The sequence below is a fragment of the Odontesthes bonariensis genome, chromosome 16 (genome assembly GCF_027942865.1).
Source record: "Odontesthes bonariensis isolate fOdoBon6 chromosome 16, fOdoBon6.hap1, whole genome shotgun sequence".
Taxonomy (NCBI): domain Eukaryota; kingdom Metazoa; phylum Chordata; class Actinopteri; order Atheriniformes; family Atherinopsidae; genus Odontesthes; species Odontesthes bonariensis.
In genome coordinates, this window is record NC_134521.1 from 25,728,332 (window position 1) to 25,800,420 (window position 72,089).

A 72,089-nucleotide genomic window follows, 5' to 3' on the forward strand; every position below is an offset into this window, starting at 1 on the left:
ATACTTCAGCCTATACCTTGCTGGTATACGGTAGATCCTCAAGCTGTTTTTCAGAAAGGCTGCAACATCAGTCTCTTCACTGCTGCTCTTCAAAATCTGCTGCAGGTCATGGATGAAGGCAGCTTTTTCTGACAGGAGGCAATTCTGCTCATGGCAACTGCTGAAATTTTTAAGTGTTGGAGCCAAAAGCAAAAGACCAAGTTTGATTTCTACCAAATTACACGCCACTCTTCGTTATTGATTAATGGGATCCTAAAGCTCTGAACCTTTGGTCGGTAATTTGACATTTTCATTTCATGCTAGCATTGTAACTCTAATCACTTGTTGGCCACCAATCAGATATGTAAGACTTTGTCTCTCCTGATCACTAAACCTTAAGACAGCCAGAAGAAGTGCTTCTTATGTTCTTCAAATGTGGGCTGAAGTTGGTAAACTTAAGTTCAGTGAAGAAAGACAGGTAGGATGGAGTGTTAGGTGACTGCAGAGTATGCAGAGTGCTGGCACCTTGATTGTAACCTCATTGCTCCCTCAAAGAAATGTCACACCAGAGAGAGGGGAGTAACAATAATAACTTCCACCTCAAGGGAATCTCAGCTCAAAGCCTTCAGGTGGATGCTCCAGCAGCTTTTTTTTTAAGAAGTACAGAAACAAAAGCAGTGGGAATGACATCAGTATTGCAAGAAGTGTCAGCATAGATTACAGAAGATAGTGTTGGGTAGTTTTGAGCCAAAGATATGTAATGAGACTGAATTGCTGTATTCATGCGAACAATTAGTTTCATGCCAGGTACAACTTTGGAGATTAGTTTTTCTTTAAAATCTCATACATGGGGCCTCTGAGGGCCTGCTGCTGGACTCAACAGTTAAAAACTGAGAGGCCGTTTTGCTGCTATTCCAGATATGAGTGTTCTTGTTTCCCTTTTCCTCCCTGGAGACACTTATGCTGAAGCAATGCTAAAAAAAGCAAAAACAAAAATGAGCAGCAGTATTTTTTTCTGTTTTTAAACTATTTTGCTTTTTAGACTGATCAAGCAGAGTGATGATCGTGTGATGATTATTCTGTGTTTGTAGGAGCTGTTAAGGTCAACAGTGCAAGAGAGCTAGACATAAGGATGCTACTTCAAAATGGACGACAATTACTCTGATATTTTCAGTTTTATCTTGTTATTATGATGACAAGGTGTCTTATATTACTTACGTTGGCATCAGTTACACTGAGTGTAACACAGACGCGTTTTGGAATGCTCAGTGTTGCAACACAGACGATCTGTGGAGAAAAAGTGTAGTGACAAAGTCAGTGTCTGATGTGGAAGTGAAATTTTTAGATCTGAGTTGATTTAGATGCCGAAATCTTCACTCTTCTGGCGGCATCGTTCTGTATCTTTTAGTTTTTGCTCGCCTGTCAGGAAACCATCTTCTTCTTCAAATTTAGAGCAGGTTTTTTTATAGCAGGTAAGATATTGACTACTCATAAATAAGTCAGCAAATAAATAAATAAATAAATGTTTCAAAAAAGCTCACTCTGTAAACACACCACAAAATCACATTCTCAGATTCTTTCTTTATGTTTATACATGTACACATAAGAAGATGTGTTTGGCCCACACATTCTCTTTTAGACAGTAGCACGTAATACAGTCATAGATAGAAAAAGGCTGCATTGTTGCAACTGAATGATTAAAACTTACCTCACATTTTTGAATCTCTGTAGTCCAGCAAAATCAACTAGGTTACGGGATACATGATAAGTTTACCAGTGGCGTAACGACACAACAATAGGCTCGTAAGCAACATTGTCTAGGTGGGCCCTATATTCCGTACAACATGTGATAAAGGTCCAGGATAGGGCGACAGTTCCATAAATAGGCCAAGAACATACAATTATGTAATTCTCAGTAGTTTATGATCACACATCACACACATGGTGACGGCGCACCTTGAATGGAACCATTGGTGACGGCGCACCACGTCCATGAAAACATGCTGGTGAGGGCGCACCATAGCCATGAAAACATATAGGCCTAGCCTACACATCGATGACGGCGCATCATAATAAATGCACACTGTACTCTTAGGCCAGAATAAACACCCAATAAACTCGACACATAAACAGAAAAATGGTGACGGCGCACCAAATTAATGATAACGCATAGGTGACGGCGTACCATAATAAACACACTCTCAGGTCAGAATAAACACAACCCAACAATTAGGCTTAATACATGACTATTTTAAGATAAATAAAGTTTTTACTCACATCATAGATGCATCTTCCGTGCCTTCCTCTGCGCAAACTCTTCAATCATGTCCTGTACATCCAGCTGACGCGCACGGGCATTCTCAATTGACAGTATGGGGAGTCCAGAGAGACGACTCTGTCCCATTGCGCTCCTCAGGTAGTTTTTAATTAGTTTTAGTTTGGAAAAGGAACGCTCTGCAGAGGCCACTGTCACTGGGATTGTGAGGAAGATCATGAGAACTGTGCAAACTTCTCCGAAACTTGCTGTGATGCAGCTGTTCTCAACGAGAAGCATCTTCGTCAACTCTCGCACTGTCTTCATTTGTGAAATGCGGTGTTTTAGACAAGCACGGAATGACAGCAGCTGAATGGGGAAATCTGCCGTTATGTCATCTCTGTAGATGTCCACCAGTTTGCTTGCTTGCAGAAACAGTTCGTCGTCTGTGGCGGTGCACAGTGTCACGGGCTGTATAGCTTTGAAATGTTCTGCTGTTGATCGCAAACCCGTGAATCGCTGGGTCAACTGAGAGATGACAATATCGAGACATGCATCAAACACATGCACTCGAAAGTAAGACTCTGCATCTGCAAGGCGTTCGTCTTGACACAGTTCATCAAAGTGCGCTTTCACCTTTCTCACCCGAGTGTTCTCGAATGCCTTGCTTACTCCCCACTTCTCCGAGAGGCCCTGTGCTGCCTGTTTGGAATTTTCAAAGTGCTCGCGGTAAGCAGACAGGTCTGCGACAGCGAAGTCCAATAGCTGGACTGCTGTAGACAGGTCAGTTTCTTTTGACTGTAAAAGCTTAGACACCACATTCGTCCGCTCCAAGATTTTGCTTTGGAGGACAACGAGACACACAAAGGAGAACTTCTCAATTAAGCGCCTCAGTGATGTTGCTTCGTCCCGGTCGTCCTTCTTTTGGCTCGTCAGTGCTATTTTTGTCAGTGCCTTCATCACGTCCTCGTATCTGTAGCGCAGAGCACTCACTGCATCGTAGCGAGATGCCCATCTGGTGGGGCACAATTTCTTCAATGTGATGTTGGAGCCGTTTTCTGTTGCCTCACTCTGATCTTCATTTGTGAGCATTGCCCATCTCTTTAAACTGTGTCCAAAGAACACATAAATACGCTCCACAATGTCATTAAATTGTCTCACTTCCTGTATCCTCACCGCATCATTTAGGATGAGATTCAGGATGTGTGAGGCGCAATGCACATACACGGCAGTTGACTCTTTCTCAGCTATTCTTGCCTGAACAACACTGTATATGCCGCACATATTAGCGGCACCATCGTACCCTTGCCCTCTGCACTTGGAGAGGTCCAGTCCGCTCTCCTCCACAGATGTGATTATCTCCTTGGTTAGTTCACTGGCGGATGAGTCGGTAACTTCACGAAAGCCAACAAAAGACTCTTTGATTGCAACATCAGTGGCAACCCCGCGGCTATCTCGCTCAATAACGACATATCTGAAAATTTGGCCATCTGGTCCACTTTAGCCACGTCTTGTGTTGTGTCCATTATCACTGAGAAGAATGGAGATGAGCGCAATTCATCTAGAATGTCTTTCTGTACACGTTTGGCCAGGAGTTCGATCAGCTCGTTTTGTATCAGAGGGCTTAAGTACTTGATCGAGCGAGCAGGACGGCTAATCAGTTCTTGTAGCACTGGGTCATATTGTGCCAAGAGTTCGATGATGGAAAGGAAGTTGCCATTATTGGCTTCACCAATGTTTTCCCTATGCCCTATAAAGGGGATGTTGTTCATGGCTATTGTGAGGGTAACATTAATCACTCGGTCTATTACCTGTCTCCAAAAGCTTGCTTCCTGAAGTATATTCCTCTCCGTTTCCTTATCCATGACTTTGTTCCGACGCCAATTGTCGTAGATCACACATGCAGCTGTATGTGCAGTAGAAGTCTCGTGTTGTTGAATTTTCCTCGACAAATTGCGCCAGGTATTTGTTTTCCAAGTGTGCTTTGCAAAAAGCCAGCAGGGCTCACAGTACGCTACGTCTAGGATCTGAGAGTAGCATAGCCATTTTCTCTGTATCTCCAATCCAGACTTGGTTTTTCTAATGTAGAACGATGCAGCAAAGCAGCGGTTCTCCTGTTCATGGTCCCGTGGGAAAGGACCAGTTGGCTTACATGACCCCATAGACCAGTGGTCTCCAACCTTTTTCCCTCTGAGAGCTACTTTAACAAAATAAAAATGGCCGAGAGCTACTTGTGTTTTGTAACATTTATTATCATCACTCATTTTGAACAAACAAACTCAATAAGCCTTTCTTTTACTGAACATTTACAATATGTTACTGTCCACATCTCACATTCTGTATTAAAACATCACAAAAATAAAGAACAAAAATTGCATTCACAATAAAAACCATTTAGTTCAGTTCAATATTGAGCAGTGAAGGTGTGTGTGTGTGTGTGTGTGTGTATGTGAATGTGTTCAGAAGTTCAGCCTTTTTAGCTAGTGAGATGACTGACACTGCAAGAAGTCAACAAGAGAGGTGTATGCTGGAGTGTATCCACTTAATTTCACTCTTATGGAGGATTTAAATGTTCATCAGTCAGTCTCGTTCTGAGCTTTGATTTCAGGACATTTATGTCAGAAAAAGCTGACTCACAGAGGTATGTAGACCCAAACAAAGCAAACACTTTCAGAGCTGCTTGGTGAAGATTTTCATAATTATCTGGCTCTACCAAGCTCCAGAAATGCTGTGAATGCTGTTGAGACTTTAACTGCACATTGGGCCTCATGCAAGAACATTTTCGTATTTTTATTCTAAATTTCTCTCACTTTTTTTGTAAGAAGGTCTCGTACGAACACGCCACGTCAGATTCAACAAGCGCTCTTAACTTCGGAAAAAATGTGTAAACGACCTGCTTAAATGATGAATCACACTCGTGCGTAAGTTTACGTGCACGAGGATAGTAGATTTGCATACTCCACGCCCTAAATGATACCATATAAGGCTGTGCTTCCTCGCTACTGTGCCAGGAAGTGTTGAATGTTGAGTCATGAGAATGACATCAAGGCGCAAAAAGAACAACTTTAGGGGCTCTGAGATTGAAGTTCTGCTTCCAGAGATCCAAAAAGGAAAATCTGTCATTTTAGCATTGTCAGCAGTGGAATTACGGGACCTGCTTAAAGCGAAGAAATGGGAAGCAATTACGAGTGCAGTTTATTGTCACCCGTAGTTCGTTTTGTCACCAAAATAAAGAAGAAATGGTTTGATATGAAAATTGCTTTAAAAAAATGTCTCGCCATGGGCAGGCGCTCGATGACTGCAACTAAAGCTGTGCAATCAGTTGTTGCCTCATCATGATGGCTCTTTGATGGGGTGGTCCATGAGGGGGGTCTTCTGGCACCACACCTTCTGGTCTGCCTGGGCTGGTTCAGTTGGAGACCCTTGTTCATGGCAATATTGCGCCATGAACGAGGTATCGAGACACACGCACCTGGCCTTCAGCTCAGTGCGCTCCACGACAGCACGGGTGTTTTGATGCGTATATGTCTCGTGCTCCAATTATGTTTGGCAGTCCTGCCACGGCATGAAAGTCCCTCTTAATTTGTACTTGTTGGACAGCGGCGTATGGGAATTTGATGTACCATGGGTGATAAACTGATGAGAGCTTTGATGACCAAGGGGAGCGCACGACTCACAGAGGACTGGGACACCCCCGATCTGTCTCCAATCTCGCTCTGAAAGGTTCCACTGGCCAAAAATCCAAGGATGGTGAAGACCTGGACGTGTGGTGGAATTGGGTTTGATCGGCGTGTTTTTCTCTGGAGTTGTGGCTCCAGCAAGCTGCATATTTGCAGCAGCACAGTCCTTGGGAATCTTAATCGCGATGTCAGCCATTTGTCTGTCTCCACACGGTCTCTTCCAAGAGCCTGATGCGCTAAGGCATCCAAAAGTAGAAAGTCAGCCGCTGGTTACGCTTCCCATTGACCTTGTTATATACAGATTCAAATGAACCTTCAATTAGTGCACAATTTAAGTCAAACGAATAATGTCAGCATAATTATGGGGTATAATGTATTTTTATTTATGTTTTCTTCAAAGTAATTAAATATAGAATCCATTGGTCAAGCAAACGTGATTTGAATAACAGCGGACTATTTTACGAATCTCCTACGACAGCTCTGGATCACTCGTAAATTCTGTACGTACCTGAAAGAAAATACGAAAAGATTGGTGAATGCGCAAATTCTCTTAAATCACTCGTACGGACGATTTAAGAACAAATCTGTGCGTACGAACGGTTCTTGCATGAGGCCCATTGTTTTGAAGGTTTATAACCATTTCCATTTCCACAGGATCGACTCAGAAAAGTTCAGCCATCTGTCCTGAAATCTCACTTGTGTCCACATTCATGAAAGGGTTGGCCATAAAAGTCTATGAATCTGTCAGCAAACTCCTGTCCAAGCCTTGATAAGAGGTCACAATACTTGGACACATTTAAAACGCTGGCTGCACCTGTGTGACTGTCCAGCCGCTTTGAGATAGAGGGGAAGTGCTGAAATCTTCTGCTTTTCACTTGCTGAATGTACAATGACAGTTTTGCACTGAACGCCTTGACCACTGATCATTTTGTCGCCATCGTAAACTCCTTCTCACTAGCCTAGCAAGCCAGACCTGTACAGCTTTTATTGACGCTGGATAGCAGTGTGGGCGGGATAAACGGTTGTCTGTTAAGTTGCCTCTGCACTCAACGCCACGCAATAGGATGGCGCAACAACCAATCAGAGCATCGTCCCACCAACGGAGCAAGCTGGTACCCAGTGAGCAAAACTCTGAAAACGTCCTTTTTTTTTCAAGAAAAACTTAAGTGCAGTTATCTGTTCGTCTCGCAAAGAAAAATGTATATTTAAATCTTCTAGAGTCGCTGCCAAAGCCAACTTGAAGGACTGTTCGCTGGGCGCAGTCATTGTTTACCTCTCTGGAACTTTAAAAAAAAAAAAAAAAACCTCTCTGGAACTACACACTGAAAGGTCGCACCTCTGTCGTCACTAGGTAGCCCGGCCTCCGACCCCGCTCCTCACCATTTGATTGGCCTGATTAAGTTTCGATTTTCAGCCTCGCAAAACGACCACAAGTGAAGTGACTAGACAACCCCGGGAGCAAATTCAATTTGCGGTCGCTTGGGGCGTCTAGATTTCTAGGCTACCTTCTCACATCACCACTGACTCATCAAGATTTGCCGAGAGACCAATTAAGTTTTCAAATTAATGTATGATTCATTGGCCCTTTGGCGAGCTACTTGGAAAAGGGCGGCGAGCTACTGGTAGCTCGCGAGCGACGTGTTGGAGACCCCTGCCATAGACACTATAAAACGTTTCACGTCTGCATCAAGACTGTCGGGGAAATGCCCCATGTCAGTTGGGTATTCCCTCGATGTTGAAACGGCCAGGTTTTCAACTTCTGTAAGCGCACTGTCAGAGTCAGACCCCCTACTGTTAGCGCAACAAGCCACCGAACTAGCTAGAAGTTCACTGCCCCCCTCCTCACCCACGTCGCAATCTTTACTCGCTGGGCTGGTAGCAGCAACCTCCTCATCTCCCTCTCTGGTCCTTTGAAAGAACGCGTTTATTTTCGGAAGTTTTTTCCGCTCTTCCAGCTGCTCTTCTTTCCTTTTTCTTTACTGGAATCCACTTAAGTGTTTCTTCTTGGTCTCCATTGCTAACACAATGAACGTAACGGTTATGGTTTGTCTAACGTGACGTCTCACGTCTTGCACGCTGCACGCACGTTCAGTCAGTTCATCATTTCCCATAATTCCAAATCGCAGTATAAAAACTAAAATACTAAAAATACGTCGCTCTTTTAAGATAGTTATTGCTGTTTGAAACATATTTATGTGTGTAATTTTTACCACCCGTCTAATGAACTATACATATATAGTAATTAAAAGTACCACCGCTTTTGTACCACCATCATGGTGGAGTCTGGCAATGTGCTATAAATAAGGTCCGATCATCTTCATTGAATGTCTGATGGCTTAGTGAGAAAATCTCTGCATTGCGAAAATTTACTGTGAAAGATAATCTCCCTATTACGTTGGGGGCCCGCACACTAGGTGTCAGTGATGGAGGGCCCGTAGGAGGTCGTGGGCCCGTAAGCAACTGCCGCCTCTGCTTACCGATAGTTAAGCTACTGAAGTTTACTGAGCCACTTTCTTTCATAACTTTCAGTTTAAACGTTTCAGTGGCAGAATCAATGAGCTGATATGCTGACAAAATGCATCATTTTACCAGAGGATAACTGACAAGAACAGGTGAGGGAAGTGTGGCTGAATGGTAATTTGTTAGCTGTCCTGCTGACCGCAAGCATGCTAGAGGTAGTTGACCTGTAACACTGTGGCACTAGCTTAATGTGAAATATACTCATCATGTTGGAGTCTGTCTATCTCTTCTGAACTGTAGAAATCTGACATCAGAGTTATGTAACCGGTAACAAACTGGTTTGGTCATGATAAATTATTATGTACTAAGTATGAGTGTATCAACAGCATATTGTTTCTGTGAAAATCCCTTAATTTGCCATTTATCATGTCACTAGATGTGGGAGCTGTTACGTTTATAAAAGTAAATTGTCTTTTGTAGATTTTTCATCATTTTAAATCAACTAATTCATTTTTTCTTCAGTTGAATTGGATTAACTGAATCATGATTCATTTCTGGCATCATGCAGGCGCCGACTTTCAATGAACTAATTATTAGAATAATGAAAACCTATTTTATGATACAGTGGACAAACATCTGGCAGCCATACAGCAGATAGGATCTCATTAATTTTGTCTTTACGCTTAAAATGACTATTTTCCCCCCCCGTGCCCTCATTCCCTGAAGTTTGGGCTTTTCTTCCTGATAAGCTTAGTCATTTCTGTTGTCCCATGCTGTCAAATTCACCTCTTTCCTAATTCTATCGTTACAACTGTGGTTCTATGGTCTTTTTGCCTGTTACTTTTTAAGCCAATCAGTCTGATCCATGTTCTTTAAAAGTCTCTTCTCTTCTTTCATTTTCCCCTCAGGGCTCTTTCAGCCAACCCGCCTCCTACTCATCTCCACCTCTCCCTGATACCAGAGGAACCTCATTAGAAGTCTCTGCCACTTACTAACTCCACTCATCCTCTACCAACGTCTAGACTCATATCCTGTCCTATTCTGTCCCCTTCCTTCGTTTATGTAAGAATATATGAGAGAATATATTTTAAAGTCTTATAACCAAACAAAATGGTTTTAAATTAATCTCTCTTAATCTCTCTCCTTATTGAAATATAGGCAGGGCCTTCACTTGATCACCCATCAACAAAGTGGTGCTCTGTATTCCCAAAGTACTTTGTATCGATTTAATCATTCCATAGAATATTAGGCAAGGAGGACTGTAGGATATTAAGCTCATAAGTTTATAAACTTAATATCCTTCTTTATCAGTCTTTGAAAAAAATTAGACTTGCCTAAAGCACTGTGGTTCTTTATCACCTTTCAGAAGTGATAAAGTCTAATTCAAAATACTCCTTTCTGTCCAGTCAATGTTTTCTTTGGTGCATTCATTAGAAACTGTGTGAAGGTGAATCATTAAAAAACATTAAATATTAGAATCCAATTATTTTTCTGTGACAAGCCCTGCCCTGTCTGCTGAAAACATGAAACAGAGTGGAGACACAAACACAAAAAAGAAAAGAAAGAAAGAAAATACACACTCTCTGCCTGCAAGCCCTAAAAATGATATTAATATTTTTTAACTATTTCATATTTTGCTGTGAGACAAGGTTGATGCATGATAATACATTCATGCCAGGCAAAGTGGCCTTTCCATTTTGTCTTCTCTTTGCTTACTGTGTGTAATGTAAGAAGTTGCTCAGTCTTAAATCCTGTGTTTGCGCACTGGATGATTGTTTATTCCACAAAGTTTTTTATTCCATTGGCTTTTCTTAAGCTATGAGAGTGAGATATCCACCTCGTCTTTTAGTCAGCTTGCCCAGGTAATGATGAGCACTGTAGGTTGTAGGTTCTTTCTCTGGAATGACTTAATCAAACGTTCACCCTCCTTTAAACGTTTCTTCTTCTGCACAGAACCAAAAGCAAAAGCAAAGCACACCATAACAGCAAAGGCAGTATCACTTATTCCACACATTATGACAGGACAGTAAATGGGGAAAGAAACCAGTGCTTCTTTCATATCAATTCACAAAATAGTGACCCTAAGAAAACAGGGAATCACTAAATTGTAGAAAATTGTGTTTTTGCAGAGTCTGCTTTCCTGCCTTGATATAGTACAGCAAACCATTGTTCAGCATATTTCATCACTTGACATTTTGAGATAAGCGAACAAAAACTCCTCAGGCATTAATCATAAAGATGAGTAGGGAAAGATTTTTTCTCAGTCTTGGTTGCATGATGGCAATTGAAGAGCAACTTTTTGTGGCTGCATCCCAGAATAGCACCTCCATACAAATTCACAGTTCTGCTGAACGACTGAACACTTTGCCCTCATGAGATGTGTGAATCTTCCTTTTCTTCTATCTATCTATCTATCTATCTATCTATCTATCTATCTATCTATCTATCTATCTATCATTCTTTCTTTCTTTTATCGATTCATATTTTTCCCCTTTCACACCTGCTCAATGTGACACCATTGGTTCCTCTCTCAATCATAAAAAAATACACCCACAAATGAGCACACCAGCATACACAAATACTCCTACACCTCCAGAAATAGAGGCAGAAACAGTCTCCCTGAATCTCACAGCCCACATGTTGATAATGTCACCTTTTCAGTGTTTCATTAACTTGTGCTAACAATCACAGAGCGTCTCTCTTTTTCTGTCTTTCTCCTCTGTCGCTCTCGCTCGGTCTTTATTTTGGGATCAGTGGGATGTTTGAGAGGAGCTGCCATTCCATATAATTGCGATAGTTAATGGTGCTACTCTATAATTTCTTCCTCACATCTGGAGAGGGAAGAGAGTTTATGACCTGTTAATGTCAGCACTCTGAATTGTAAACTGCACTCAGAGGAAATATCGGATGAAAGGACAACAGTATAAAAGTAGGCTGCGCCGTGACAGTTCCGATTCCACATACAAGAGGGTCTGTCAAGTATAACATTCAGTGACACACTGATCATATTTGACTGCAGACATGATCACAGTTACCACTTCTTCTTTTCAGAAAATCACAGCCTAGAATAGAAAAGCAAACCTAATTGTTGTGTGAAAATTCTTTCATGATTTTATTTAGTCAACAATTGACATTTATAGATTAAAAACTATAGATTGATTTTTTATCATAATTTCCTCCATGGTTAAGGGCATTCTTAATTTATTACAGACCTAAAAAAGACAAATGGTCACAAAGGTTAGCTACATACACAATAAAAAGGGCATGCTGGAATGGCACTTCTTATGAACTACAAGTCTGTCTGATTGAAGTTTTAGTTAGTATAACAGTGCTCCAGCCCCTGAAATTGACTGGAGGGATTTTTATACATATATATGTGTGTGTGTGATTAATTATCTTTATAATTAATGTTTTTACATATAAAGCTGCAATGCTTTTATTTTATGTAAAGCACTTTGAATTGTTTGTATATGAAATGTGCTATATAAATAAATTTGATTTGATTCAAACTGTACAGCAGAGCACAAGTTCATTTATGATTGGTTGAATAATAAATGTGAAAATGTACTGCTTCCTGATCTTACTTAAGCATTTGTCGGATCCTCTATAAATCTTTTTTGAATAAGAGAGTCTCATCTTTATTGTTTAAACTTGTTTTTTCAATTGAACCCAGTAAGCAAAACGCACAAACTATACACCAGCCGCGGCTATTCAGAGACAACACGGGACGCCGGGCAGCCTCTCCCATTCTCTGGCGAAATTGCTACATCTTCAATGTTAAATTGACGATAAAACAGTTATTCACAAAACACAAGATATGCCCAATACTGCATTTACTTTCATAATTACAACATGTTGTCCTGTAGCTTAATGAAGTGATTTGTTCTGAAATCGCCGCCGTTCACTGAGGAAATCATGTTATGAAGCCGCCACTAACAGCCAGGCTTCCGAGCCGAGGGCTGCCCGGCTTCAGGAGGGGGCGGGAGAGTCAAGTTTTTTTCTACAATTCTAGGTCATCATTGGCTAAATCGACAAAAACTCATCACTTCCGAGGCTGCTCGGCGTCTCTGGGGGTAGATTAGACGTGGGCGTGTCAATATGAGGGGCTGTGTCGTGATGATTGGAGTAAGTGTTTGTCCATCATGAGAGATGTTGTGGCAGCCGAATTTTTAAGCGGGGAGAAGCACGCTGGAACTTCAGTCCCACAGCGGATACGAAAGAGACTGGTTGTCTGTGAAAGTGCTGTCGGAGTTTCACTCGTACTTTTAGTTGTTTCTTTCCAGAATTCATGCTGCCCATTCACAAATGTTACCTTTTTTAAGAATACTTACCACCACCATCAAACTCTAAGTATTCATTATGACAGGGAAAAATAAATGCTCCACAGATACTGATCCAGCCACAGATCCAGCCATTTACAGGCCTTAGATTCGATCATATTTGATTTTGGCCTTGCTGTGTGCATTTTCAAAGTCTATACCTTCTTTCTGTGTATTTGCTGGGCATACTTGTCATACTAGACACAGCTATGTTATAACTAATTCTTTTTAACTTTGCTATCTTCTGCTTTGGGATGGCACGAGCCACTACAACCCTGAACGCGTAATATGGGCTTCCCCTGTTTTAAAAGTCAGCAGCCGCCACTGCTATACACAATGAATACAGATTTAACCCTTGTGCGGTCTTAATATTCTGTTTACTCCCCTTGTCCTATGGGTAAAAAATGACCCGCTCTACCAAAGCCCCAAAATAAAGCAACTTAATTGAATTTTAAATCCAAAATCTATTTTGTATGATGAATCCACCTGTTATTTATCTATTAAACTCAATTCAATACATTTTTTATTATGTATTTTTTGTTACACAATACAAAAAGATAATCACTAGTTTTCAGGATTACACTTTTATTTGTTTACCACAAACCAACTGTCAGTTGGACCAACAGTTTTCTTGTTTTCTCAGTTTTCTTTTACATAATAAAGGTTTTTTATTGCTATTATATAAATGTGAAGTAATTACTTCTGAATTAATTATATTGAAAGGGAAAAAAACAGTTAACTTTTTTCTGGTGTTTAAATGTTTTTATAATTCACGGGTCAAAAATGACCCATAAGACATTCTTTGTACCCTAGTGGTGTACAGCCCACATGGAAACATAAACAAAAATAAAGTGTGACTTTTTCTAATGATGGGGTCCCTTTAGGAAAAGTCATAAAATTTCAAGGTGGAAAAAGATTTATTGTATTTTTTCTACAGCTAAACATGGTAGTGGGTCACTTTTGACCCGCAAGACAACAGAAGGGATAAATCCAGTCAAAGCCATTTTACATAATTATCCAATGTTGACATTTAAATGGGGGTCATGTTGCTAATGCAACCATTTTCTCTGTACCTCAATATTCAGAAATGTTAGGAAATACTTTCCCTCCTTAATGCAGATGGTACTTTGATTTTTATTAAGCCTGTCGAACTCACAAAATGAAATGAGTGTGCCCACTCTGACAATGTTGATTGATCCACACTGCTTTCCATTTGCCTTTATCTGATCCATCTCAGGCAAGATGGGGATCTATCCATGACAACCATACCGAATTCCATTCATGTTTTATACAGTAAATTAAACATGTAATATCAAAAGCCAGCTAAATGCAAATCTTAGTTGTGATTTTCTTAACCATGAAAGTTATGTTGAAGATACTTCATTGTCTAAAAGCAATATAACAGCAAAGACACAAAACATTTTTCAGGGTAAAACTTTTGTTATCATGTAAAAAGAAAGTGATTAATTTAGTGTGAACTGTTTACTGTGTAGCCACACATAGGATTCTAGATGAACCTTAAATCATTATTCTTTGTCAGTTGACTGTTGCCTGACGTTATTTCAGACTGAGCACCTGAGAACACTGAGCAGCGGCCACAGCAGTCATTCATCATTCAAAGCAGCCTTACCCTTCCATGTATGTACCCGTAACAGTTGAGTTGATCCAGAGATGATTGAATTTGTTCACGTCCAATACGTAACAGTTTACCAATCAAGGCTTCAAAACTCTGAGATGATGTTTTTTTTAGGCAATTGTCTTGTGGTGCGACATGTCATGTGACAATAACTGTGACAATCTTACCTTTTCTATTTCTACCCCCTACCCGAATCAGGGTTTGTATCCCCACCTCGCTGTGACTGGTGTGCAGTTGGTGAGAGGCTGGGGTAGCTTGTTGGTTGTCAAAAAAAAAAAGAAAAAGAAAAAGAAGGTTGTTGTGGTGTGAGGAGCAGTGTTGGCTGGCATTAGGGGGGTGACTCTGGGACGCCAGTGGTCATTGTCTAGCCTCCTGGAGGTGTCGTGGGCCCAACTAGACGAAACACTGATGAAAGGTAGTTCCCACCTGATGACCCCAATGACATGTTGGTAAGCACTGCTCACTGAGATCTATATAGGGAATTATTCACTGAGTCTGGTCCATTTTTTCTTTAGCAAAAGTTTCTTGTGTTTACCTTAAAAAAACAAAATATTATAAAACTTAACAGTTAGTGAAACTGTATATTTTTCTAAATGTAACCATGTACTTTTAATTCCTAACCATAACAATTAGTAGATGGGAAGAATGTAAAAAATTAGGTCATCACAACGTAGTTTGGCAAATTGACCAAACCTCAGTGGCTGTTCAAAGGATGCAATTGCAACTACATGGTGGCTTCTTTTTTCAGCCCCAGAGGTAATGACTTAGTCAAGACTGATTTCTGCAATCACACATCAACAAATAAATATAATTTCTTAAAAGGGAGTCCAAAAATGAACGGGTTAATGTATGGATATTACAAGGTTTTAGTGCATGTAATTGACATTTTAAAAATGACTTTACTGTTTTTTTTTTGCTTCAGAGTGAGATAAAACTTACCAAAACTCAAAGAAGTAAAACTTACGAAAAACAATTGTTGTCGAATCTATTAAAGGGGTGAAATATGTGTAGAATAACAACGAACTAAGAGGCGATAACAAATCATGTGGTCCTGAAACTATCTGCGACTGACTTGTTGTAAAACTGTAAAACTCTGAGGCATGAGTGGCAGCAGTGAACAATTTACTTGGAAGAATCAGCATCAAGGAAAAGCATTTGAAGGAAAGCAACTAAACAGTTGAACAGATGGTCAGTGAAATTTTAATGCCCGGGCCCAACTAAACTGTTGCTCAGTGGTTGGCTAAATCCCAGGGTTATAATCAGTGTTATGTAAACTGACAAGCAAGAGCGCCGCCACTGCCGTTTGGTCTGCCTCTGCTTAGTGGCATCAGTTACTTGCCTCCACAGCACTGTATGTATATGTGAAGTGTCTCTTCACAAGCAGGCGTCTGTATTTTATGTAGTGGGAGGGGAGACAAGAGCCAACAGTGATGTCAGCCAGGCAAGATTAAATGGACGAAAGAAAGAAATCAAAGATGGCTGCAAGAGATGCAGAGGAAATTTGAATTTAGTGGAATTCACATCCAGTCAGCTTATACTAGTGATCAGCCCCGACCACAGCTGAATGTTGCATCTATTGCATATGGGGATGCACTTTCTATAATGGCCACAAGAGGCTAACTTAAAGAAGCAGGGCCAAGTCATTTTTATTTTTATTCAACTGAGTGTAATGGAATTCAGGTAAAAAAAAATCCAACAGGTCATGAGGACAAATGTGTGCAAACATTTTGTTTTTGTGTTTTCTCTCCATTTTCATTGTTTTAGATTTACGTTTGATGTTGATAATGAAGTCATATTTTCACGGGCTTGTCCATGTTTTATAATCTGCACTGAACAACGCAGACAGACAACTTTTTGCCGTTCATCTTTGGAACAGTCGTAGTTTCATCATAGCACACTCATGTTGCAGTCAAGTGCAGTGGGATTTGTCTCATATGATGATTATTTTTTTCTAACAATATCTTGCCATGTCTCCTTGAGCCAGCACACTTTCCATTGAGCTCTTTTTAGGAAAATTATTCTTTGAAAAAAAAGTGAAAAGGGGAAAAAAATAATACTTCTATCATCAACAATGCTTTGAATCTTAGATTATTTATTTTGAGACCTTTTTCACACGAGGAAATCCAGAAACTTTCAAAATACTTTAATCAAAATGAAACAAACTTGCTTTTTAGTATGCAAGCTGTGGAGTTTGCATGTTCTTCCAGTGCATGCGTGGGTTTTCCCTGGATACTGCAGCTTACTGTGTATGTATGCATGCATGCAGATGCATATAGATGTTTACTAATGTGTTTTTATTTGATTAAGTTTTTGAAATTGCACTTACTGTCCTCAGATTGACTTCCTATATTCAGCTTATTGATTGATTTTAAATCTTGTAAATAACTAAATAATTATTCCTCTTTTATTATTACATTGATACTTAAAACACAGGACCTACTATTTTTATGATACTACAGTTTCAAAACCATGACCTCTTTGCTGTAGATAATTTTTGTTCTTAAATACCACTGATTTCAGTTAAAGATGAGTAATGGGTACAGCAAACACTGGTGAGTTTGAATAATTTCATCCTTTTCCTTCTTTTTAGTCTAAACTGAGAAATCAACTAGGTAAAAAGTTTAAATTTAAAAAAAGAATGTATTACCTAAATATAGTATGATAAAGAATTGTATCATCACATGATTTCATATAGAAGATTTAGTAAGAATATAGATAAGGAACGTCATGATGTTGTCAGTCTGAAGAGACACAATGTCATACACAAGTACAAAGATCAGATTCTTTCTTATGTATTTAATTTGCATGAGTAAAAAAACATAATTTCAGCCCGCTGAAAGGTAATGATTAAATATAGTCAAAAGGAGAAAAAAAGAAGCTCCTCATTCATTTCTAAATCGATTTAGGTCAATTCAACCTCAGTTAACCTTTAACACAAGACATACAGAGTATTATACCATGTCATCATTTATTGAACAAAAACAAAAATGCTGCCGCAGTGTGTAATAAACTACACCCCTATGATTCAATAGTTTAAAAGAAGAATGGCAACAATGTGTGAGACTCACACATTTTGAGTCTCACATTTTTCTCACATCTTCTTTACAGTTCTTTGAGTTTTGTGGGTATAAGTTTATTCACTGCTCTGTTAAGGTCTCATTACAGCCTTTTAGTCAGGCTGAGGTCTGGTTTGACTCGACCATTTCAACACCTTGATTCTTCTCTTTTTAGTCTTTCTGTTGTAGATTTGCTGCTGTGCTTGGGATCAGTGTCTTGATACGTGACCTAATTTCAGCCAAGCTTTAGCTGTCAGACATGCCTCACATTTGAGGCACGGACTCAATGACTGTAAGGTGTCAACGTACTGCAAAACAAACCATAATCATAGGCCCTCACCACCGCGCTTACACCATGAGGCGTTTGAGCTGATATGCTGACTTTGTTTTTCACCAAACGTGCTGCTGTTAATTAGGATCGAACATCTCCACTTTGGTCTAATGTGTCCAAAGGACATTGTTCCAGAAGTCTTGTGGTTTGTTCAGGTGCAGCTTTGGTACCCAGGCTCCGCCCTCGCAGTGACGCAACACCTTCGGCTCTGCTACACTTACTCAGGCCAACTGCTCATTCAGGTGGATTCGAGTTCCCGAAAAAATGGGAACTCCACCCACTTTGTCGGGAAGCAATCAACTTTGAGCAGCACCAACCAAGGCGGGTTCAAGGTAGTGACGTGATTGAACTGCCACTCAACCCATGGATTGTACACGGAAGCGCTTCATTCAATATCAACATGGAGCAGCATCAAGCTTTTGACACTGCTGTAGATGCTGTAATGAAAGTGTTCGACGGGAGATTCTCGTTAAAAATCGAGCAAAGAACAGCCCTTGAATCGTTTCTTGACAGGAAAGACGTTTTCGCCTGGCTTGCTCCCTACTGGCTTTGGTAAGAGTTTAATCTACCAGTTAGCCCCGCTGGTAGCTAAATCATACGTCAGAGGAAAGAGTGGTGTGATTGGCTTAAGCTTAGGCACAGCCTCTTCTGGCCACAACCAGTAGCAACCCGAGGGAGGCGGGTTGACCAGGCCATTTCGAATCGTATTCGTTATGGTCTTGGTCAGACCAGAATCTCGAAGAGATTTGAAAGTCTATGTTAATCAGGCTACAGCTTTGGTAACCTAAGCTATGCTGCCATGTTCTTTTTAGAGAGAAGAGTCTTTCTCCTGCAACCCTTCCAAACACACCATTCTTGTTCAGTCTTTTTCTAATTGTAATGTCATGAACTTTAGCATTTAACATGCTAACGGAGGCCTGTAGAGTCGGATGTGCAGCTCTTGGGGAGTGGTTCGGTTTTTCTGAGTATTGCACAGACCTTGGGGTGAACTCGGTGGCACTTCAACTCCTGGGAAGATTAACAACTGTCTGGAATATTTTTCATCTTTCTTGGTGTAGATCGATGGACTCCAAATGTTTGAAAATTACCTTTTAACCCTTCCACGATTGATGGACAGCAACATTTGCTTCTCTAATTCCATTGCTGATGTATTTCCTCCTTGGCATTGTGCTAACACACACCTGAATACTCCAGACCAGCAAACTGACAAAACTTCAGTTTTTATAGATGCTCACATCTGCTGATAATCAATCAATTAAGTGCATTTAATCAGTAGTATCTGGCTACTACTTGCCCTCTTTTATGCCTTTCCTATGGTAAAGGTGGTTTTCACACACTGCTTCTTCATTTGGCTTAGTTTTTCTTTAATCACTAATGATCAAGTGTAATATGTCAGGTATTATTGTTCACGTGAGGTTACATTTACCTAATCTCAAGACCAAATGTGGACTATATAGGATATTATCATTATGTCCTAAGACATTAAATTACATCTTAAAATTGGTAGAGGGTTTAAATTTCCTGACTGTTCCATGGGAAAGGATCAGGGGATTCGGAGTGGTGAATTTTGGCAACGCTGAAAGAATCTCTCATTTGTATGAATTATGAAAAGCTGCAATTCAATGCTCCTTAATCTTAGAACTACATTTTGAGACCACAAGGATACAAAGATTTTTCAATGAGTAACGAGCATCAATTCCTTTAATTACTTTTGAAAATAATGGCTGTGTTTTTCTGTTTTTATTGTGCTCAAACAAAACACGCACCATCAAAAATCTTATATTTGCTTTTCCTTTTCTTTTCAGCACACCCTCAACCAAATTGCATTGCAACATTTACAAGGCTGTGAATGTTGAATTGATGTGAACAGCCTCAAGCAGATGTAAACCTGTACATCTTGTCTATGCTTGTGTACACATGCATTAATCTCAGTTTTCTGTAGATTCAATCGTATAATCTGCAAAAGGAATTTATGCATGCAAGCAGGTATGCTTATTTGAACTGTACATCAGTGTACCTGTATAGGAGTAAGTGTGTAGAAGTTGGTATGGATGTGTATGTGTGTTTGCACCTTAGTATCAATACATCATACCGGACTTGACCTCGAACAGTGAGTCAGAGGAGATGGCAACTTCTGCTGATTGCAGGGAGCAGCTCACAGAGGGGAAGCCTGCTTTTGTCTTCAACAGAAGCCTGATTTGTTCCTCAAAATGACTGATTGAGGCAAGTCACTCGTAATGCCCTGCAAGATGAGAACAACAGCCTACCATCACATTACTTTTTCATCCACTAGCAAAATTGTAGTACCAGAGGTGCCCAGCAATTCGGCAATATTACCATTTTACTTGTGCATTCTAATCCGGTCCAGAGCTTTCTTCATTCAATTTTGACAGAGCTTTATAGACAGTAACACTTTGGTTGACTGTGAGTGTGTGAAGGATGAAAGATGAAATCGGAAGAGCAGTGGAGTGGAAATGAAACACTATTAAACAGGCAGACTCAAAGTGGGGGGGCAAGAGCCAGAGCACCCAGACCCAGTGGCGGCTCCTGTCATTTTTTTTAGGTAGTGCAATTTCCCCCCGTTATGTCCATAAGTACCATAAAAGTCCATAGGACTGAGGTATATTTGTCTAGGTAGCAAGACCCTTTCCCCAACTTGTTTGTGCCTATAAATTCAGATATCAGATATCAATTTTAGGCAACATCTCTTTTGTCCACCAAATGGCAACACTGAACTAGTTAAAAGTGTCAAACTAGGGAAGTTACATTGTGAAACCTTCAAAGCAAAACATTTGCCAGTTAATAATTTGCCAATCAGTTAATATTACACCTTAACCCTTATTTATTTATTTTCCTCATATTGTTCCAGGATTCTATGAAATAAGTAAACACATAAGCTCTTAATGATAAGATTCATTCAATTTTCATTCTAAAGAATGTAATTAAAATGACAGGATATAAATCCAAGTCAAGTGTTTATTGAAGTTTTGGAAAATATGACTTAGAAAAGCATAACACATTGTCAAACATGGTTAAGTGCAGCTTAATTATGTTAGATTTCTCTCTTTTTTAAATATAATACTGCACCATTAACAATGAATGTGTCATTATACATTCTGCTATCATTGTCAACATTATATAAAAGATTTAAATCATTACAAGTCAATGACTGGGCACAAAAGGTTAAGTTATTTAGCTACATCAAATACTACCCTCGGTTTCATCTTTGCCTCGCAAGGCTAGCTCGAAAATCCCGCAAAATTCTTCCAAACTTTCTTCTCCGCATTAGTACGACGACTAAAGGGTACTTCTTTCAGAGACACTACCGTATTGTTGCACTCGACACTCGCCATCTTCTTCGTAGAATGTTCATGGTCCCGCGCAACAGACATATGACGAAAGCACGTTGTGCGTCGTTTGTGCGAGCACATAAACCCTCATAGAAAATGTATTGGGAGCAGGATTTTTGAAAAAAACTGACGGACCATTCATGTCAATGGGAGATGTCTGGTGCAAATTCGACCCTGATAGAAATCGCCCCAAATGGGCGTGGCAACACCAGGCACGACCTTAATCTGATTGGACAATGACATATACAACCAGTTTGCCTACAGTATCTCAGTCCCGCCTTATCAACTACATTAAAAAAACAAACAAAAAAAAAAAAAATCCGTGTTTGGTAGTGCGTCGCACAAATCGCCCCTATGAAGGAACCGCCGCTGCCCAGACCCTCAACCCACCGACAGTGTGAAATTCATCAGTGAAAGTAAAAGGCAAATACAAATTGAGCTTTACTGCAGTAGTTGAACTGAAATGCTTTACTTGGACTTATCTCTCACTCTTTCTATGTCATGCAAGAGCTTCAGTTGGAGGTAACCAGAGGGGAGTCCGGCCTGCTGTTGCAAAGTGGACACAGAGTCATCAGAATGACCTAAAGGCAGTCAAAACACATTACTGGCTGGGACAGTCCAAGAGTAGAGGGACAGAGCTTCAACATTTGACATCACATGTCAAATTATGACATTCCCACCCTGTGAAGTGCACCAAAAAGTGTTTTCCCACTTTCCTTAGAGTAAATGCCCTTTATTGTCCACAGAAACTGAAATGAGACTTTATCTGCTGCACCTGACTGAAGCAAAAAGCTATATTTGGAGCTGTTAAGAGCATATCAATATCAAAAGGTAAGTATTCAGGGAGGTGAAAAAAAGGGAAGTATTTCAGGGTCATAGGTCTTCAAATGGACCATTGTCAATAAGACACAGCACCCCTGATGCTTTGAGTGATGAACAAAAACTAACTCTCTAAAAAAAATCAACAGAGCAAATAGTTGTAGATTTGCAGCTGTAGTACTCGCCTATGTCTTCCAAAATCCAAATGGACAAACAAATATAATGCAAAAATAAAACCAAAATGTTTAAAAGTCTCTGCATCTGAGTAACACTTTCACACAATACAAATGTGTGCATACATTAAAAACTATAGGTGAAAGGCAAAAGATGACACAGAGGTGCACGTTCTGATAATGTGCCAGATAATTTGCGTCAGACTGCAACATGTTGCCTCTGAATGGTAATTTACCAGAGTTGGCCCTTTAAGTTTGTGTGAAATGAGACGAATTATCACAACAGAGAGAACCGTGATGAATGCACAAACAGGAGGGAGGGGGCGTAGTTGGTCTATATCCCTTCTTTCAAAATTCAAAGGCACTATTCGGGAGGAGTGATTTTTTTCCCCATAACCTGCACATCCCCCTCCTAAATTACCGTCATCCATCTCTCTCCGTTTAGCCCTACACATACTCACTCAATCACTCTCTCTCTCACACACACACACGCACACAAGCACGCGCACCTCACAACACTAACCTTTCCCATCACCTGCCCAGAGATAGAGCTGTCGGAAGGCAAGTCGGCTGTGTTTGCTATCTTTTTAAACGGCGTCACTGGTCACGCACTCGCACTGTTTTGGAGAAGCTGCCTACTGTTGCCCGAGAAGGAAAACTCTCCACTTTAGCAGAGCTAAAGCTTATTAAGACGCCGGAAGGAAGCTGAAGCAACGGCGGGCGCGCTTACTTTCCCTTCCCTCTCAGCTTCCCGTCACGGGTGTGCACGTCAAAACGACTAGCACGTGTTGGCGTTGCATGCCCTCACGTGCACGCGCGCGCACGGGCAAATCGAGTCACATGCAGCGGTGGCAACTGGCTTTAAGAAGTCGGGGGCGGAAGCTTGAAACGATACCCCACTTGCATTACAATGGCATTAATTATACTGAAGCAGCTGAGTGAGATCGTGGTGGAGGGATTTTTTTTTCCTTTTTCCTTTTTTCCCAAAAGATGCACATGCACCTGCAGCATCAGGTTAAGAGTCGAAATATTGAAATATAGTGCAAAAATGAAATATGGGGAAAAGAGTAGCTTGGGAGGTTTTCTCTTCTTCTTTTAGATAGATAGATAGATAGATAGATAGATAGATAGATAGATAGATAGATAGATAGACACCAGTGACGTCCCTTATAACTAATCACGCTCATGCATTACTTTAACCACGCGTGAGGAGGCAACATACACGCTCACAGAGGAAACGTTGCACTGCAGACCAGACTGACGTGACAACACTGTCAGCTCACACTGGCTGCTCTGATGAAAATAAACCCCCAGTCAAAATTGAGGGCGAAAAATGAGTTGTTCTACTGTCAAACGCATTCTATCAACAGCTGGGATTTATAGAAGGCTTATGCTGTTATAAATCACACTGATATGATGTAAAGTGCCTATAAGAATGTCCTCGTTGTCCGCGTCTGCCTTCTTCCATAGTAGTCCCTGGTGATTAAAATGTCCTCTGATTTGTAGTTTAACTTGAAATACGCAGATGACTACAGAAATATACGCCGCGTATCATAAGCCCCCCTTTTTTTTCCCTCCCTTGCAGATGCACGCAGCTCAGCGCTCATCGCCGTTTCGTGCTCAGTCTGGAGTGGCGCGGCTGTGGCAGCAGAAAATTTGGCTGTAAACAGAGATATTGTGCTGTTGCCTCGATGCGAAACGTGGGCTTTTAGGAGACGGTGAGTGACACGAGGAGGATATTTATCACAGAGAGAGGGTCTTTCGTCCTGTGCAAGCTGATGAGGGGACACGATTTTCTTAAAATTCTGAAGGTGTCTTTTCTCAGCTTGTGCGCGTGTATCCAAGCGGCAATCCATTTGTGTTCGGTTCTTTTTACCTCATCCTAAGTGCTTATTGTCTGTTTTATTACTGCTACCCTTGTCCATAAGATGCATTAACTGTCTTGGTTGGGAGAGGGTCTTTTGATAAATGAAACGACGTTGAATCGTATCTCTTTGGAAATCATCACGTAGGAGTCAGGGAGACAGACGGATAACGCGCGATGGGGGGAAAGCAAGGAAACCCAGTTGAAAATGTAAGAGGATTTTTATTTAGCAGCCACTGAAAAGAGATTACAGCGACAGCAGTGGAAGTTAAATTGTGCTGCATATAAAATGGGCGTGTTTGCCTTCATATTACGTTGACACAGCCTATTCTGAAATTAAATAGTCTGCGGCTGTCTGTTTGCCGTGCTCTTTATTTGAAAGGACGGTTGATGAGCTGAAACGTTTAGGCACAGAGACCAGGATTATTAGTTTGGGACAACGTTTCTGTTGCTGACAGACTGAGAGTTGAACTCACTACAGAACCAATGAACAGTGAGAGAGACCTGCGCATATCGTCAGCAGCCGCTTCTCCAGCCTCAAGCTAAAATTCGTCAGATCTGAGATCACAGAGGATTTTTCTCATTCAGTCCGGCTAGAAAAGGTATTCGCAAAAGTTGGGAATATAGTCAGTGGACACCCAATATACCAAGGCTCATCTGCTGTAAGTAATATTCTATCCTCGCCTTTTCATCGGGCTAAAGAAGGGGAAAGGGGAGTAACAGTCGGGTTTTGGAAGGGATGTTTTTTTTGTAACTGGACACCGCTAGAATTGAAGACGAGTTTTGAGGCGAAGGGAGAGTTTTGCCACCGAAATTAGGGCCGTTTAAGGTGAATTTTATGACAAGGAAGAGCCATTTGATGGTACCTGGTTTCAGCACCACGGACAGTGCTCCAAATCAAGCATCATCAACGCACATTTGCTTAATTACTCCGCCACTCACGGGTTGGATCATCTTGCATGTATTTGGACCAGCCTAGTAGGGATGTCAGTTGCATGCTAAATTTCTACCCCGTCTCAGTATATTCATATTTTCCTGGAAGAGGGTGACATTCTCCCAGAATAACTTAGAAAGTGTGCTTGTGCGGGATTTTCTCCCCCATTCGTTAATCTGCATCATCCTCGCTTTATTAAATCCTTGCCAGCCAAAGGATTTATTTTATTTTCGTGTCATTTTCACCGAGCATTGTATGCCAATCGACTCCCATCGGCGCACAGTACACCTTCAACACGAGCAAGTTTTATGGACATTTTCGTCTATATGGGGTTTGTGTTTCAGGAGAGCAACATTTTTTGCTCGTCTGCACAATTCTTGCGCTTTAAAAAAAAGTATTATTATGAAGCATCTTGCCCTCTCGTGGACACATTGATTACTCTTTTTATGATCGACTGTTAGAATTAGTATTGTAATATGCATGCCTAATAGCGCAGGGTGTTGCTTGCATACTTTGTGACCCAGCTGACATCATAGCTAAATGTTTGAGGAGGAAGCAAATGTTCTTATTTTAGGAGGGTTGGGGGGGAGCGCGCGGGGGGGTGGGGGGGTGATCTTGCGGTACAGCCGCTTCACATTGCAGGGTATTAGAAGGGGCTGTTCACAGGTGCTACGGGCTCTCAGAGGTGTGCTCGTGTGCTCGATGGTGTGTTTCCTTGTTATTTCTTCTTAATTGTTATGCGCTACAGATGGAGGCACGCCGTATGCGTATGTTTTGAGCGTCTATGATGAAAGTGGATTTCCACACACACTCATCTCTGATCATAGAAAGCGTTGAGCAATTGTTTTTTCGTCTCCTTTATTCTTAGCGATTGTCTCTGTCAATGTGACATGCCATTCAAAATGATAATATACGATGTAATGTCTTAGGGTTGAGTGTGTGAGTGGCATGCTTGGCCGAGCCATTTCACTTGAATCGTTTGCTGTAAGGGAATCTATGAGAGATATTCAGATTCGGGATAAAAACCCTAAACTACCTGTATAGGAACACAGTCAGCCTCTTTATCCATATTTGGTTGATACTTTGACATGATGAAATGTTAGAGATGATGGTGCAACACTGGTATGTGACATGAAAATTATGTTCATTTTCTCTTTCTTTAACCTCCAGCATTGAAAGGTCCATATTGCAACTATGTGTGGACGGAGCAGGGCGGCCTGTCTGTGTCTTTTGGCTTGCTTGCTTGTCACCAACAGCGTACTGGGCGGGAAAAGGTAAGAACAAACTTTGACTTAGGAATATATTTTTGCCTGGGTGTCACATTGGATCATTGGAGGATTATAAAGACATGAAAGTCTAGAAAGCACAGAAGCATCTCCCCATTGTTTATACGCCCTGATTGTGAAGCCTTGCACAGAGTCTGTAATGTCTAAATAACAGCCTATATGATCAAGCTGTTTCTGGAAAACTCTGGAAAAATTTTACATAGCAACACGAAGACTGCAGACTTGTTGCCAGTCAAATGGTTAGCTGGCTTGTATATATGTTTGTAAATGTGCAACTCAGCCAAAGAGACAGTCATTCACCTACCAGGCTGTTATTCTGTCTTCCTGCCTAGTGATTGGTTTATTGGGTTAGAATCTTACTGAACATGTTCACTGTGGTTGTAACTGGGGCATCCTCACAGGACACCTGCATACTTATAATTGCAGAGGTAATAAGACGTGCAACACAGGGAGAAGAGAAGAGCAGCCAAAATAGTCACTATCCACTTTACATTGGTGTTGACCCTTTTGTGGGCCAACATCTTTATTCACAGTTTTCAAACCAGGGCTGTGTACAGAGGATGTTCTGTGTTGCACTGGGATATTTGCAGTAGATGAGTGCATATGTGATTTTGACAGCGACCGCAGGGATAGTAGGGTCAATGTACAGACGCTTTTTCTCAGTGTCAACACTGAAGTGTTGGATGTCAGCTGCTCAGAGGGAGGCAAACAAGGAGAAAAATTAGAGAATTTGATTAGAGATGACAGAAGAAAGATTCACTGTCACGTGACTGCAACTGCATTAATTCCTGCATGATTCAAATACTGAGCAGCCATTCGTGTTCTGCATATTTCATATCTCTCCTTGGATGTATGTACATGCAAACTACTTAAACATTCATGAGAACAAATAAAACAATTCTGAAAGGACAATTCATCAGCTGTTCCAACTACAAAAGATAATTCAAGCTCTGGTTCTTGTGTGGTTTTTGTGGAGAATCCTGCAAAGTCTGTGGGGATCAGGTTTTTCCTCACAGCTGAATAATTCAGTAGAACTGTCACAGGCAGTTGACTTAAATAGTTATATCTTGAAATGGTCCAGCTTGCCTCGCACAGCAACTACACCACAAAAGAAACAAATCCATACTTTATTTCAGCAGTAACCATCCCACCCTCGACCATAAAATAAATTAACACTTGTCCTGCTTTAAATACACGACGCATCGCAGTACGTCATTATTGTAAATTGATTTGATATAACTCATTAATTATAGCTGTAGCTTTGGTTTGAGATGTAGAGGCTGCAAATGGAGGGTCTTACTTACTGGGCTTGATGAGCTGCACATAAAAGAAAATGTTAAAGCGCTGGACTGCTGCAGTGACAGTCCCTCGGTATCGTCACTGCAAACTGCAAAGCAATTATCACCCAAAGATTTACTGTATAATCCAGTGCCCTTTTTGAAGTCAAATATAGAAACACGTACGCACGCACACACCTTTGGGGATTTCAGCAAGACACAGTTATCAAGAGGACCAAGTGCTCTGCTACAGTATGTTGCCACCGAAAGAAATTGCCTTATAATTAGATATCCGGCTGACAGGAGAGTCAGAGAAGCAGGGAGAGTGAGATATGGAGAGAAATGGACAGAGACACAGGCAGTGTGAGTGCGAACGGCACTGTTGCTGTTCAGATGACCTGTAGATGGGGATGGTGTACAGTGTTTTAGAAAGAAGTAGCCCCTAGCTGATAAACATGTGGGTACTTCCACAGTACCTTTGTCTCTCCATTTTCTTTTCTTATCCTTGACATATATCTCAGATCTCCACCCAACATGCTTCCCATTTGTCCTTAAAATATGCTTATTGTTTAATATTGATATGCATCATAGGGTGTTGTTCATTCCTAGGGTGTAAAAATAACTTATTAGACATGTCAGTACCCTAAACCCCCATAAAAGATAAAGCGCCTTTCATTGATCCCTTTATTTTAATGGAAAAGTGCAATCCCACCATTATTATTAATAACTTGTAAGGATGAATCTTTTCATCCTTTTTAAAATTGATTAAAAAACTGTGGACAGTTGAAGGACCTGGCTTGCATTCTGTATTCATGGAAAATATATCAAGGGGATTGTAACCCTTTGGGCAGACTTAAAATAATGTTGGTGTCTCGCTCTGCTTTGGCAAATCCAAAAAGCCCGCATAAATGTTGGAAGTGGGGATATTACAAAGGAAGGGAGAAGGAAATTGTGTTTATTTCCATCTCAGTTGACATCCCATGAATGCAGTTTGCTGTCTGTTTTTATATGTAATTAGTTTCTCAGATATAAACAAGAAAGATGAATTATTGTTTTAAATTTGAGCGTTTCAAAGCAGTTGCCTCTAAAGCTGATTCAGACTAAAATTGGTTCTCGGTTTCTACCGTCTTAATTTTGGCTCTAGAGTTCTTTATTTTCTGTTCTTTTCTATTCTTTTATGCAAATCTGTGAGGGAAGTTTTTGGTTAATCCTCATTGTGAGATCTCATGTGCAGATATGTAAGATCCGCCTCATATTTTATTGTGAGTTATTTCACTCAGAACAGCAACAGAAAATGGTATCCACAACTATTCCAGCCTTGCTCTCCCACCTGGTTTATGCCTCTCCCCCTTTCTCTGTTATCTTCATTTTGTTTTCTCCCAACTATCTTCTCGTTAGAGCTTTAAGCCCCATGTTTCTCCAGATGCTCCTCTCCCTCCCGCTCATTCCTTTTCTCCCATTGCAGGTCCCTGCTAACTAATCTCGATGACCTCTCCCTCTCCTTGGAGCCGTTCAGCTAGCAGAGCTTGTGTTCAAACACTTGCTGTTTATTTTGCGTGCAATCAATCCAAATGCTACTGATGTGACAAATAGAAAGAGGATGATCTGTATCAGATATGTCATATCCTGCTTTTATACGACACTTCTCCATGTAATTAGCGGCTGTTTCCCCTGATTCGGGGTGTGTTGAAATATTTATGTATGGAGATGCAAACCCTGCTTTCACAATTAATGATTGTGAGTGTTTTTGGCATTGCTCTAAGCATTTTGTTTCATGTTGTTCAAAGAGCACATTCAGCAAGGCCTTTGTCGTCTAAAATACCATATTAAGGTATAAATAATATATTATGATTTCTCTATATCCACTCTTTGTTTCACTCGCTCCTCTCTACATTGAGCCGACATGCAGATTTGCGCGTGCCTGCACGTGTACTCTTTAAGCAGTCATACATACCAATGAATAAGATAATGCAAGCTAAAAAATGGGTCTTCTCCACAAGAACAGTAACAACAACAACAGTAAAAACATGGCCGAAATAAGAATTTTACTTTCCATTCCACCTCCACACAATGACTTGCTTATTCATCTCAATGTCATTTAAAATCTCATGGCCACACACTATGAATTGTAAATTAGCAGTGAAATTAGTCAGTGTTATACAGTTTTCTTGTTAGTGTTTTCACAGTGTGATTCATGATGCACCATGTGCTCTCCATGCTCTACATAGATTCCTTGCTATCTACATAGCTGAAATCATCTTTTATTTGTCTTTATTATGAACTATGATTCATATACAGAGTTTGTTGTTACTCTGCTGGCAATTTTGGATTTTAGCTGTGACTTGAAATCGTCTTCTTTGCTTTGCCAGCTCTGGGCAGAACGGCATGACAGATGAACAAAAAGATAACACTACAGTCTTCACCAAGATCTTAGACAGCCTTCTGGATGGCTATGACAATCGCCTCAGGCCAGGACTGGGAGGTCAGTAAACTCAAGTCATTGAATATCTTTTGTTCATTATGATGGCTCTTTGCACCATTTTTTTTCTAATTATGCAAATGTCACCCTAGAAGTATTTTCCTAACCACATGAAAACGCAGAATAATGTCCATATGACTGAAAATGATGGAAGTAGGCTTGCTTACAGTGTCACATTTTTGCAGGATCATTTAAAAAAAAGAAGAAGTGTAGACTCATTATTTACCTGCTGCTTTTGTCAAGTTGTTATAATATCGGGACTTGCAATATCACACAGTGACCGTCATTTTTCTGTGTGGGCTTTCATTCACTCTATTGTCAACTATCCATTGTTAGAGAGAGAAGCAGCATGGCAGGGAGACTGAGAGACAAAATCCTAGAAACGGAGAATAAGGGAAAAAGATAACAAGACAGACATAGAGAGTGAAAGAAAAAGGAGGAAAACTTTTAGAGTGAAAATTTGAGTGTGAAGGACACGGAGGATTGCGAGGTATGGTGCAGCAGGCGTCAAACAGACAGGCGAATGAAACCAGGGCTGCTCGAAGATCAGCAGCCGAAGGGAAGAAATAGTGGATTATGGTGGGTATCAATTATAAATCATGCTGTTACATTTCAGTTTGACAGTCACAAGGAAGGAACCCTTTAACACATTTAAACACATGTGCACACATACTCAAGTCCTCTTTGCCACCACCCCGTAATTAATCCCTAAACAGTGGTCCCATGTTGATTTTCAATATTACAGGGCAAGAGCGGCATGTTTTTTAGCAATACTCAAATTCATTAAGAGATTCAACCTGTGTCTTGGTAAGGGAGCTGACACTGAGACCAACGACACAGGAATGATTACCATTCGACACCTGAAATGGAGGATTATTTTTATGTTATTTTCTTTCTTCTGTGTGTGTGTGTGTGTGTGTGTGTGTGTGAGGGGGGGTCTAAGTGTTAAAAATATTGCTGCATAGATTGAATGGATCAGAGGCTATAGCCAGGTGGTCTTGTATTAACAAGTAGTTAGGTGCTAATGAATGCCACTGATAGTCACTCACTCTGGCAATTTCCTGCTTCAACAGAGCGTGTAACTGAAGTCAAGACTGACATTTTTGTGACTAGCATCGGACCAGTTTCGGACCATGACATGGTAAGACTCCTTTCGCCTCTGTAAATGTCACTCGTTTCGTCCACCCTCATACCTGTCTTCTCACTTCTCTGGATGCAGTGATCTCGAAACTGTAAAATATGTATTGATGATGATTCCTTAACTTGTTGTGTTTTAATAAAACTGTCACCTGTGAAATGTATTAATTCATATATTTCACAAAAGTCACGGTAAATACCGCCCTTACTCTTTGATAGGAGTGATGTGATTTGTCAAAAGCTCGGTGACACCAAACCCTGTTTATTTGTTGCAGAATATTGAAAAATAGCCTCAATTTGTTTGTCGTTTACAACCTTGGAGGGCAAGAATTAATGTAATTTTCAATTTTCAAAAAGTAACCCCATGCTGATTTGTTATTCAAGTAAATATAGATATCAGATTTCAGAGTGCAAATGAAAGAAAAAGGAGACGAATAAACAAAATTCTCAGATGGTGATTGGTTGGGCTTTCAAAAAGAACCAGATATATAAAGCGGATGTCACTTTTGCTCCTGAAACAAGTTACAATTGCTTCAGAATTGCTATCTATTATTTCTTGTAAACACGACCGTTATACAAGATGATTTTAAAGTGGGTGGGAATTAATGCAGCAAAATTTCAATAGCCAAAAAAATCTAAATATGAATTTTTGCCTTTTATGATTTCCTTAGTCCTCTTTAACATTCTCGAGTTAGCAAGAATGTTTCTGAATAAGTGATCTTTGCCCGCTGCACCAGAAACCAATTAATCTCATTCAAATGATTCACTCCTTTTTTATGCACATGAAGTGCGTCTACTCTATTTGACATAATCTCAGTTAATTGCAGTGGCTGACATGCAGGCCGGAACTATTTCACTGTTCTGTTAAGACCAGAAGGAAGAGCCAAAGAACATTTTCTCCATATGTAGCCTTTCCCTATCTTCCTCTATTACCTTGAAGCTCTGTTTCAGTTCACACTTATTATCTTACGAGAACCAAGCGGAAAGAGGGTGAAAGGAACAAAAAAAATGTGCTGTGATTTTTACAGGCTCTCTTTACTCTGGCCGGCAGTCATGTGGAACCATTAAAATCTCCTTTCAGCTATAGTCATTAGCTGGCCTGAAAATGAAATGTCCTCCTAATTTTACGTCCAGTGCTTCCTTTTTGTGTCCAGTGTAATTTAGATTACTGAGCAGAGACGTTTTCCCAAAGATAAATGCTAAAGTAATCATTTTTTGCACTTACCTAACAATGTAATACCAAAGGACTGTATATCAAATTATTCTCTATTTGCATATTGTAATTGAACTGGTCAGATGAAAATTATCTAAATAATTGACTGGAATGAATTTGAAAGGAAGTCACACATACACATTGTACAATAGAGAATGATGACTGGACAACAACTGAGGCATTCTTTTAGAAAAGATACCAGTCAGGAAGTCATGAACTTCCATCCACGAGATCCTCACGTTGTTTGCCAAAGCCTTTAACTTTAAGAGACAGTTACCAGCAGCAAAATGTGGCCAAGCGAGCCAATGTGAGAACACTAAAAAGGTCAAAAGGGAAAAGTGAGGTTGCATAACATCTTTTCCAAATCAGCAGCGGGTAAAGTCAGAAAGGAAAGTGCTACAGGACAGGAAACTTAGATGTTTGTTGACTTTTCTGTCTGGCTCTCCCACTTGTAGGAGTACACCATTGATGTCTTCTTCAGACAGAGCTGGAAGGATGAAAGATTAAAGTTCAAAGGCCCCATGGCCGTGTTGCGTCTCAACAATTTGATGGCCAGCAAGATCTGGACCCCCGACACTTTCTTTCACAATGGCAAGAAGTCAGTGGCCCACAACATGACAATGCCAAACAAGCTGCTGCGGATTACAGAGGAAGGCACACTACTGTACACCATGAGGTAGGCAGACATCATCTATTACATCTGTGCAATGAAAGATTTCAGGAAGAGTCGGAGACTTAATGGTTTAAAGTGTAAAACAAACAAAAATAGCATGTACATCATGAAGAGTAGTGACGGCCAATGGCGCAGCGAATCTGTATTACGAGTTAATAATGGGTGAATGGCATAACATTCACAAACTGAAGAAATCTTGGTCTTGCTGTTCTGATAGAAAGTGTTTTTTTTTTTTTTTTGCCTTTCTTGAATTGGTTTACTTGAGCATTAACAGTAATTGGAACAACTTTGCAACCATCTAACCTGGCAAATATTCAAATGACCCTGCTTACCAGCTTTTTCTGATATGATCTTGCAAACTCATCTGACCAGCATCTTTCTAGATGTGCTAAATATCCAAGATATTCCCTGGGATTAAAGTAAGCAAAGTATCCTGAAGAGCTCCTTTCATTGTCCTCTTGTGGTTGTCATTTTTTTTCTCTCAAGGTGAGTTTGAGTTTCTGGTCAGAACAACCATGTCTATTGAATTGCAACCATTAGCACCACAGCTGATACAACCCTCCTTTAAGACACTATGCAACCAAAGCAGTTTACGAAAATGCATCTGATTTACTTTTTCATTTTTGTGGCTTTTCAAAAGATCCCTTTATATTTGTTTCAGAGGTGAATGGAAACCTAGATAATGATGTGATTTGGTTGCCAAAAATAAAAGTTTGATGCATACATATTGAAACACCTTTTGAGACAAGACAAGACTTTTCAGTGTGTTCTGCTTTTACCTTGTTAAATCCTGAATGCATCAAACAATCCTCTTAAAATGTGTTACTGTGTGTATGGTTCCTTTTACACAAAGATGATTTACAACACTATTAAACTTTTATATTTATGCTTTTTATCAAATATCCTTTGGAAAGTGGTCAGCCACACACAGTTTTATCACAAACTGCTATGTTCCCATGGTCGTGTAAACCAGGAGCACTATTATAGCTGTTAAACATAAGTTATCACTTTGGAGATGCTACCTGACATTTGCGAGGAGCTGACCTGAGATTAGAACTACGTGTGGCACCTCAGCAGCCTTCAGCAGAAAAAGGGTAAAAAAAAATACCCTCATGACAGTACAGACCTTGATGTGTGCCGATGGCTGATGCTACTATGACATGTCTAGGAGAAGGATTGTTAAACATTTGTCTCAATGTGTTTACCAAGTGTGGGGGGGTAGAGCCCATATTGGTGTCACAAATGAATGAGATGAGGGATAGATGGGGGATTAGTGTGTCACGGGTGGCCTGGCATGCTGTTTTTCCGCCGAGCTGTAAGGAAACAGAAGCTTGCAGCTCGGGGAACTGGAACATTTCTGTTTGGGAAAAGAATCTGTGTACCCTCCACACTATTTCAAAAATGATCAAACCACATGTTCCTGATGTCCAACTGGCAGTACATTCTTCTACTTCTAGCTCCTGTCTTCTGGTTTCCATGATTTCTTTTATTGGTTTTTCCACATTCTTTGTGCCTATTGTTCTTGATCCTTCCACCTTACTTTCTAATTCAATGTTCACATCTATTTGTATCTTTCTAGGCTTACAGTGAGAGCAGAATGTCCCATGCATCTAGAAGACTTCCCTATGGATGCTCATGCCTGTCCACTGAAGTTTGGCAGCTGTAAGTAGCCTCAGTAGTGACGCAGTCTTCCATAAAAAATTTGGGAAAAAAAAAAAGATATGCTAATGAGCTTGCCACAAAGGCACACACATATCTTAGATGCTCTGAGACTTCTTCACCTAACTGCAAGAGTAAGGAAAGGCGGCATGGTAACAGCCCCACTCATTCAGCCCTGTCAGACCTTCCTAAACGCTGGCAGGCATGCAGCACGCACTACTTTCCGTAATATTGCCAGAGCATCACACCAGCTGCTCACAGCTGACAGCTGCAGCTACCCTGCATCATCCTTAAGAGGACATAACAAGAGATAGAATGATGGAGGTTAGGGATAAGAATAGAAAAGGAGAGGAAAACCGGAGAGGAAAAGTAATGGGCCTGGGGCTGGTTGTGGGGGTTTGGGTGGAAAGAGCAAAAAATACAGCAAGCATTAAGTCAACAGAGAAGAGAACGTCACGCTGCCTCCGTGCCAATCCTCAGACGGCTGCACAGCGTGAGTGAGAGGACCAAGCCTTAAACTGCTTTAAATTGAACTCACTCGCTAAATATTTTAGTGACGAGCTCTTGTCCTTATGCTGCAGTCTGCAGTTGAGCCATCCTTTCCTCTGCAGTGGTCGAGCCACGCTGCAGCTTTGACAGGTTGGGTGGCCAGAGGGAAGAAAAAACTGACTTGGCTGCTTTAAGGTCATGTTGTCCTGTTGAGATGCTGTTTGTTTATTTCCTTATAAGATTGGGATGACATGACGCAACATGGCATGATGTGACACAACATATTACCTAATATAATGTTTAAGAAGACCTAATAAGATATAGAAAAGATGTGATTAGATAATAAAAGGGAACAATATTAGATAAAACAGCAGAGATGAGGCATGCAGACACCACAATAGGGATAATGTGTTTAAATAGCAAATGAGTCTGACAGGAGGCACTGATATAAGAGCAGACTAGAAAAGGAGACTAGATGAGCCAAAATGTGATGAGGTAAGAGACAACAAGATGATTCAAGAAGAAAGCCTTAATTTAGTTTTTCTGGGTTTTTTCCTTTTTACTGGAATTTCTTACTGCTTAAGACAATTGATAACTTTTTACAACATTTCTTGTCAGATGCTTACACTAGAGCAGAAGTGGTGTACGTGTGGACCAGAGGGGCTGCTCAGTCTGTGGTGGTGGCAGAGGATGGCTCCAGGTTGAACCAGTATGATCTGATGGGGCAGAGTGTGGATTCTGGTGTAGTGCAGTCCAGCACAGGTACGTTTTAGCCCACATACATTATGCTGTACTACTTATCAATGCTTAAAAGAGAAATATAAGCCTTGTTCTTCCTTCATCACTGCACAATGACTGAAACAATTTGAGAACTGCTTCAGTTCATCAGCATCTTTCATGAATTTGTTGCTGTATAAATGACAGACCATGTCCCAGATTCTATATTTCCCTACTGGCCCCTATTTTTTCTCTCCCACCTTAGTTTGGTCAATTGATACTGGCAAAATTTGTCACGGCTTAAAATGGGTGGCCTGTTTGCCCACTGCTGGCATAGGCCAATGCTTTTGACAACCCCACTTCGTCACTCTATTCATGTAGATGCATTTATGCCAGAGCTTTAGGACATACCCAGATGTTTGTATCTTCCTTCACTCTGCTCTTACCTTTGGAACTTTACTGCAGCCACTTTGAACCACGTTTTTTATAAGAGCTGTATTTCAGTTAGGTCTTTAGCTTTGAATTGAATTATTTATTCTAATATTGCTCATTCATATTGAAGAGACATTCCAGACTCGGCCAACTGAGGATACCACCTTATCACCATGAAACCTTTAGGAATGACTAAAGATATTGATGTAAACTATCTCAAATTAAAATTTAGATTGAACACTTTAATGTTGTAACCCCAATTAGAGTTTGTTTGTGCATTTATAGTAACTCTTCCTGTATTCTATCTCGTGCACAACAGGAGAGTATGTTGTGATGACAACTCACTTCCTCCTGAAGAGGAAAATTGGTTACTTTGTGATCCAGACATATCTACCCTGCATCATGACAGTCATCCTCTCCCAAGTGTCTTTCTGGCTCAACAGAGAATCTGTCCCAGCCAGAACCGTCTTTGGTGAGTTGTCTGCTCTCTTCTCCTCTAAACATCTGTGGCTACAGAAATCAAGTCCATCAGCAGAGGGTTTCAAGTCTGTTCTTGGGAAATCAGTTTGGAAGACACGATCATAGCACATTAGGCACTAGCTACAAACTATAGCAGCTAAAAGTATGACAGTAAACCATCTGGGATGCTTGAAGATATAATAAAAGGGGGGAGAACATGTCAGTAGTATAAATGCTTCATACTGCCTCCTAATGTCATTATTATGCCACATTTTGCCATAACAGGTTGTTTGAAAAACCACTTAACTGGGATTTTGAAATAATGTGTTACCCATTATAATGTAATTTTCTTTTAGTAAGTTATATTGTGAGGTGCTACTACACAATGAGGCTATTTAGTACATCAGGATGGTACATTAATACAGAACAATTTAATTTTCAGAGGTTTTTCAAATATCAGTTAATCAAATACAATAATAATTACATTATAATTTGCTTTATTTGGATAAATAAAACAAAAAGTTTTAAACTCATCAACACACTGAATTGCAAGGCAGAAACACCTCTGGTATAAGTAAAAGTTATTGGATACAGCTTCTTAAAATAGAACGAATAATGGCCCTGAGTTTTTTCAGTTGCTCCAGTGTGAACAGTACATTCTCATTTTCAATGCAATGCAAAGCATGACCTCATTGGGAAAGTACACCTTCATGATATTGAGCTTAGAGTTGTCTATCTAAGTTGATTACTTTTCCTTGCTGGATTTGGACAAGAAAATAAATGACAGTATACAGAAATAGTTAAACATTTTGAAAAAAACACATTTGTTTGTATCTTGCCAAGAGTGCTGGAGCTAAAGCTGGATTAGCCTAGCATAGCACAGCAAAATAAGCCAGGAGGAACAGTCAGCCGAACTGTAAACACCTCTGAAGCACATTTATAGGTTGTTGAATCTGCGCAGATAGAAATGTAGCAGAGGACAAGCTTTTTACATGCTATAACAGTCCGCTGACTGTTTTGAAACTCCACAGTTATCAAAAAACCACAGGATAAATGTAAGAGCTCTCTAAGAGCCAGCAAGTTTCATTTCCAAACATGTCAAAAAGAAAATGTTAAAGGACATTAAAAGGAAAAACTATCTAATTGCTTCATCGGACCAAGTCTTCTGCAAAATATTTCCATCCTGCTCTGTTCTGCTCTGTCTTTGCACCAGTGAGGTCAACATGAAATTGAATCGGTTGCTGCTAGCTGCAGTTGAATTTTAAGCGCAGCTAAGTGTTTATTTAGAAATACGTGCTCGGGATGTGAGACTACATGTTGTATGAATGCGCCTGAATGTGTGTCATGTAAGAGTTCATCACTGTGTTTTGTTGTGCATGTTCACATTGCCCAGTGTGTTAAATAAGAATTGTGTGTTTGCATGTGTCTGTGTGTGTATCTGTCTGTCTGTCACACAATGGTCTTACATAATACCACCCAAAAGGGAAGCTCTTACAAGTCTGCAGCATGCTCTGTAGCAGCAAAGCACAGCAGCAGGCAGAATGTCCTTGAGTTACCTCACCCTGCACACTTTCTCCTTTTTCTTCTTCTTTTACTTCCCTCTCCTGCACTTGCTCTTTCTTTCTTCATCTTCTTCTTATGGGTGTCAGTGTTTCCCTTGGCCCACTACTTAAAAAGATTCCAATAATTGTTACAGAGGCACCAGATTTTGCTTCCCCGCAATCTATACCAGCAAGTTTGTCTAATGTTCCCTCAAAGTTTTGGTGTCTACCTTTATGAGCTGTGAGTGTTCTCATGTGTCTGTGTGTGCCACAGCTTGCTTACCTGCGATGCTTGTCACGTGTTGAGAGAAAACGAGGATGGCCTAGATTAGATTCAAACTATCTGGGGCATGTGTCTGTCCCTCATGCGATCATGAATGGTTCTGCTTCATGAGATTACATGCATATAGAGTTCACACGTGCATGTGAACTCACAAACACACACACACACACACACACCTGGTCACATATTTATCAAGACACAGAGTAACACACATCCCAGTATACTGTGCTGGCCATTTGTGTGATTAATGTAAATCGTTCAGGACAGCAGATGAATGAGGTTGTTTTCAAAGAGGTTAAAATGTCAATATCACCATAAATGAAATCATTAAGAAGACACAACAGACCATCAAGAGCTCTCATTGGCATCTAAATCCTTTGACTCTTATCTCAGTCACACATATAGGCTACCGTAAATCAAAAACCATTGTACCTGTCTGTTGTGGTGTTTAGATTAAATATTTCCCTGAAAGTCCTGACTCTGAAGCCCTTGTATTGCCCATATACAGTGTACCTTGGTGATAAATATGCAAAATGCTACCTGCTAGTGTAACCCTTGGACTGTTATGCTGCATGTCAGAGGTACCATCATTGCTTGCAATGCTTGCTGTGAACAGAGGAAAATGCATTTTACTGCCTTTGTTCGTTTTCGACTTCTTGTGTTTTTGTAATTCTAAATTCATACCGTCACAAATACTGCCAATTTGGAAAAGAGGTGGGAGATAGTCACAGAGTTACTGTAGAAACAGGAGCCTCCACTTTGACACGCCCTTGCTACTCTTTTGCCACTTCCTCGTTATCTTCATTCGCTGTTTTCTTTTGGTTTCACTTGCTCTTTGGTTAGGTTTAGGCAACACCATTTCACAGTTAGATTCATTTAAACAACTCATTGGATATTTTCATTGATTTTGATTTGACTTTTGTAACATCTGAAAGGTTCTCTAGCTAAGGTATTAGAAAAAAAGTAGCCTTCTGCTTAAGAACAATGATGATAACTTCTTTTCAGAATGCTCCTAATTATTGACAGTGATGACATTTCTTTCATATAAAATAAATATGAAATAAGAGTGTTATCTGCTACTGTATTCAATCATTTTTTCATGGCATTGTGTGGAACACATTGCTGCTTTATGATAGATGCATTAGACTTGAGAAAAGTTGGGCCAGAACAGGGTGGCTTTCAATGAAAAGAACACACTTTTGGGATGAGTTATTTAGACGTTGGATCAGTGAAACCTTTTCAATGCTGCAGAGGGGTGTAAAGCTTGCATGGGTCATTAATCAGACTATGCTCTGTAATATATAAATGGAAATATAAGTTATAAATCCTTTATGCAACTAATGCAAACACCATATTTGGAAGAATGTCTTATTTCGATTAGCTATAATTACTTGATGTAGGAGATATGACTAAATTGTGAACATGCACTTTAGTCGTACATCCCAGAGGTACTTATTTACAGCTCAGTTCCTCTTTTCTTTTTACATTCAAAATGCATCAAACGCAGAACCAATACCAAAAAACAACTGTTGTAATAACGTATGCTTTCATATAACTATAGATGTGATCTGATGTCAAAAACTGATACAGAAACAGCATTAGAGTGAACGAACGCAGCATTGAAAAGCCTGTTTAAATTACATTATGTGACTGTGAAGCAAAGCATCTGCACTAAATCTTATTTTTCCCAAAGCCTGCCCTGTAGATGAATAGGCAATTTAAAAACACAGCAGTTGGTAGAGTTATCTTATTTATCACTGTGCCGATTAAGAGGCTGATTAGTTTATAGCTAGTTCGGTGTTGTGGAAAACTGTTAGCAATTTATTTGCAGTCCAAATGAAACCAAAAGGAAACAGCCACTGATGGCGCTGATGTGGTGCTCTCTTCCCTCCTCCTTCCTTCCCTCCCTCCCCCTCCCTCCCCCTCCCTCTCCGTTTCTCTGAGCTGTCAGGGACAGCGGCGCTCAGAAGATTAGCTTGCTTCCATCTCTCCTCTTTAGAAGCGAATGGCTGGGTATTTATTGATTCTCCCATGATGCAGTTTAATGTATCTGCTCATTAAGGAATAACACCTTGTGTGTGAGTGGTGGAAATTGATTGTGCTTGTACCCATACACGAGCTCACACATTTGTACCCAAATGTGAGCATGTGTCACTGTGTGTGTTTGTCTACCACATGTGAGCATGCTGTTTTGCACCAGTGGGTATGCTTATAGTCATGATCACTCTTTGACGTTGTAGGCAGGGCTGTTATTTACTGTAGCATGTCTGTGTGTGTGTGTGCACATTTGCATGCGTGTGCTTGATTTAAATCTCACAGCTGTGGTTCTGGCACAGCCATTTAATCACCTGCCAATCAACATGTCACTTTATTTCTTTATTTATGTAAACCCAAGATGATTTAGTGATGCTGAAGCTAATGTGTCTCCGAGTCAGGCTTCCATGAGGCTTCAGTTATTGATAAGGCATAAATAAATGAGTATCTACTGCACAGTGGGAACGTTGATAGACACGTTACAAAGACAAAGCCTCACTCTTGGGACTGGTTTACGGAATGTAAAGAAGGTGCTTGACAACTCCAACAATCAGGCCCATTCACTCGCTCGACAAGATTCAAGCACACTCTTTAATATTTGAATATGAGCAATCATCATTCTGCAATAACTTAAAAACATCTTAATTTACATTTCTACATTATTAGGATTAAATGTTGTTTTTAACTAATTAAAAAGGAAGTAAAGTATATCAATGTAACAGCTAGCTCACGGGTAAATATTGAAAATTGGAAAAAATAAACACAAAAATATCACAGTTGACTAAATTCTTATGTATAGTGGAACTGACATACAACATATCAGTGTCACTTTCACCTCAAAGTCAAGGTTTTTTTTCTAATGTAACCTGGTCTGAGATAATCATGTGGAACGGTCCAAACTATTTTCAAAGCTTAGTACATGGCAGTGGCATGTGGTGTATTGAAACTTCAGGTCAAAGTCAATAGTGGTGGAGCGGCAGCACAGCAATATACCTTATTCCAGGAGCCTGCAGTTTGACTTGAGTCTGATATTTGCTTGCTAGCTTGTTATTTTGAGTTCTTTAGGTTATGTAGGTCAGGGGTTCCCAAACTTTTCCATGCCAAGGCCCCCCAAACAGTATTAGCTTCTGGCCGGGGACCCCCTTTGCAAACCACAGACAATGCTACAAAATATGTAAAGAAACATCAACTTTTAGAATGTATTTTCTTTCTTTAATTCACGGACAGTAGCTCCCTGTGTGAATGCAGCAGATTGCCTGACTAAATGCTCTTCTTTACGTCTGAAGAAGTCTACTGTTTTTTCTGACTCTCATTTGAGAGGGTCTCAAATGAGAGTCCAAACTTAATGTATGCTGCCTCATACTTTCTGATTTTAGTCGGCCAGTTCTTTCGGTCTCTTCCTAGTCAAAAATCTGTCCATTTTGGCTAAGCTAGCTACAAGCTAGCTTGAGGAGCAGAGCAGCTTGAGAACAGACGCAAACCGCCAGGTCTACGATGTTTTGACTGGCAGTCAATCTGAAAGACAGGCATGGCAAATAACATTTCGATATGATATATTATTATAAATTGTATTTTACAATACTGATTAAAAGAATTTGACTATTTTTTGTAATGATGTTTTTAAAAAAAATTTGATTCTATTTTTGCATTTTTTTCTTATCTTCCCTCCAATTTTCTGAGGCCCCCCTAGTGCCCCGTGGTGGCCCCCACTTTGAAAACCACTAATGTAGGTCACAGTTTTTTTAGGTTTAGGTGATAATCATACTTGAAAAATAACAGATTTTTGTGAATTTAAATTCTCAGAACTTTTACAGAAGTGGTTGTGTCATCACCACCTCCTGGTACGGTACTTGTGCCCATGATAACCAAGTCACTGGAGGAGTATCTTATTATGTGGTGGAGGCACTAATTTTGACACGTTAGGCACCTCCACTATGTATTGAGGGGTTATGAGTCATGTTCATTTTTATGTATTTCTTTGAGACCAAGCTGGACTGTGGTTAAATGTCCTCCCACTGATGACTGTGCAGTAAAAGCAATTGCATTATTCATAAGAATCCCTGACAGTGTTACGCTGTTTGCATCTTTAAATCTTGACAAGTCTTGTCTATCCTGTCTATGTTCATGTGTTTAGACATACCATAAATGATTTTAAACCCAATTCTTTGTACCATCTTTATGGCAAGGTCTTCATAGCATCTAGTAGTGGTCTGAGAATTATTTGAGGGAGCAGGCAGCCGACTTTACAATGTACTTTTGACCCACATTTTGATTGTCGTGTTTGATTGGTTGCATTCGCTGTCAAAACACTGACTGAGGCAAATTTGTGCTTGGAACTAAGGGGCGTGACAGAAAGGGAGAGACATTTTCCTGAAGGCTCATTGTCCCAGACAAGGTTTTGTCTGTGATGCAATGGCATGAGCGTTTTACTTGCTCGCCTGAGATAGGTCAGATTATTTGAAAGCTCTCATTCAAGAGTTGTCAGTCATGGGCAAACAAATCATGTGAAAGAACAACAAGAAAAATAAAGCAATGACTTAGTGATTCATGCAGAAGAATTATTTGACCTTCAGTACAAAATAAAGTTATTCTCAAAAAGCCTTTTTTTTTTTCATTCTTATTGATGCATACCGGGTAGATTGTTTTCTGATTCATAACCTCTTGCAGGCAACTGACCACCAGTGGTGTAATAGATTAATGACTGACATTGAATGAAATTAACCTTTACTTCATTCTGTCAGAAACTTATCAATCAAGTGGATTTTATTTACCCTGCATTTCCCAAAAGTGAACTTTTGAACTGTATGTCCATGTGTGTAGTAATATAGAATTTTTCCTTGCCAAATGCAGCAGTGCCATCCCTCCAACCACAAATGTTGTCTTATTTTCATTTTGATTCATTACCTCTAATCTCCAATTCATTTCCCATATTGTTTCTTTCCCCACCATCTTTCTCCATATCTTGACATTTTTTCTCCTTACCTAATATGTGAATGTGAGTATTTAAAAGGGATTCTTTAAATAAAGACAAAAAACCTGTTAGAGGATATGTATCATATGTAACATGTGTCTATGTTGTTTACACACAGCTAAATTGAGTGGAAGGAACTCTCTAGAATGCAGTTACATCACTATCAATCCACTTTTCAGATCAGTGCATTTGCTCATTAACAGCCTTCAAAACCTCAAGTCTATTAGTTACTACGCATCAAATAGAGTCATTTAAAACCAGCTCTGTAGTCATGCTCTAATGAATCAACTTGCTATTGTTGTTAATGATTCCTAGGTAGGCCCTGTCACAAAGCAGACACAAAGGAAGACCCTTAACACTGGAGGTAGAAAAACTATTTGACCTTGTTAGCACAGTTAACACACTTTTACAATTATGTGCAGGTGACTGTTAACAGTTTTACACCTACAACCCTTAGATGCATTAGTGTCTGCAGGCAGTTAACCAAGGCATCCCTTTGTAATAATAAAATCCATAGATTATTGCAAATGATAACACCAAATAGCACGTCATCCCTTTTCTCTCTCTGTTGTGGTATTAACAAGTCGCAGTAGATAGAAGACTTGTTTCCATGACAACAGAGCTTGCCAAACACAGTAAACTACATGAGATACCAAGCATCAGAGTGCTTTTCTAAGGACTTGTGTAATACCCAATGGTGGTGCTTTCATCCTCTGCCATAAAAGACATTGATATACTGGTGAATGTGACATATCGTAGTCCGGTCCACTACTTATGCCTCACATACAGCTTTAATGGGTTTAAAGGGTTAATGCTGTGAAAAGATATAACATATGCACAATTTTTTTTATTCTCAGGTTGTCAGGGTGTCTAATACTGCCTTTCTGTCAAAGCTGGTAGGCTGTCTTAGATTCAGAGGTGGTTTTTATATTCAGTACATTACAGTCTGAGCAGACACCCGAGGGCCCTGACAAAGTGGCTGCACATGAAGCCCTGTGAGTGAGACAGGGGATCATTTAAAAACAAAAAAAACGTACAATCTTTCCATAACAAAATAGTTTTGATGACCGATTATGAAAAAAAAAACAGAGCAATGCTTTACAGGGTCTCTGCTGGTCACTCAAATACTTTCCTCCATCTTACCTCAGAAGATCCGAGATCAGATGGAATGAATGTGGGTCTTTTTGATGCTTTTTGTTAAGCGTCTCCTGCGGCCACAAAAATGCATGATTGCTGGCTAAATCACTTAGCTACTGGCTACACAACCTCCAGTAGGGAATTTTGTGGCATCCAACTGGTAGTCAATGACGCCTCAGTATTAAACATATGTACTCCAAAGCAAGTTTCAAGGAAGCATTCTCCAACTTGAAATGATTAAAATCATGACATCAAACTGGTGCCTCCCGTCAATTTACACTTTAAGTGACGCTTAGTATATGTTGATTCTCTAAGTTGTATTTAGATAAACTTAGATAAACTAGTAGCATTTGACTGCAGTGTTAGACATTTTACAGATTTATGAAATGTAGCAGACCTTATAAAGCTTTCTGCCGGTGACTAGCAGTATAAAACTTTTCTGCATTGAACCATTGTCATCCTTCACCGAATTTGGTCTCATTGGCATTTTCTTAAACAGAATTGGCAACATGTGAACAGATTTGTGGGGGAAAATCTGGTATGAATAATTGAGCGAGCATCACTTCATGTCTTTACATCTTCTGTTGCCATGCATTCCCATAACAATAAATCAAGAAACCACACGTTGGCCTACTTAGCAGTTGGTGCAGTGCAGATCATGATTATGTGTGGATTCTGTGATATAACATAACTTTATAAATATACACACCACTGCATAAAGGTTGCTATTTAAAGGTACATCCCAGTGCCCGCATTTAACCGTAGCTACTTATCATCTTCATGTTGTCCTGCTTCATCTGTGTAGACCAGTTTAAGCTGTGTATGTCTTCAGACAAATACCTTTGACCTACTTACAGTATTTGCCCCTTCGGAGCCCTGAACATCAGAAATGCACAACCACATACCCAGCGTTCCAACTATGCAGATCCACTAAATCCATCAAAGGTGTCTTGCGTGGTTATGGGCAAAGCCCAATCAATTATTTGGCTGTGAGTAATGAGAACGTCATAACCATCCTTTATAGTACATGCCTCAGCACCCAGTCGTCAACGGCAAAAGCATGTGAAAAGAGAGTGGGAGGATGAGGAGTCTGTGATTCATCACTTAACACCATAACTGAGGAAGAAGTAAAAAGAGAATTCATAATTCTGAGGGGAAACAGTAACATTTTGGGATGTGTGTAATAACTTAGCACCAACTTCTTTTGCATTTAGGAAGGTTGCAAACACATGAACACTGCTACATCATGTGGTCATGTAGTTGTTGATTTTGTTTTAGGTCAACTATCACTCCTTGTTAATGCATGTGCCCTTTATTTGTCATGTAATTTGTCATTTTTAAACTCACTCGATTAGTGTGAATAATTTCTTTCTATTTTTATCTTTCTAGATTAGGCATGAGCCATGGGTTTAACCACAGTTAGTATATAACAGCTTTTTCCGAGGTCTTAGTTGAATTTATTTTGTATTCAGAAATTGACATGAAGCCACTACTGAGGTACAAAAGAAAGTGTGAATCGATGGTATAATGACAAGAAACTGAGCAAATATCAACAGAAAAAATCCTGCTTGTCTGCAAGAGTCTACTAAAAAAAAGTTGTGGTGCTACATAAGATATAAATGATTTGCAAAAACGTTTCATTCAAAATAGCACATAGAAAACATTTTGAATATTGTCAGTGAAGCATTTTAGTAATTTCTGAAAAATATTAGCGCATCTTGAATTTGATTGCAGAAACAGTCCTGAAAAAAGTTGGGATAGGGTCATGTTCACCCTATTCCTTCATCGGTCTGCAGTTGTCTGGATACCGAGGAAACCAGTTCTGGATCTTGGTGAAAATAGCATCCCTGACTCCTCTTCAATGACACGATGCTGTTGTAATCGATGCAGTATACAGTTTACCATTGTCTTGCTGAAATATGCAAGGCCTTCCCTGAAAAAGATGTTGTCTGGATGGTATCAAATGTTGCTCTAAAATCTGTATATACCTTTCAGCATTGATGTTGCATTTCATAATGTGCAGATTGCAAGACAGAAAAACAAGCTGGTTTTAAAGGTTTGAAATAAAGCTAAAAGAAAAATTCTAGAAATAGCTCAAAATGTCTGTGGATCCCATGTTTACTGTATATGTGCATTCAAACATCTGTCCACATGCAGCATGTGAGTGGGTGGGTCCTTTTAGCATATTTTTATATTTCCTCTACAAACCAGCTGTTCTCCATGATAATGGATAATAATCCAAAATGAGCTTCAGATTCTTTGCAGCTTGGGCTGATGTTACGTGGTGTGTGAACATCTGCAGTAGCCTGTTCTATGATGAGCACCACCCTATTAGAAATGCTTTGACCCACTTACTCTCCGACAACATAGTGTCTCATCACAGTTCCCAGTAGATGATGTTGTCGTTGAGCAATGTGATAAACTCATCTTTATAATGCTTCATTCTCCTTTTTGATACAAATCATACCACCTGACATGTTTATGTCTATGCATTCACAGACTGCCTATAACTACTGAGAGGATCTGAGTTGTCCAGGATTAAATCAGGTTTCCATCTTGTCTGTTTGTCTTCCTGCAGGAGTGACCACTGTCCTGACCATGACCACTCTCAGTATCAGTGCTAGGAACTCACTTCCCAAAGTGGCCTATGCCACAGCTATGGACTGGTTCATCGCTGTCTGCTATGCCTTTGTCTTCTCTGCCCTCATTGAGTTTGCCACAGTAAACTACTTCACCAAGAGAGGTTATGCTTGGGATGGAAAAAGTGTGGTGCCAGAGAAGGTATTTGAAACCGCTTTTGACTTCTATACAAACCTAACGATAGGGGCTATACACTGTAATGAAATTATAGAAACTAGAGAAAGGATTAGACATAAATAGAGGATGATATAGACATGAGTGCCCACTTCAGACCCCTCAAAATTTCATAAAACTACAAGTATGAATTTTTCTTTGAAATACTCATTCTATTTTGCACCAGGACTGCACTTAACTGCAGAGCAGGCTGCTTCAGGCGGGGAATATTTAGCTGTTGTCGCCAGCTCATCTAATAGAAAATGCTATTTGAGTAACATGACATGAACATTAATAGTTTAGTGTTCATCTTGTGCTTTCTGCTCCACTTGTCTGTATGCTGCAGTTAGCAGCACCACTCTGCATTCTCCAGTTATTTTTAAAGAAACAGAACCAAACAGAATTATGTGATAACTGAGATTATTGTTTGTTTGTGTGTAGTAATTGTTCGAAATATATAAGTAAGATAAATACATAAGTAGAGTATGAAGTATGAGTCTTGCAAAAATCCATGACAAAATACACGCCATTTAAATTTTTTTCTTTTTCTTTTCCTTTTTTTTTATTGTTTTTTCCCCAATTTTCTCTCTATTAACTTCAATCAGCAAAAGAAGAAGAAGGAGTCTCTTCTCAAGAAGAACAACACTACAGCTTACCCACCTGCCACGGCTACACCCTTCGCCCCCAATCCTGCCAGGAACCCTGGATTGGCTACGATCGCCAAAAGCGCCCCTCCGCCCCCAGATGAGCCCAAGGAGGAGCCAAAACCCAAGCCCCCAGAGGCCAAGAAGACCTTTAACAGTGTGAGCAAGATTGACAGGATTGCCAGAATAGCCTTCCCTCTGCTCTTTGGAACCTTTAACTTGGTCTATTGGGCAACCTACTTGAATAAGAAGCCCAAATTGCAGGGGGTCAATCCAACCTAATCCATGTTTCATTCCTTTTAAATTACACCTGATTTAATTTTCTTTCTTATTCCTCTACAAAGTGTTTATTTTGAGATAAACATTGTGTCCATGCTGGTTTCAATTCCCAGTTATTGCATTGCTTCTATGTTTACCAAAATTTTGAAGATTTTGAAAACATAAAATACAGGAAAAAAGATAGCTAATGATACAAACTTTTGAAAGAGTGTTGTTCAGGTCTAAGATGATGCTACTACAAAATGCTACTATAAATATTTAGCCAAGAGAATGCTATTCTACAACTGCACATAGCCCAGCCCAAACTTGATAAGCGGCTGTTGTTTCTATTTTTGTTTCCTTGTTTTAGTTTATTTTTGTTTGTTTGTTTGTTTTCTTTGTTTTGTTTTGCTCTATTTCATTCAAACAGAGAATCACAGGTACAGTAGAAGGCACTTGTGTGCATGCATGGACAGGGCATCTTATTATTTCTATTTAGTCATTCAAAATACAAATCAGCATTGACTGGTGGCTTAGTTTATTTGATATCATCAGTGCTATGCTCATTCTCTTTCAAAATATCTTCCATTCTCTTTAGATATTTTATGAGATTATGTCATCCTTCAAAAATATTTTAGGGTTTCTGCAACAGCAATAAAACATGTCTCAGTGGACACCATTTATTTAGGGATCGAAAAATACAAAGTCCAATCATCCTTGTGGTCAGCATTGAAAGTAAGTTTATTTCCTTTCACAGCATTGTAAATATCAGGTGGTAGAGATGTCTATACTATGTTTATGCTTTGCAAAGGGTAATTATAGGGTATGTTAACTGAAAGGTAAACTTTTTTTTATTGAATTGAATTTCTTTTTCTGTTGTGATACTTTCCACAAGAAGAATATATACCGGTCGAGTTCATGCTTAAATGACTGATTCTCAGCAAACTAACATTCCCCTCAAAGCTGCTTTCACACATTCAGTATTATTCAGCTGTGTGTTTGTGCACACACTTACATCATCAACAGCAACAACAATATTACTGGTATACACTGGGATTGGCTTGTCACGAGAGAGAACGTAAAATCATCTCGAATCCTGGAGTGCATTTTACATCTAGAAGTAAAAGTGTTGCTTACTTACTTTCATTTGGTTTATTTTTCTTGTATCTATGTTTTTACTAATTTATTTACTTTGGCTTTTGACTATTCGTAGTGGGGCCTCCTTTGCCAAAACACCATTAATGGGAAAGTTCAGTTGGCGTCTGTTAAAAAGGGGTGGGGCACCTTGAGACGGAGGAGAAGTGCCTTTTCCATTTTCAGAGTTGAAGCTGTGAAGGCTCTTACTTTGCTGATTGATGGTGCATCTGTATTTTCCATCCCACGGTGTCTCCTGACCGTGTTTACCATAGTCCCCATCTCCACTGGGTCGAAAATTGAGACATAACACTCAGAAAGTACCAGCTACACTGCCTTCAGTATCACATGCCCGTTCGGAGTCATTTGTTGCTGCTTGTTGGTGAGCAACAGCGAGAGACAGGGACAGAGACAGAAAGAGACAAAGAGAAAGAAGACGCTGAGTTGAAGTGGCACTGTAATCTTATGTTAGCCGGCGCTATGTTTCGCACAGAGGACTTGTCTTGTAGTCATACGATAGTGACAAAGATGAATATATTTTTGTAGCATGATGTCAATCCCTCTTCCGATAAAAACCAACAGAAACTAAAGTGAAAAGAATGCTTTTGTTTTTGTCTTCATAATTGCTTGCTTCCTTTTCTTCCTTTAACATTAAAAGAACCCATACATTTTTAGGAAATGCTTCTTCTCTGATGTGGCAAGTAAAGGTTTATGAATAGTCCATTTTAAATTCTGTTAATGTAGCAATATTAATTAGTAAGGGCTTTTCTTAGGACCTGAACCTGACACTCAGTCTGGAGGTGACATCCATTGTAGCTTTACACTGACCCCTCTGTACTTGTAGTCTCATCTGTGTGCTGTATGTGGAAACTTAATCTATACTATTTACATCTGTTTAAAGATAAAAAGCATTGTATTGTGTGACCATCTTTTGTTCGAAAGCCTTCAGCTCCCACTCCAACCATATTTGACAGTGTCAAGAGTAGAGGTGCACTGCACCACTTTGTGGATTCTCAGTCAGCTGTGCTGAATATGTTTTACAGGTTACTGAACAGGCCAAAAGGCATGCTAGAACTGTGCAGAATACTTTATGAGTCTGTGCACTGGGGAGAATAGATCACAGGAACTGAAGAAGAGATTAGTGGTTGTTACTATTGTTATTATTTGCATTAACATTAATACCAATACTGAATCTATCCCTTAATGAAAGACGTCTTCATAAGCATATGCAAGCGGTCTATTGTTCACAGCCACTTAACCTACAAGCAGAGGGTCAAGGAACTGTAAAGTTCAGGGTGAAGAGTTGTATAAAGATATTTGAATTCTAATCTATTGTATGTATGTTTATTATCATGAAGAAGAACTATATATACATATGTAAAATACATAATGCATACAGTATTTGATTCTATTAATGAAGATATTAACTAAGATGATGATGAATATTGTTTGTATTTTCAACCTATTGTTATGCATTTTGCACATTTAGAAGAACAATAACATTACATTTACGTAGTCAGCTTCGTGCTATGCAAGGACAGCTTTGAACCACATCACTGACCCACTCTCCCTTACCATATAGCTTTAGATTTGCAAACTATAAAAAAAAAAGAAAGAAAGAAAATAGCTTAGCTTTTGTATCAGCTGTGCACCCATTACCCCCCCCCCCCCCCCCTCCCTACCTCCCCCAATCCATAGCTATACAGGGTGGCATCATATAAAACACTGGATTATCTCTTTTTTTGTGCTTTGGATTTGTCAGTGGTTAAAGGGAAAATGGCTTTCATTGTTGATTGCGTTTTTTTCCAGAGACATGCAATAAAGTGATTGACCTGAAAAAAACGGGAGCAAAACTGTAACAAGGGCACCTTGTTATTAAAATTTCTCTTCAGTTATTGAGCTTGTTTGTCATTGCAGAAATGAAAGCAGGTGAAAATGCTGTTTTGCTAAAAGGTTCATTTGGTTTTTTCATTTGCTTTTCAAAGCTCAGTGATAATACATGGTGCGCCAGAGAGTTTTGAGAGTTAAAAATGAATTTTGTACTGATGTTTTCTGTTGGAAGCATTTTTGCTAAGCCTCCTATCTTGTATTCCAAGCATGGTGATTCAAAGGCTAAAGAGCATTTACAAGTATTTTTGAGCCTGGTCGGGTTTTGCTACATTTAATGCTCCACAGAGAGAATGTGAAATTTGAGGCACAGTGCAATCATGAGCTTCCAACTTTTGCTGTCACACTCATAGGCATTTCATATATGTAAATATCACATATGTAGGCACATCAGTCATTAGTGTCATTATGTTTGACACAAGGTCCATTGCAGTTCTCAGCAGCACTTGCTTTCAAACACTCTTTGAGTCTTTGGTTATTCCTAGATACCTACCAGAAGTTTTTTTTTCTTGTATTTTTATCAAACAAAATACATTCTGATTTTCACTGAAGTGTAAAAAAACTAATTTTCTAAAGCACAAAAGTTGATATGGGTAAGAGAAATTAGAATAAGACTGTATATGGACTTGATATGGACATTAATAGACACACACTTACTGAATGCACACAGGCTCACATATTGACATACAGTGCATATACTGGTAGTTCAGTGATACTGATAAAGGGTTGTGATTGATGTAGATGAAATGATGAATCTTCTGTAAATGTTTTATTTTTGTTTCTTTTGGTTATGATACAGCCCTGTAAATTCTGATTCTCTGCATTAGTCTTTAAATAAAAAGAAAACAAATAACCGGAATGCTTCTTTTTTTGGTTCTACAGTTACAGAAAACGTACATAGATCTCTGATAATGAACTATGACTTCACTGCAAGCAGTAAAATTTGAACTCATAAGGCACATGTTTGTACAGGCGTGTCACTTAAATTGAAAGCAGTACCTAATATGGGATCTAAGTCAGAGTTTGCTTTAAAACATAATCTGGACAGATGATGGAATATAGTAAACAATAAACAAAACAATAGTTTATATTGAGAAGCAGTGCTCCAATTGAAATAAACACAGAGGTTGTTGTTCATACCCTTAAAACAACCCATAAAAACATCCTATAAAGAATGGCCCCTTCAGGAGGAAGGAGGGAAATAGAAGGATTCATGTGATGTCATCAGACATGTGAATGTACTCTGGTTACACTCACAAACTGTCAAAAAGATAGCCGTGTCAATTAGTGCTGTAGCGATACACGAATCTCACAGTACAATACACGATATTCAGCCAACGATTCGATATGATTCGATACAATTCGATACACTTACATCATTTTCTGAAAAAAAGGGACAGTGTGATTTGACATGAATCATCGCTGATTGGACTGGTGGTCCGTCCTTTGAAACGGAAGGACAACACAGCCAGACAAAAAGAAACAAAAGTGAGAGCTGTTTTGTCATCAACTATATGAAAAGAGAAAAGAAAAAAAATCAGACTAAAAAACATCTTCCGTCTAAAGGCAAGGCATCTTTATTTATATAGCGCATTTCATACCACAGGCAACTCAATGTGCTTTACATAAAGACAAGGCATTTAAAAGAACAGCTTAAAGCAGCATCAATTTAAAGAGAATAAAAAAAGAGAATAAAAATTAAAACACTGTTTAAAGCAATCAAAGAAGAGGGGATAAAGAAAAATATAAAGTCAACCATAAGCACACCGAAAGAGAAATGTTTTTAACCTGGATTTAAAAGTGCTTACAGTTGGGGCTGGTTTCAGTTCTGCTGGTAGTTTGTTCCAGTTGTGTGCAGCATAACAGCTAAAAGCTGCTTCACTGTGTCTAGTTTGAACTCTGGGCTCCACTATCTGACCTGAGTCAGCAGATCTCAGAGCTCTGCTGGGTTTATACTCTGCTAGCATGTCATTCATGTATTCTGGACCTAAACCATTCCGTGATTTGTAGACGAGCAGCAGAACTTTAAAATTTATTCTGTATATGACCGGGAGCCGAAGTAAAAATCTAACAAAAATGTTAGATTTTTGTTCAATATATCCATCATCTATTTATAGTCTTTGTTGCTGCAATGTTTTTGTTTTCGATGGAAAAAGAAAGAGAGCATAACATAAATATGTGCATTCTGAAAAACAATTTGTACTGAAAGTGTCTTAACATTTAAAGTTTGCTACAAATATTTTCAATTTATTCTCGCTATTTTGGTGGATAACTGAATCACACTCCTAACCTGCCTTTATAATCCTCATTCCCTGGTCTACAAGTCAAATGTTTTGCCAATGTTGTCAATCGTGTGGGGTAATGGGATAAAGCTTATTATTATCACAAATTATATTTATGGAAACATTTTGAAAAACAAGAAACATGATAAACATATTGCCCAATACCGTCATATTAGCATTGTCATTGTGATCATTGATAATCAAATCATCATTTTTTTAAAGTTATTCCAAAATACAGACTCACATAACTATTAGTATGGCTGTAGTCTGGGTTTGATCCTTACATAATGGGTGTAAGCTTTTAAATATTGACTTTACCCTATTACTTGCAATACTAATCATGAATGTGCATTATACTTGATCTTGTATGAACTGTGTAGGCAATTTTAAGTTGTCTTTGTGGTTCCAGTGCTGTTAACAAATGTCATGAAACATGCGATTTCCTTAGGTTATGAATTCTAGGACAACATCATTAATAATAAAACAAGACGGGACATGTCAAATCTTCATATTGTATAATAGGTGAATAAAAACAAATGCAATGATTTTCATTCCCACTGCAGTTAGTTTAATGTCTTTGAGCTACCAAAAAAGCCAATCCATCGATCTATATTTTGCTCCTCATTGTTTTGCTGCTTTTTCGTACCCCTCTGCTCCGACTGCCTCTGCTCACAAGCTCCCATCTCATCCCAATCTTCTCCCAACGTGCCATGAGATTTCAGGAGATTTCAGGTGGAAGGGAACGTGTGGTTCTTTCTTAAAAGCATGTGAGCTGCTAAACCCAAGGAGTGTTACATAATAAAGCTGTTTCTCCCTCGCAGAAGTGAAGACTGAGGAGCCTTTTTACTATTTTTCTTCTCAGTTCTTTTCTTTTTCCGTCTCTCACTTTTTTTTCTAAATTCTCTAAAAGACCCCCCCCCCCCCATCCAATTCCTTTTTTTTCTTGAAGTGGAAGGCAGAGGGGGAGGCAGTTCTCCTCATTGTGTTTCATATGCGCATATGAAGTGCTTTCCCCTTGATCCAGGTTTAAACACACAAATGCTTTGTGTGAATAACTTTTGACACATGTACAAAACTAAGAAGTGGTTTTCTCTGTTTACTGGTTTCCTTAGAAACCCTAAAAAATGTGTCAGAACACAGTCTAGCCCTTACAATTAAATTTGACTATTGAAGCTAAATAAAGCTTATCTTCTCCTCGAAAAGGCCTGTAAAGATGGCAAATGAAAAACATCACAATTGGCCTATTTTTAAAAACAAGCAAAACAAAAACATCCAATATGATGCAAATATTAATCGTCGCATGGAATGATGAGGCATTGTCAAATGTTTGTCTTTTTTCCCTTGTCCTGTCCAACATCATGGCTGCAGAATTGTAATCTAAATAATGTGTTATGGCAAACTCATTTGCTTTGCCAAGGGAGGCCTAATGAATGTTAAGTTCCTATTGATTCCTAAAGGGAAAGAGGGAGAGCAAAGAAATAGTAAGGGAAACGAGAAAGATATAGAAAAAAATTATTTGAAAAGACAATGAAAAACAAGACAAAACCAGAGAACTAGCTAGAAACTAAACAGAAAACATTCTACTGCCTCTGTGGGGAAACCAGGCAGAGAATCATTAGGAGCACCAGCATACAAACAGAAAAAAAAACAAAACACAAACAGCAACAACACCAGCAGCACATATAACATAATTGTGGATGCAGTAAATTCAAAACCACAGGTCGAGGCCCACCGGGAACCAGCGGCGACAGCCCACCTGCCCCGCCAGGCTCCGGCCTCCCAGGCAAGAGTTGAGTGCAGGACCTGGGCCCCGCGAACCCGAGCACCACCCAAACTCTCGACCGAGGCTCCGGCGAATACCCGAGAGGGCCAGGCACCCAAGACACCCAAATAAAGAAGGCCAACCCACGCCCCCATCCCCCAGGCCAAGTGCCCTAGAGCCTAGATGTGCCCACAGGTGGGTGCAGCAGCGAGAAGCGGGAAGGAGCGAGGCCCCACCTCCGCCAGGGACAGCACAAGCAGGCCAGAGGACAACAAGTCCAAGCCCCAACCAACCAGACAACCAAGTGCACCCACATTTCCACACATATCAGAAAAATGTAAAAAATTTAAAAACACTCAAAGTTCACACATCCGCTCATGGTCTCCTGGAGGCTCCCAGCGCCCCCATATCCCCAAGGTGTAGAGCAGAGGGCAAGCTTGGGGCCAGCAGCACCCCAGTGATGCTGCCACCACAGACCCTGAACAAGCAGACTCCTCCTCCTGGCCCCCTCCCACCTAAGGTACTTCCCAGACCTGTTCCGTCGTCCCCCTGGCTCATCAATGTCTATGATTAGCCAGAGTGTATTAAAATGGGTGGAGGGCAAATGTGGTCGAATTCTCCCCAATGTTTATGGACAGTGGAACTCCACATGCCCCCCGACCCAAAGGCCCTCAATCTCTAATAGTGAGCAGTGGAAGTTGAGGGGCAGGCAACCTTGCAGAAGTGGGAGCACGGCCCTCTGAACAGTACCACCTACCCGAAGAGCCATGCCCACTAGATACCACTCACCACACCCTCCCCCCAAGGCCTAGTGTGTGCATGTGTGTGTGTGTGTGTGTGCATGTGTGTGTGTGTGGGTGTGTGTGCATGTGTGTTATATGTAGTAATGACTAGGGTGGCCCCATTACACCCCACAGAACACCACCCACCCCCCCAAAAAAAAACCTTACGTGTGTGAGTGTGTGCTGTGTACAGGAGCCAAAGGAAAGAGGGCCATTGTCTAATTGCTGCTTTTTATAGTGTGTTTTAACCACTTCAAATCTTTATCTGACAAAAATCCAAATTCAACTAACAAGCCAAAACAAAGCCTTATCAATAAGTACACATCTGTCACCATAACCAAAGCGGTACATATGCTGCACAACATCTTAACTTAGTCTCTTTGAGCTTCTAAACCTTATAAATTTAGGTTAAAATTATAAATATGATCCCCCCCACTAAAAAAGTAGACATAACTTTTGAAATTATGGTAGTTATGATATCTACGGTCATCATTAGAGATTCCTCTTCCAACAAGAAAAAAAATGAATAGAAAGAAAAACTTGTGGTGTTTGATCATTGGCCAATAAGGACAACAATGTCCTTTTCACTTAATATTTTATTTTATTCAAATGCTGGATTTTACCAGAATATTCCTCAACCTTGCAACATTTTTTTGGGAGTTTTCATCATCCATATGAGGGTGATTGAGGCTTCAGATCAGCCAGAGGAGAAAAAGGAGTCACTCTGCCTTTCTCACTCACATTCTGTGGCGGCTCCTGACATTTTTTTTAGGTAGTGCAATGTCTGAGAAAGCTGCATCAGAGTGTGCTGTGCGAAGCTGAACCGATTGCACTGATGCAAACCTGTTATGTTCCCACACAGGAAATAAAATGTCCAATCGTCCAGAAACTCCTTGTCTTCCTTAAATAAACACAACGCAGAGTCGAGGGGTTATTTGGTCTGCCAAATAACCAAAGTGACTCTGCATTTTCCCCCTGCTATGTCCATAAGTACCATAAAAGTCCATAGGACTGAGGTATATTTGTCTAGGTAGCATAATTTATTGTAATAATTTTTAATATTTTTTTTTTTTTTTTTTGCATAATTTGCCAATCAGTTAATATTACACCTTAACCATTATTTATTTATTTTCCTCATATTGTCCCAGGATTCTATGAAATAAGTAAACACATAAGCTCTTAATGATAAGATTCATTCAATTTTCATTCTAAAGAATGTAATTAAAATGACAGGATATAAATCCAAGTCAAGTGTTTATTGAAGTTTTGGAAAATATGACTTAGAAAAGCATAACACATTGTCAAACATGGTTAAGTGCAGCTTACTTATGTTAGATTTCTCTCTTTTTTAAATATAATACTGCACCATTAACAATGAATGTGTCATTATATATTCTGCTATCATTGTCAACATTATATAAAAGATTTAAATCATTACAAGTCAATGACTGAGCACAAAAGGGTAAGTTATTTAGCTACATCAAATACTACCTCTTAAAATAGCAGGGTTGGTGGAGACCTTGGTTTCATCTTTGCCTCGCAAGGCTAGCTCGAAAATCCCGCATTATTCTTCTAAACTTCCTTCTCCGCATTAGTACAATGACTTAAGCCTGGTTTATAGTCGGTAACGCAAGACGCAAAGCAAGACGCAAGAAGAAACGCAAGCCCTTGCGCGGTTGCAAGCCCCCCATTGCGAGCTTGCGTGTGTCACCTCAATTTTCTAAACTTAACGCAAGAAAAGACGCAAGCCTACTACTTGAAAACTCATCGATCAGACAGCATGCAGAGCGTTTACACACAGTGCACTTCACTCCTGCCCGAGCCGAAATCAGCCGGTCTGAAAAGCTGATTTCGCTTCAGCTATAAACTCTGTAAATATATAACTTTAGCAACATTTGAAACATTTTCAGGCGAGAAAGTAGTCGTTTAGACCCCCAAAGTGTTGAAAATCTGACAAAATACCGGCTATTTACAAGAAGAAGAAGAAGAACCATGAATCACTCGAAGAGGTCCTGGCGGTGAATTTCTTTTCATCGTAGTAGGTCTTGTCATTGAAAAAACCCGCTACTCCACCTACTCTCCTGGCAGTGAATCGCCATGCAGCACACGCAAGCGCCGGCAAAGCTAAATGAAGTATAAACGTCTCGAGCCATTAACATACGCGCAAGAAGAAAGCGCAAGGGCAGTTAAAAGAAGTATAACTCAGCCTTAAAGGGTACTTCTTTCAGAGCGACTACCGTATTGTTGCACTCGACAGTCGCCAATCTTCTTCGTAGAATGTTTTTTTTTTATTTTTTTTATTGAAAACCACAATGTTACAACAACAACGTAGAATGTTCATGGTCCCGCGCAACAGACATATGACGAAAGCACGTTGTGCGTTGTTTGTGCGAGCACATAAACCCTTATAGAAAATGCATTAGGAGCAGGATTTTTTTTTAAAACTGACGTACCATTCATGTCAATGGGAGCTTCCTGGTGCAAATTCGACCCTGACAGAAATCGCCCCAAATGGGCGTGGCAACACCAGGAGCGACCTTAAACTGATTGGACAATGACATATACAACCAGTTTGCCTACAGTAGATCAGTCCCGCCTTAGCAACTAGATTAAAAAAAAAAAAAAACTTCCGTGTTTGGTAGTGCGTCGCACAAATCGCCCCTATGGAGGAGCCGCCACTGCTCACATTCAAGGTATCTTGTGTCACGTCCAATTTTTCAAGCTCTACATTCTAATGCAGCAGCCACATCAGACACCTCCTGAGATTTCTATTAGTTCTCTCCCTGGTCACTTATTTTTCTGTCCCTTTTCCTCAGTGTCCCAATCTCCTCAATTGCCTCCTGTCTCTCCTCCCAATTACCCCCCAGAACAATCCATAGAATTTCTTGGCCTTGGATCTATGATTCGGTTTTCTTCTTCAGTTCAAATGAATAAATTAATATATGAATATAATGAAATATGCAATTTGGGCCGGTGAGGTGCTATTAGTTAGTACCACACCAACTTTTTGATGGTGGCACACTGAGAGTGGTAAAGGCAGGAATACAGAACCCAGACCGCAAAACGGACCCGGATCGGAGTCCACTTGCACACCGGGTCGGATCCGCCCCGGACCCTATCCGGATCCACACATTAAGTGCCCGGAACCATTTTGGATCCGTTCATAGAACACATCATCTGGCCCAGAGCCGTTTTGGATCCGTTTATGATACTTATAATGGAGGTGGACTCATTTGGTCCAGAACCTTTATTTATTATGAATTTATTAACAAAAGTAGATACAGATAAAAACTTGCTTACCAACTAGAAATGACTCCATAAAAATCCCACCAGTTTAGCCTTACACACCAGAAAATGATTTATTGTGAAGCTGCAAAAGACCTAAAATTGGGTTATTATTACGAGTAAATTTACAGTTTTGAGGCTGCACAGTGGTGCAGTTGGTAGCACTGTTGCAGGTGAAAAAATCCAGCCAGGGGTCTTTCTGTATGTGGTTTGCATGTTCTCCCTGTACATGCATGGGTTCCCTCTGGGTACTTCATCTCATCTGCTATCCATTGTGCTGTACTGCTCTCCCTGCCTCCCTCATCCTCTATACCAGGACAGTAACCTCCACCAACCTCCCTGGAGATATATGGGACATTAGAGTATGATGCTTGTGATCATATGATTGGTTGGATACAACCAATTAAGTGGAATTGAGTTCACTTAAAAGAGCTGGCACAAACACCAGATTGACCAACACATCATTACAAGTGGCTAATAAGATAATAGACACAAAAAAACATGAAAAAATGTGATGGAAATTCTTAAATGTATTTATTAATACTCACAGACTCATTTAAATGAACAATAAAAAAAATGAACAAGAACTGGCATAACATGTGATGTGCTGTGCTTAGACATCGTCAGCAGAGTGAATCTCGTGTGTACTGCGTCTCCTTGAGGTTCCCCTATCTGCTGCCAAGTTGAACCACCGGATGGCATGCTTGCAGACATCATGTTCAATGGAAGCACGAGCGACAGGATTTTTTCTGATACAATCTGTAATCACAAAAGGAGATTTTCAATTAAGTTATCATCATCCGCCATCATAATCACAATTTGTAATGTGACAGGATACACATAGTGATGCACTCCAAAATAGACAATCTGTCACATACTTCAGACATAGAATTTCTAAATATAGGAATGCAGTTTTACAGTAATAAAAATAACATGTGTATAGTCAACTTAGATGAATGAGTGATGAGTGAATGATATAGTGACCAGAACTACCAGGGTTAACTCAAATCTACATTACCTACCGGCAATATGCTATGTGAGCTAGCTAACCACGCTCGCTATGCTATATGCTATATCGCTATGGTCTGCTATATCGCTATGCTATATTACAAAGTTAAAAGTTAAATCATAGAGACAGATTCACCTGCTTTCCATCTGCATAAACAAGCACATATTAACAGTTTTAACAGTTTACTTACAGTGTACGATCTGCCGAAGGAGACGTTTCGCTGTTGCTTTCCAACTTCCAACTTCCAATGACGTTGTAACAAGGAATGGTGCGGATCCGCCCTTTGCCCATCCCTGTCCGGCCCGCGCCCCCCAGCCCCCTCCAGTCAAAAATAAAAACGGATTTTGGTGTGCATGCGATGCAGCTGTCTTTTATTTTGAAAGGGCCTGACGCATTGTTTATGAATGCACGCATAAGTGACAGTGACAAGTGACAGGTGGCTAGCATCCGAATCCCTGATCCACACAAAATGTCCTCTCACGGTAAAAAAAGAAAAGTTGATTCAGAATGCCGCGTTTTCAACAAGGCATGGACAGCGAAATATTTGTTTACAGAGGTAAAAGGTAAAGCTGTGTGTTTAGTTTGTGGTTAGTCAGTGGCTGTGTTAAAGGAGTATAATATCCACCATCACTACGTGACTAAACATGGGGAGAAATACAATAACTTTTCAGAAAAAGAGCGCGCAGCTCAGTCGTCTGTGTTGCTCGCCAAGCTGCAATCTCAACAAACACTTTTTACAAAACGTTTGTCATCCAGAGGTGCTGCAGTCAAGACAAGTTTTGTTATTTCGCACAAGATTGCTAGAAAGAGCAAACCCTTCTCTGATGGAGAGTTTATTAAAGAGTGTTTGGTGGACTCGTCTGCGCTAATAGGCTATGTCCCGAGAAAAAAGACGCTTTTGAGAACCTCTCCCACCGCACCGTAACGAGGAGGATTGAGGACATCGCGAAAAACCTGGTGGTACAACTGAAAGACAGCGTGAATGACTTTGAGTACTTTTCCCTGGCTTTGGATGAGAGCTGTGATATACGGGGCACTGCCCAGCTGCTCATCTTCATGCGCGGGATCAATGCAGACTTCAGAATCACAGAGGAGCTGGCAGACATGCGGTCAATGAAAGGGACAACAACGGGGAGTGATCTCTTAGCTGAGGTAAATGCATGTCTCGAAAGCTTGGGGCTGAAATGGGACAAACTGGTGGACGTGACAACAGATGGGTGTCCAAATCTCACAGGAAAAAAAGTTGGTCTGTTAAAGGTATAGTTCGCCTCTTTTGACATGAAGCTGTATGACATCCCATATTAGCAATATCATTTATGAACATTGACTTACCCCCCGCTGCGTCCTGTGAGCGGAGTCCCAGCTGAGTTTTGGAGTTGACGAAGGTAGTCCGGCTAGTTGGCTGGGGACACAAAAATAAAGCGTCTTGCTTCTCAAAACAATATGCGTTCAAAAGAGTAATACATTTGCATCACAAAATCGTTGTCCAGGAAAAAGTCAGACCTCACATCGCTTGGCGCTATTTTTGCCTCCCTTGGTATCAATGCGTACAGCCACCTAGCGATAGCCTCACCTGTTACGGTGTTTACTGCTTGGAAGCAGGGGACTGCTCGGTCTGCTCTTCGGTCTGCACAGTTTACATTGGATGCATTGATATCAAGGGAGACAAAAATAGCGCCAAGCGATGTGAGGTCTGACTTTTTCCTGGACAACGATTTTATGATGCAAATGTATTACTCTTTTGAACGCATATTGTTTTGAGAAGCAAGACGCTTTATTTTTTAAGCCCCAGCCAACTAGCCGGACTACCTTCGTCAACACCAAAACTCAGCTGGAACTCGGCTCACAGGACGCAGCGGGGGGTAAGTCAATGTTCATAAATGATGTTGCTAATATGGGATGTCATACAGCTTCATGTCAAAAGAGGCGAACTATCCCTTTAAAGCGAATCCAGGACAAAGTGGCAGAAATGAACTCTTTTTCATTGTATTATACATCAGGAAGTGTTATGCAAGTCAGTGTTACAAGTGAATCACGTTGTTGATGTTGTAATTAAACTGTTAACTTTATCAGATCAAGGGCACTGAATCATAGACAGTTCGTTTCACTTTTAGAAGAAACTGAGACTGACCACCGTGACCCAAGCTACCACACAGCCGTCAGGTGGCTGAGTCTGGGAAAAGTGCTCAAAAGCTTCTGGGACCTGAGAGAGGAGATTCAGGAGTTCTGTGTGAGGAAGGGACATGCCAGACTGGCTGGCAGATCTTGCTTTTACTGTTAATGTGACTGTTCAGATGGATGAACTAAATGTTAAACTGCAACTGTTATTAACTATTAATTTGATAGAATTAGTATTAATTCTCACTTCAACCTATACCACAATTCATGTTTATAAATATTTAAATATTCTTATTTATTACCAAAATAATCTGATTTAAATATTTTATTATAAAAAGAAATATAATGAGAAAACATAAGTCAATATTAAATTTGAGTCATTGCTGGTTCGGCCCTCCAACACATTTCAGATTTTCATGTGGCCCCCTGAAGAAATTAATTGCCCACCCCTGGCCTAGAGTGTGCAGCGCTTCCGCTGTTTCACAGTACATTGTTTGGAGGCGGGGCGTGTCGCTGCCCAACTCCGAATGAAGCTGAAGCCGAGGTTTGAAAAGAGCGCGTACAATGTGCGGATCCGCCAAGAGTCCGCAACGGGTCCTATAAAGGCGGTAGCATGGTTGCCGCGTCTGTCACGGCGGTGTCGCACCGTGACGTCAAAATGACGTATCAGGCCTGGCGCTTCCCTTGAAAAGACGGCGCAGCGCGTTGTCGTGCACCAGTCGATTTTTGTAACTTGGCGGCGCCACCAACGAAAAACCGGATGGACCGATGTGAGACCGGCTCAGTCAGGAGGTGCGTTTATACAGGCAGCTGTACGAAACTGCAGTGAAACAGCACAGGGAGCACGTAAACTCCCAAAACTGGTGCACAGAGATTGGCAGAACTTTGGGGAAAGAGGGAGAGTTCTGTAAGAATGTGTGGAAGAAGCTACGGGACAGATACGTGAAGCAAAGAAGAGGGCAGAGACTCTGTTGATGCCGGGGGCTTCAAACCTTCACCTCTATTAACTGAATTAAAAACTTAAAATGATCCGAATACTGCAGCAGTATCATTAATTACAGTGTTCCTGCTCTTGACAGCGGCATTGTTTTCTTCTCCACTTTCATGGTTGTAGAGTAGAGGTAACCTTCATGTAGCAGCGCCACCTCTGTGACGGAGAAAATTGCAACTACTGGCGCAACTACTGGCGCAACGACTTGCGCCACTATATATGGCGGGCACGAACTCGTGACGTCATCAACACCGCTCGCGCGAGCAGACGCAGCAACCATGCTAGAGCCTTAACACTGTGGGGAGGCGGGGTGAGCGGTTGATCAGGACGGCGGATCCGCCCCGGAGTCCACTGCTATCTGGGAAGCTTTTTCCTTTTCTTTTTCTAATCACTAATTTCTGCAAGTTCTAAAATTTGATAGCTAAGGTTTGTAACATTAAAGACAATTCAACACAAGTACTGTGCTTAGCGAGAACTGTGCAAGCCTGTACTTCACACTATCAGTGAAAAGTTATAGAGCTCTTACATTTTCCCAGTTTTTACATCGACAATCAACAAACGGCAAACATTTAGAAGGATGAAAAAGCTGGGGTTATCACTACTAACACACTATTAATCATGTGAGGTTTTTTTGAAAACAAGGTTTTCACAGGGATTGGGAAATGGGTTAGTTAACAGCTTTCATGGAGTTCAAACTGGAACATCAATGCAAGCAGTGTCTACAGTTGCCCCAACTTATGTTGATTATTTGGAAGCCCTCACTGTCTTTACTGTCTGTTACTGAAATCTAAATGCATCAATGGGACGACAGTGTACTGTGGGGAGTCAGGCTGCTTAGTCAGGGGTTTACCCTACAGCAAGGCAATGACCTGAAACATTAGACAGAAGGAGAAAAAACTAAATTAGTAAGAGGTAGGCTTCTTAAAAGAATAAAGACCAGCACACATTCAAATTTCATCAAACTGTGTGAGTGGAAGGCAGATTAAAAGTGTACATGCTTCGTGCCACAGTAGGACACCTGATCTGTGTGTCCAGCTGAGGGAATGGGACTCAGTAGGCAGGAATCCATTAAAATGATATATTGATGTGATCCATTGTTACAGTGATTATTATCCATGATGTTTTCTCCACCTACACAAATAGTTTTCAATGCCTAAACTTAAAAAAAACTGTTTGTAATGTTTAAAGCAGTGACTAAACAGCTGAAATTTAGATGCAAAAGCCTTTTTGTGATTATGTCATGACACATGCTCTTCTGTGTCAATATTTTTGTTCCCAGTCGCAACAACTTGGACAGCAAAACCAATGTCTAAGCAAAACCAATCGAATTTTTTTTCATGAGACAGTAGCCTAAAAAGTCTTCTCTCTGGGCACACTATGAAGTGAATTCATGGTACAGTACTGCATAGCTCTGTGTCCTACATTTATCTGACCAGACCGAAGGTTCTGTGATGCATCAATGCAGACACTACTCTCCCTGCAGTATTGCAAAGTCATCTATGACAGGAGATGTTCCACAGGAACATCTTAGACTGCAGTACCACAAAAAACCTTTGTACAGGGGACACAGGAAACAAAGTGCCAACAGCACGTCAGGCAGTGTTTATCACCTTTTATTGCTGCTGTAGACACTTTATAACTGTACATAAGAATTATCCACTGTGACATCATCCATTGCTTTTTTATGTGTTCATCACAAGTGTTTTTTGGAGCAGGAACTGGGTGTATTTGAACAAGGTGTAGCTCAAGACGATTCTTGAAACTGATAACAAAATTAAATATCTTAATACAATTAAGGAAATATTTTTGACATGACTACTCTCCTACTTTACAAAAAAATGAAATAATGACTCAGAATAATGACAGCAAAACGCTTGTTTTCTGTTTTTTTTGTAACTGTCATGTTGGAGATGATTGGTGACCAGCATCCCATGTTTTTTTATTCTTTCTTTTCATTTCAATTTTTATTTTTGTCAAAACAAGAGAGACAAAAAAATGTAAGTAAGGCTCAACAATAATAGAGGGGACATTATCACATCTATTAAATAATTCTTCTTTCACTTCCGAGGCTGTGTTTTCTATCCATAAACTTTAACCCAGATTGAATTCTACAGCTTTGAGTTGTACATTTCAGTCTTTTTGTGTAGCAAGGCAGTTACCCAAAGGAGCTCAGATTCACTGCATGAGATTTTCACAAATTATCAAAACACAAAGAAGCTATAAATTCAACATTAACCTAAAATGTGTTTGGATGCATATAAGTCCCTCCTCAGGGATGTTACCATTTGCAGCCATAATATTGCACAGAAAATAACTTGGCCAGGCGAGCTTGTGGAAGCAGAGAAATCAGACTTTAGCCCACAAGCTGTTCTTTTGCAATAAGAATAACGTTAGTCATATAAAACGACATTTGCAGAGCGACTACAGTGACAGGTTTATCTAAATGAGCTCGACGTTAAGCCTTGGTTGAATGCTGCAGAACACAGGGCACCAGATAATGATGGTGGAAGCAGCCAAAGGCGAGACTTGTCATTCCAAAGGACTGACTGGTTAATGGTAGGGATAAGTATGGGAAAGAGATTCTGCCGGTCACCATGATATCATATTGTAGTTTTTCCTTCAGCTTTATTCAGAAAAGTAAGGTTGAAACTTTTTTTGGTTTGTTTTTCTGGGTTTTTTTGTCGGTCAAAAGTAACTCTTATTAGTAATCTCAGCAGTTTTATATGTACATTTTTTTAATCCTTTTCATTGACTTCCTCTTTTAAAGTTGACACCTTGGGTGAAACTGACAATTATGTTGCTCAGCTCTTCCAGGACGAGTCGACTTGGAAATACCGAAACTAGGTACACTGAAAGGAGAAAGCAAAATACCGAGCAGAGTCGCAAGCGAATTAGAGCTGAGAGGAAGAGAGGTGGAGTGGGAGAAGAGGTGGGTACACAAGGGTATTTAAGATGATAGATTAAAGAAGAGGAAGAGATGATCAACAAGGATGAGTGAGGGTCCAGTGAGAGAGTGAGTCTTAGAAAGTTAGAAGAACGAGGACAAGGAGAGACAAAAGTAAGATAGAATGGAAGGAAATGACAAAATAAACCAAGAGTAATTATAGAGGAAAGTGAAGTGGAAGAAGTCTGGAATTTGAGACAGGGGTTGACATGATGTGGAGAGGCTCAGTAGAGAGAAAAGGGTAATGCAAGGTAGAGGAAAAATGACACAGAATAGAGGGAAGGGCAAAGAAAAACACTGATGCAGGAGCGCAAAAAGGAGGATGGTAGTAAACGTGCTTACCAACATATTTAAAACATGTAAGGCACATGAAAAAAGAAAATATTTCAAATGACTTTGTGATATTTGATCTCTGTGTCTGTTGTTGAACATTCCCGTCCCTGAAGCTAAGCTTTTGTGTAAACCTCCAAAGTCTCAGGATGTTTTTGTTATATTATTGAATTACACATCTGCATTTGCTAAATCACGAACAACACCCTTTTCCTGCTTACCCCAACATAGGATTGTTGTTGTTTTAATAAGACAAAAGCTGCTTTGTCATCTTCAAAAATTGCTTTCCTTTTCGAAGGATACACATTCAATTTGTTAGTAGGGTTGCCTTATATAATGGCAGTTTCATAATATAATTAAAAGTTGCTGTTTTAGCATCATTGAATTACATTTGTGTGCTTTCCACTTGCCAGCCAGGCACTGTAAATCAAAAGGGGTCTTAAGCTTATTGCAGTCCGTGGTTATATTTAATACCAGATAACGGAGAGGTAATTTATTTGACTTACATCACCAAATGCATCCTGTTCCGCAAAACTGCAACAAAGGTAGATTTCAGGTGGAATTCTGACTACTTATGGAAATACCATATCAACCCAAACTATTTCATAAGAATTGAATACCCATAGTGGCATAAGAAGCACTTAAGTGATTGGAACTTGTACTTAAACAAATTTTTTTCCTCTCATTTTAATAACAACATGGTAACAGCATTATGCTCATTTCTTCCAGCTGTACCACCACTCATTAAAACTAAAAGTATAACTTCCATTTGCAGTGCACTTCTTCTCCTCTACAGCAGTGAGGTGGTGCTTGAGGATCCAGTGACAATATCTGCAGCATACAGTCCATTCTTTGTAGTATTACAACTGGATTTATGTGGAACAAATTCGTCTCGTTTGCGATTTTGAATTCTTTTATTTCAAACAATGGCCCAGGCTTCCGTTTTGCTGCAGTAAGCTGGTTGGCGGCACACTCAGTAAACACTGTCTAATTCCTGAAGGTCAAAGCATAAATACTCTTGGATCTCACAGGGACAATGTGAGCTATTTGAAACTACTTTTGTTTGGAAATTATTTTGTATACAGAGTATTATCAGAATGCATTTGCTGTCAGCTGTCTTGTATAAGCTCCAGAAGGCATGTTGACCTGAGCACAATATTGACCCATGGCAGTCATCCTTCCATATCAAACCTTAAAAGTCTATTGAGCAACGCGTATGCACATTTGCCCAAAGGCAGATATGAAGCTGATGAACAATGGCTGTGGATTTATAGCTTTAATGTGGCCTTTTATACAGTGTAGTGTATGTGTGTACATCCAATGATCATATGTGCTCTATGTGGTCCATGAGCATATGCGTGTGTAAATGTACATGAGCTTGTGTCTGTCTTGCCTACAGCTATGTTGCTCTCTTTTTTACCCCTATAGATCACAGTGTAAGCCCACATTTAAGATGGTCAGAGCAAGCATCACCTTGTTACAGCTTCTCTTTGTCTTGTGCCCCGTTCAACCTGAGCACAGTTTCACCCTTCAGGGATTCCAAAGGAATTTCTTGTGTTCATTCTTCCCTTGCAATTTATTTCACCCTCATTCTCCCTTTCTCTGTCTGTCCATCTGTTCCCATCCTTCCCAATTTTCCTTTTCTCTCCAAAGCCTTCCGGATGGTCCTTGTCAGAACCAATAGCTTCCACGTTTATCTCCAGCAAGGTCTACAGATCACAAGACATGAAGCTCATTTCTGTTCAACCAGGCACTGCCATTCAATAATACCTTGTTACCATGACATGCCCCTTTCAAACCATCAGAACAAATAGCCACTCAATGGGAACAAGTTTTTTCAAATTTAATCACACAAGCGTATCTTTCTTTATTCTATTTTTGGATTCCATCGCAGTTTCTTATCCCACATTACTGCATCATGGATTTTTAGAGACAGATTTGCCTGTTTTCCACAGGGGATTAGCCTGAAAAAATGACTTCCCAAAAGTATGACACATTGCCAGATGTAAGCTTTATAAATGCGTTGGCATCTACAAGTACAAAACATAATTTCCTCTTGAGGCCAGTGCTTTTCCACCTTCAAAAGCATGAATCAATAAAGAACTCAAGGGATAACATGGTGTGTGACCAAGAAAGCACAATGTGAAACATTAATTGGATGTGTAGTTAGGATATATCATGCGTTTTCAGTGTATTTGAGCAGAGAACATACCCAATATTTCCCTGCCTCTGTTTTAATTTTTCATGAAATGGCAGAAATTATCGAAACCTATCTTCACCAACCTGGACACAGTCAGAGACTTTTGTGTCTAGATGTATGGATTAGCTGTAAATCTGTTACTCAGCGTATATTAGGAACCACAAACTGCAGCATTTTGAGCAAAAAAAAATTGGACTTTGATACCAACTGGTATCTTAAATCACTTATATAGTCAAATGGAGGCAATGATTCCATTTGATTTGGTTTCTTTGGTTTTAACTGACGAGTTAGGAGTAAACATGATGATGACTAATGACAGTTGTCATCAGATCCCATCTAGTAATTGGGGAGATTGTGGCCTGGATGAAGATCAAAGATGCTTTGACATGCTCTTTGAGCCCTTCCGAGGCAGTGTTTTAGGGGCTCACAGCCAGCGATGTGATGGCAAGTGCAGGGACATCTCTAGGATTTAAAGATAGGGGGGCTTAGCCCTCAGGAGATGAGATAAAAAATGTTGTCCCTGTCAGCTAGTGGGGGAAGTCATATAACCTGTTAAAAGCAACAGACATTCTCTTTCATTTCTCTTCTGTTGAAAAACGTTAGAATATTCTTTTAAACACATCAAATGTGTGGGGGGCACTGGGGAAGTGATCAGGACCTGTTAGCAATGACATGAATGCTAAATGGTTGATTAGAACAGCCACATATCATATCAAATTCCACTTTCTGCAAAGGTTGCAGGTCTATCTTTCTATCCATTTTGTATTCACAGTCACTTTTTGGGTAAATTTAGAAACGCCTGTTAACATGGTTTGACACTTCAAAATGCATCAGTCACTTTAAACAGTCTAATCTCCTCAACTAACATTGTAGACATTTGGCGTTTGCAACACTCAACAGATAGAGAGTATTCCTTTTTTTCCAAGTTGCACAACACATACTCACGAATTGATTTTTTTCTATTAGACTCTAAGCTCCTATCAAATGTGCTGGACACCAAATATCATAACATTGTCATCTCAGATCACTCTCCAGTTAGTGTTAATTTAGACTTTGACCAACAAAAACCGTAAAGAACTTGATGGCTCTGTCCTTTTTTAATTAATGATACAGATTTCTGTAAATACTTGTCAGGTAAATTTGACGAATTCTTAGACACAAATGACACCTCTGATACTTCAGACTCAAACTTGTGGGAAACATTTAAAGTAGTCATGAGGGGTAATACTATTTCTTATGAGGATTCATTAAGAAAATTAAGAAACTCAAGATTTTTGAAATTGATAGATAGTTACCTCAGCTGGAGACACAATATAAACAAAGCAACAATAATCAAACACTACAAGAAATTATTAATCTTAAATATGACTACAATACAATCTTAACAAAAAAAGTCAGTAATCAACGGTCCCGTATGCGGACACGTTATTTTGAGCTAGGAGACAAGCCACACACGCTGCAAGCCTGACAACTTAGGGGGCAGCAAAATAGTCGGGCTTTACTTAGAATTAGATCTGGTACTGGAGATATACTCACCAACCTAAAATCAATAAATAAACGTTTTGTGGAGTTTCATCAAGAATTATACAAGTCAAAAGCAAAAGGTGATATGGATTCTTGGCTTAAAAATGTTCCCCTTCCTAAAATATATGACGCCTCACGAGAGGCTTTGAATGCGACAATAACTATAAACGAAGTGACAGACTATCAGATCTTTTATTAATGGAAAGGCCCCCGAGCCAGATGGTTTAGATGAGTTCTATAAAGAAAATTTCTCGGCAGATTATCCCCACTTCTGCTCAGGATGCTGGCCTACTCCGCTGAAATGGAAAACTACCACCAACATCATATAAAGCAGAAATTGCTCTTACTACTAAACCGGAAAGAGATGATACAAACCGCGTCTCTTATCGCCCAATTTCTATGCTCAATATGGATTTTAAGATTTTTACTAAAATATTAGCCAACAGACTAAAGCAGTATATTGAATCCCTTATTCATAGAGACCAGACAGGGTTTATTCCTAACAGATATTATTTTTTTAATACAAGACGGCTAATAAATATCATGTATTACAAATTTGCTACAGGTTAAAAACAGGCCATTTTATGTTTAGATGCCGAAAAGGCATTTGACCAGGTGGAGTGGGGATACCTGTTTAGAGTGATGGACTCATTTGGTCTGGGAGACACTTTTATCTCCTGGACACGGATGGCCTACCTTAATCCAACCGCCTCTGTGGTCACTAATCAGGAAAGATCACATTCCTTCCCGCTTGAGAGAGGCACCCATCAAGGGTGTCCCCTCTCACCATTACTTTTCGCACCAGCCATTGAGCCACTGAAAATTAGAATAAGGGAAACTAAGTCCATCAAGCCTATCATTATTGATGGTATTAGCCACAAAATATCGCTTTATGTAGATGACATTTATATTTCTTTGACAGACCCCGAACAATCTGTCCCGTATTTGCTCCATCTGATAAATGGTACGGTTTCGGGATACAACATAAACTGGCAAAAAAGCAACCTTTTGTCGCTCACAGTTGATTTAGACCCAACATTTGTGACCTCAACTCAGTTTAATATCTCGAAAAATTTAGGTATCTAACCTAAACTTCATGGAGAGATTAAACACCCTGAAAAAGAATCTTGAGAAATGGAGAATATTGCCTCTCTCATTAATAGGCCGTAAATACAATAAAAAAATGGTCTCTCTGCCAAGGTTCCTTTATTTGTTTCAAAACATCCCAATTTTTATCCCAATGTCCCTTTTTAAAATGATTGACTCTGTGATTTTACCATTTATTTGGGGATATAAAGTACAAAGAATCTCTAAACAACATCTTCAAAACCAAAGGAATTTGGAAGCCTAGGCCTACCATGTTTCCTACACTATTACTGGGTAGTTAATAGCAGAGTGATGGTATATTGGCAACTGGATAATAATCTTGATCCACAGATTGAGATACCATCCTGGTTACATAGAACAAAGTCTACCCCAAAAAACATCCCTCGGCAATTTTCTT

General features: G+C 39.9%; 1 protein-coding gene across 2 annotated transcripts; it reads left to right on the forward strand.

Moving 5' to 3' along the window:
* The first annotated feature begins 23,657 nt into the window (after positions 1 to 23,657).
* Positions 23,658 to 52,211, forward strand: gabra1 (gamma-aminobutyric acid type A receptor subunit alpha1). 2 transcript variants are annotated; one of them, XM_075486700.1, is made up of 10 exons: positions 23,658 to 23,775; positions 26,026 to 26,129; positions 29,788 to 29,900; positions 30,971 to 31,038; positions 32,703 to 32,923; positions 34,500 to 34,582; positions 35,687 to 35,830; positions 36,537 to 36,689; positions 47,221 to 47,423; positions 48,041 to 52,211. In XM_075486700.1, the coding sequence occupies exons 2-10, from the start codon at positions 26,050 to 26,052 to the stop codon at positions 48,359 to 48,361; spliced, it is 1,386 nt and encodes a 461-aa protein (XP_075342815.1). In that variant the 5' UTR covers positions 23,658 to 23,775; positions 26,026 to 26,049; the 3' UTR covers positions 48,362 to 52,211. The 2 variants fall into 2 exon arrangements, with proteins under 2 accessions (XP_075342815.1, XP_075342816.1); XM_075486701.1 differs by lacking the exon at positions 23,658 to 23,775 and adding an exon at positions 23,801 to 24,583.
* Positions 52,212 to 72,089: the final 19,878 nt, after the last annotated feature.

Bases quoted from the DNA above. Each gene is read 5' to 3' on its own strand.
- gabra1 (XM_075486700.1), top strand. From the start codon at position 26,050: ATGTGTGGACGGAGCAGGGCGGCCTGTCTGTGTCTTTTGGCTTGCTTG. The intron at 34,583-35,686 runs GTAAGTAGCCTC...ATTTCTTGTCAG, and splicing joins TCCACTGAAGTTTGGCAGCT to ATGCTTACACTAGAGCAGAA. The intron at 36,690-47,220 runs GTGAGTTGTCTG...GTCTTCCTGCAG, and splicing joins CCCAGCCAGAACCGTCTTTG to GAGTGACCACTGTCCTGACC.